The sequence below is a fragment of the Leptopilina heterotoma genome, unplaced genomic scaffold (assembly GCF_015476425.1).
Source record: "Leptopilina heterotoma isolate Lh14 unplaced genomic scaffold, ASM1547642v1 Lhet_264, whole genome shotgun sequence".
Lineage (NCBI taxonomy): Eukaryota > Metazoa > Arthropoda > Insecta > Hymenoptera > Figitidae > Leptopilina > Leptopilina heterotoma.
In genome coordinates this window covers 371235-443323 of record NW_025110974.1, presented here as the reverse complement: position 1 = coordinate 443323, position 72089 = coordinate 371235, and the positions used below count along the sequence as shown (strand labels likewise).

Genomic DNA, 72089 nt, shown 5'->3' with positions numbered 1-72089 from the left:
ATAAATTTTGTTAGCTTAGTTTTTAAGAAACATTAATTTAATTACTCTTCAGGATAAACTTTTGTAAAACAAGATACCAAGGACACAATTCTTGTAAAACTCAAAATAGTTATATCTATAAATTTCAAAGGAAGATTTTCGATAACAGTTTTCCACAGCTGACAAGGAACGTCAGCCTATCAGAATAAGATTATTTTTAGAATTTGTATAAATTTTAACAAAACAATAAAAATTAAGAAATTTTCGTGAATTGATTTGTAAACATAAATACGATAATTTAAATTAAGGACAATGATAATTGTATTCAATAAAATTAATTAGTAATAGTATAAATTAATAATAAATTTTAGTTAATGGGATTATTGAAATCGTTTAGAAATTTAATATAATTCGAAAATGAATACTCACTAAAATTAATAATTAATGCTATTAAAATGATAAATTTATAATTTTAAAAAAATTAATAATTTATTTAAAGTGATATTTAACAATGGATTCCGTAAAAATAAAATTCATTTTGCGATTATAACTGAAATTAATAATTAATAAAAGAATGGAGAGAATGCTTTATATTTTTACAAATGAAAAAAAAAAAATTTCCAGACATTTGTAATTTCTTTTGTTTTCTAAAATTAACTTCACTGTCTTTAGCAATGAAGAATTATAATAAAAAAAGAATTTCAAAGTAAAACTTTTAACACATTTCCCTTAATCTTTTGTACGGAAAATTCAAGTGTTCACAATTTTTTCTTCCTCATAAATTAACGTCAAAGGAATTAATTACTTAAAACATTTACAGTGTGACAAGTAATTTATTTTTAATGTTCCATATAGCAAATTCTGATTCTAATTAACAATAAATTCATGGTAAAATATTTCTTAACATTTCTTAAAAAACAATTTTAATTCAAATCTAATTTGAAACTAATACTTTCTCATGTGATGAGAATGTAAAATAAAATCAAAGAAATATTTCAATTTTTCAAAAATTTAGAGGGAAATACTCCTTTTTAATATTCAAACTATGCCAATGAAATATTCCAGAAATGTGAATGAAATCTTTCCTGCTATTGAGGGTAATTAAAAAAAATTAATCATCATATTCTTTACTATGAATACATGATCGTTCTCTCACATACCACCCAAATGCATAATTTCATCCCCTGTTATTAAAAAAAAAGAAAAAAAATTAATTAAAAAGTAATCGAAAATTAATTTTCGTTTCAGCTCGAGTAAATCCACTTCTATCTCTCTAATAATAACTTAATACTTTCAATGAACCGATATATATATGTATATCTATATTTATATGTATACGCCGAAAAAAAGTCGATTTTACGATGAAATTGATGAGATGCCAGAGAGTAAAAACCACTGTCATAAATCGACGTTACGTGTGATGCGGGTCATTTGACCTCGACCAACCCGATATAAGTTTTGTGATACACCCCTTGCTTTTTATTTTTTGTTATCGTTGGAACGTTTCACGAAAGTGCGAGAGATGGAAAAAAAATTATGTGGGTGGTTGATGCGACGGTTTATTGTAAAGGATAAAGAAAGTCAAAAAAAAAAAAAATAACTAAAATAAAAAATAAGAAACGATAAACCTTCCTTAGATATGCGGTGAGCAATAAATCATACGATAATAAATTCAACGAATAAAGCTTTCAACAAGAAAATTCGTTGATTTTCCACTTTGATGAACAAATCTATAACTTTAAATAAAAAGATATTTAATTTTGAAAAAAAAGAAAAATATTACCGACCGTCGATAATGTAGATTTCTACTTTATTGACGGTTGATAATGTACTTTAATAAAATAATTAAAAAGTAGAATTAACATCTATAATTAATTAGTAACGCAACACTTAAAATCGCTAATAGTAAAGTTTATGAAAATTTATCTACTGTTGGTATTGTTGATATCTTCTTTATCATATGTCGGTACAGTAGATCATAAACCTGGTAAAATACAAACCTATATTTACAAGTATAAATTTTACAAGAATTTTAATGATAATTATTTAAATAAAAATTTATCGACTGTTGGTATTGTTACTTTCCTCTTTATCATATGTCGGCACAGTAGATCATTAAACTGGTAAAATGCCTTCGTAGTTGACAAAATACTAAAACTACTTTTACATTTTGTTTGTATAAAAAATATTAAGTGGAATTTCTAATTTCTTCTTTACCCTACGTCGGTAACTTAAATTTTCTAAAAAAGTTACCGACTTATGGTAATAGTAATTTTTTCCTTTATCTACTACTACGTTAGTAAATTTTTTGGTAAAAAGACTACAGAATCGGAACTAGCGACTCCGAAAATCCCCGAGTAATTCAGATTCTCAACTATCGACCGCGAAAATCTCCATAAGCATTTTTGTTTTTTAAAATTAGTGCTGTAGTGTATTGTATGCCGCAAATGATTAAAACCATTGAAATTTTTTTTATCGTTACATATTTAACTTTCCCTACGAGTTGCTGACTATTGTCACTGTATATTTCTATTTTACCATTCGTCGGTAAGGTAGATTTAGCAATCTTAATTTTGGGTATTATCTTTTACAAACTAGAAGTACACCACATTTTTTTTAAATGTTACAGGCGGTTGTAATAATGATGCTTGGTGGCCAAAAGGCTAAATTGCCATTTTGCTAAACCACGCACAGCAAAACTGTTTTACCGACTGAGTGTTTCGAACCTAACCTCTTACTGTGTAAAATTTTAATTTAGCGAAATGGCAATTTAGTCTTTTGGCCACCAAGCTGATTAGTTCTACTTTACCGCATATCGTTAAAATAGGAAGAAAGTTATATTATTATTAAGGAACACTTCCGTTAAAGTAATCCTGAAAGACAAACCTATATTCACAAGTATAAATTTTACAAAAATTTTGATGCTATTTATTTGAATAAAAATTTATCGACTATTGGTATTCTTGATTTTTTCTTTATCATATGTCGGTACAGTAGATTCTAAAACTGCACAAAAGTAGGTAAAATACAAATCTATATTTTCAAGTATAAATTCTACAGGATTTTTGATGATAATTATTTGAATAAAAATTTATCGACTGTTGGTATTCTTGATTTTTTTTCTTTATCATATGTCGGTACAGTAGATTCTAAAACTGCACAAAAGTAGGTAAAATACAAATCTATATTTTCAAGTATAAATTCTATAGGATTTTTGATGACAATTATTTGAATAAAAATTTATCGACTGTTGGTATTGTTGATTTCTTCTTTATCATATGTCGGTACAGTAGATGATAAAACTGGTAAAATTTCTTGGAAGTTGACAAAATACCTTATCCTACTACGTTAATGAAAACCGATTCTTGACAATGATAAGAGCGATTTATGCATTATCAACTATCGATATTCACTTTAAATCTAGTTTTTATTTTCTTGAAGTAGTAAAATTTAATATATCGCAACTGTAACCACGGATGTACCTTCTTCGGACCTACAAATACAATATTAGGATAATTATTATTTTTCGTCTATAATATAGGGATCTGTTTTATTGGCAGTCGGTAAATTTTGCACCTAACTCAAAGGCATCAAATTTTAACTTAAAATTTTTTTTTTTGAATATAAAGTAAATTTTAAATATAAAAACAATTGTTTTTGTCTCTAACATAAAAATTATATATTAAAATATTAGTTGCATAGAAAAAAAATTTTAAGGTCAAAACGTGATTGTAAATTTTGTGTCAATGATAATTCTTCTCTTCTTTTTTTTTGGAGTGGGAAAATTATAATTTTCTCATTTCACGTGAAAAAGTAAGTCTGTGACATTTAAGCGAGCATGCATTAGGTGAGAAAAATTGTTCTTCCAACATTTTTTCTTTTTTTTTTGTCATTTTTTTTCGGGGACGAGGAGAAAATTTTTTTACACAGATCACTGTACCATGGAGGTTAATCGTCGAGAAAATGCTGAATACATAAGCGTATTACATATGAACAGAAAAGAGGCGAGGTATTCACGATTTTTTTTTCTTTCTCTCTCTCTCTCTCTTTTCAACAAGAAAATTTCTTTCTCTCTCTTTCTCGTATGGTTCATAAAAGAAGTGTGCCTCTTTTTTTTACCTCCTCTACTATTTAATATATTCAGCTTAGTGCTGAGAATTCTCATTACGAGGTTTATTGCAGTAAAATTACGAATATACTTATATATTATTTTTTCTCATGAAAATGGAAAAAAAATTTTGGTTTTTTTTCTTTCATCGTCTTCTTAAATTCTATATAAGAGTCGAAAAATTGTTTTATGCAAAACGACCATAATTTCCTGTGAATTAAGTTTGAATAATTGCGAGGGTAGATAATTTGAATAGTGTTTCTTTAACAGACAATGTTGCATGATTTGGAGACTTGAATTTTAATGTGTTTAGTATTTTGCTTTTTTTGGAATTATATTTTTATGTATTAATACTTTTTAATTTTATTTTTAATTTTATTTTTAATTTAATTTCTAATTTTATTTTTAATTTTATTTTCAATTTTATTAATGTTATATTTTAATTAATATGTTAATTGTTAATATTTTAATTGTATTTTGTTTCATTAAAAAGGCAGAAGGTAATTAATACGTCTTTTTTTAAATATCAATTTCTATTTTTGAATGATGGATTTAGTAACTTGTCTTGAAAGAATTGAACTTTGAAATATGCCGATTGAAAGAGCTCAAGTGTCCTTTCAAGAGAAAATTGGATATGTCACTGAAAAACGGAGATTACAGTAGGGCAAAATCCGTTTATCGAAGTATACTTCGATAATTTTGGTGCTAGTGAATTCAATTCGATTAAATTCAACGTCAATGGAATTAAACTGTATATATGCTTGTGAGGTCAAGTTAGATGGTGAGTTTTGGTCCTTTATCTTTTCATCCTCTCAACTAGGACAAGACACTTTAATTGGCAATATATATTAAAAAGAAGTTTTTTTTAGTTTTAACGTACAGTATGGAATTTAAAATGGAAAATATAATTAAAAATTCCAAGGAATATAATTTAAACATAAAGAAGCGAGAAATTGTAATTAAAATTTTTCTTTATTTGCACTCCTGTTTTTCTTATCTGAGGACTTCTGAAACATATACCGAATGTCGGTAATTGCCGGTAAAAGATTCCTGTAATTATTTGCCAACTATTGTCATACAACTATACATCCTAGAACCATGTGAAGTAATTATCATAGTGTCGATAATTGTCGGTAAGTAGATTTCTATAATAGTAATATTTACATCAACAAGAAAGTAACCCTATAGAGTAATTAAAGAAAAGAATTTAAGATCAATTTTAAAAAGATTTGTTAAAGAATAATAAAAGTTTTTCAATATAAAGTAAAAAGAAGTGTTTCCTATTTCACGGAAGAAAAACCGATTATCACGGCCACAGACAGTCACTGATGAAGTTGTCTGTATTGGGGGGGTGAAAAAAAACTTTCGAAAGAGCTTTACACAGTTCTCGTCAGTGTTTGTGCATGTCCTGTAGATGTGAGAAATCCTAAAGCTCTTAAACAACAAACTTTAACACTCGGGAATATTAAGAAGATTATATGGCCTCAGATGTTTACTCATCAAGATAATTTAAGAGGTTTTGCTGAAGCTTAGAGCACGTCTTTGAAAATCTAGTCATGATAGAGGAAAAAGAAGAAGGGTTGTTCGTTTTCTCTTGTTAATTGAAATTTTATTCTTGGTATCAGTGCTGAAGCCCTACTGGTACTATTAACTATTTTTACTTGTACTACTGCCACTATCACTACTATTATTAAATTTCTAAAATTATTAAAACTATTCTTATTATTATTATACTTCTACGAATACCCTTTAGTTCTATATATCAATTTCTCATCATTCTCAAATATCTTTTTGCACGCAACATGTATCAAATTACATTCCCTGAAACATGTGTTTACCAAAAACAATTCGAGTGGAGTTATCAAGAAAATAAATAACAATAAATCCCTAAAAGTTCATTTCATAGAGAAAAAAATGAAATAAAAAGAATATAATAATGAACCTCACGAAACAATTTTATCATCGCACGCTATTTAGATATGTTGTAATCGGTTTTGCGTTTCTGCAGATCCAATGGACACGCTTATTGGGTCAAAAATATACCAGTGTTGACATGCACTGAACGCAAATATTAATAACATAACACGATCATATACATTTATATATATATGTTAGGCTCAAAAGCCGAAAACGGCCAATGGCCGAAAAAAACAGCCAAACCTAGTTTTGGCAAGTGCAGTTTTGCCAAAACTAGGTTTGGACGTTTCACTTCGGCCATTGGCCGTTTTAAATTGACAAAACTAGTTTTGGCAAATCGACATTTGCCAAAACTAGTTTTGGCAATTTAAATTTGGCCATTGGACGTTTCTAATTGCCAAAACTAGTTTTGGCAATTTGACTTTTGCCAAAACTGGTTTTGTCAATTTGACTTTTGCCAAAACTGGATTTGTCAATTTGACTTTTGCCAAAACTAGTTTTGTCAATTTGACATTTGGCAAAACTAGGTGAGGCATTTCAAATTGTGAGAAAGACCGCTTCGTTATACAATAGGAATATATTTATTTAAAAATGTGTCATTGATTAATATTATTTACAATAAGATGAAATTTCTCTAACAAAAATCCATTAATATTTTGCACATAAAAGTTAATTAAAATAACTTTTTTAACACTTATTTATTTTTACAAAGATTAATTTACCTTTATACAGACTAATTTACCTTGTTGACGATTTCTTATTTCATACACACAATCATTCAATACAGAAACAATATATAGACAGAAAAGAGTGAGAGACTACATGCTAATTCTAAACAAATTTCCTATTAATACGGCGGTCTTTCTTTTTCTATTCTTTCTTTCTTTCAATTTCTCACAATTTGAAATGCCTCACCTAGTTTTGCCAAATGTCAAATTGACAAAACTAGTTTTGTCAAAAGTCAAATTGACAAAACCAGTTTTGGCAAAAGTCAAATTGCCAAAACTAGTTTTGACAAAAGTCAAATTGCCAAAACTAGTTTTGGCAATTGGAAACGTCCAATGGCCAAATTCAAATTGCCAAAACTAGTTTTGGCAAATGTCGATTTGCCAAAACTAGTTTTGTCAATTTAAAACGGCCAATGGCCGAAGTGAAACGTCCAAACCTAGTTTTGGCAAAACTGCACTTGCCAAAACTAGGTTTGGCTGTTTTTTTCGGCCATTGGCCGTTTTCGGCTTTTGAGCCTAACATATATAAATGTAAGGGACGAGAAATTTGCAAACGCGCCATGAAAGTACTCGCGTTGCATGCTATTAATTTGAATTCAAACACAACTACATAGAGAGGCCACACGATGGTTTACTATGGGCAAACATCATTACACTCACTGATTCTAAGCGTTAACACGTGTAACACACGCCACACAGTTTGCCATCATTTCAGGCACGTGTGTTTTCCCATTGCCGTCTCGGAAATTCACTGGACAGAGTCGCGCATCAATTGCTAATGTGAACGGTCAAATAACATTTGTAGAAACTGTTTCAGTATAGGGATTAATTAGATTTCTGTTTGAGAGCTTGTCCAATTGAATGACAATTTTGTCATCTCTCTCTCTCACCCCCCCCCCCTCCCCTTCCCTCTTTGACTCTCTACACAACGCACTAGATTCAAGGGTCTGACTGTCAGTAACTATCGGTAAAAATTCCTGTAATGCTCTTTTTAGATTGATTCCAAATTAATGACCTTAGGATTAAAAGATTGAAACGCGAAAATTTGTTGTTCGATTTTAAAACGATTAATTTCTATTCTAAGAAAAATTTTTATTACCATAACTAAGCCTTGACCATCAACAAGCCATGAGCCGTAAGCCATGAGTCTTGAACCATCAGCAGGCTTTGCTATTTTTCACTCATTTTTTAACTCAACATGATGTAGCTAAAAAACTACTGACTTTCCGGAGCTTTGCCATTAGCATTTTTTGTTCAGGAGAATATAAGCTACAAAATTGCAAAGTTTAAACAAATTTGACAAAAACTTTTTTTCAATGTATTTTATGCGGGGTCCTTTCAGAAAAAAATTATTTATGTACGTCATGTAAAGTTGGTACTAATTTCATAAAAAAATCAGTTCCATAACGACTATCTAATTAGATCTAATGACTGACAACAAACAAAGCGACATTGAAAAAACATAGTTGCAATGCATAGCACAATTATTTCTCCAAATAAGATTTCTAACCTAATATTTTCAAAGACAATAAAGATCCTACATTTTACAGCCAAAAAACAAGTTCTGCATGTGAGGATGGTTTAAAATGAAAGATATCAATTTTGGAATATAAAATTATTTCACAGTTTATTTAAATTTTCTCAACTACAGGTTTACTTCCGAAGGTTGGCCACAGACTGACTGACTGAAAATTTTTTCCAAAGTTGAAAAAAATTGAGAAAAAAATTTTTTTTTCACGTTGCCGGGAAAGTTTTTGCTTTCCTAAACAGAACAAGAATGTACATGCAAAGAATGAGCCGAATGGGATAATTAGGGACAAAGTTAGAGCAATTTAAATTTTAATTATTGAAATAACGCCGATTTTTAAAAAAGTGTTTTGCAAAAAAAAAAAAAACCGATAAAAATTTCTTTTACAGAATTCGCACAAAGAGGGTTCATTGCAGAAAGTTCTTACGAGCCTGGCGAATTAAGTCTGAGTCAAAACGGATAATTAGGGACAAAGTTAGAGCATTTTAAATTTGGCGATAGATGCCTCAAAACCCAAAAAATTTTCAGCCTATTTTTGGCATGTTTTGCAAAAAACGCCCTTATAGATCTGAGTTGACATACTTTCCTGATCATCATAATAGCGGCTACCTGAGAAATCGGATAACACATTTTCAGTCCGTAAATTTGTTTATATATAATTGATGGGACGCATGATTATTCCCCAAATGTCATTTTTTCGAAATGTCATTTTACCGAACTGCACTTTTGCGAATAGTCATTTTTGCGAAAAGCCATTTTTGCGAAATGTCATTTTTACGAATAGTCATTTTTGCGAAAAGCCATTTTTGCGAATAGTAATTTTTGCGAAAAGTCATTTTTACGAATTTTCATTTTTGCGAATTGTCAATTTTGCGAATCGCCACTTTTACAAATTGTCACTTTTGCGAATTGACATTTTTACGAATCGCCATTTTTACGAATTGTCACTTTTGCGAATCGACATTTTTACGAAATGTCATTTTTGCGAATAGCCATTTTTGCGAAAAGTAATTTTTACGAATTGTCGTTTTTGCGAATTGTCATTTTTTGCGAAAAGCTATTTTTGCGAATAGTAATTTTTGCGAATTGTCATTTTTGCGAATCGCCATTTTTACGAATTGTCACTTTTGCGAATTGACATTTTTACGAATCGCCATTTTTACGAATTGTCACTTTTGCGAATCGACATTTTTACGAAATGTCATTTTTGCGAATAGCCATTTTTGCGAAAAGTAATTTTTACGAATTGTCGTTTTTGCGAATTGTCATTTTTGCGAAATTTCATTTTTGAGAAATGTCATTTATGCGAATTGTCACTTTTGCGAATCGCCATTTTTACGAATTGTCACTTTTGCGAATTGACATTTTTACGAATCGCCATTTTTACGAATTGTCACTTTTGCGAATCGACATTTTTACGACATGTCATTTTTGCGAATAGCCATTTTTGCGAAAAGTAATTTTTACGAATTGTCGTTTTTGCGAATTGTCATTTTTGCGAAATTTCATTTTTGAGAAATGTCATTTATGCGAATTGTCACTTTTGCGAATCGCCATTTTTACGAATTGTCACTTTTCCGAAAAGTCATTTTTGCGAAAAATACAATAGTGAATCTATATATACCTACAAGTTTACTATTGTATTTTTCGCAAAAATGACTTTTCGGAAAAGTGACAATTCGTAAAAATGGCGATTCGCAAAAATGGCTTTTCGCAAAAATGACTATTCGTAAAAATTACATTTCGCAAAAATGGCTTTTCGGAAAAATGACTATTCGCAAAAATTACTATTCGCAAAAATAGCTTTTCGCAAAAATGACAATTCGCAAAAACGACAATTTCGTAAAAATGTCGATTCGCAAAAGTGACAATTCGTAAAAATGGCGATTCTTAAAAATGTCAATTCGCAAAAGTGACAATTCGTAAAAGTGGCGATTCGCAAAAATGACAATTCGCAAAAATGGCTTTTCAGAAAAATGACTATTCGCAAAAGTGCAGTTCGGTAAAATGACATTTCGGAAAAATGACATTTGGGGAATAATGATGCGTCCCATAATTGATGTTCAAGAAACAATATGAGAAATTTGCCGCTGCGCGAATTAAAATATTGTATTGATTCCCTCTTATGGCGAATGAAATGATCAAAGTAAATTTTTAATGAGAGAGTAATTTTCAGACTTGTACGGACTTTCGTGCATTATAGACAGCATTATTTTTTTAATTTATATTTTATTATATTTTTATCAATTATTTTAAATAAGTCTTTTTAATAAATTTCAAGGTTTCTGTTCAGTGAAGAATTATTCAAGACTATATTATATTTTATTGGAATAAATTTGTAATAATTTATTTTATTTTTAAATGTCCAAAATTATCTTTAACGTAATGCGGGTTTTGTTTAGTTACAGATTTTCGAAGAATAGATGCGATATATTTGGAAATATTATAAATTGGACTACTATAGAAAGCTATTATAGGGCGAAGTGGAATGAATGCTTTATGGATATTTGCGTATGGATATTAATTTAAATGTTTATTAATTTCAATAATATTTTTTGTTCATGACGATAAATGATGATTTTAATAAAACATATTCCAGATTAGCTGTTAGTTTTGATATTGGATCTTCTTTTTGTTTTTAAGGAGTTTAAACAAATTTAAAAAATTACAAACCAATTATTTATTATTATTCCCATCTCTGTATAAAGATTGTAATATACCCAACCGTTTTGACAACAATGTTCACTTATGATTGGCGTCTGATAGTCGATTTGACAATTGTCGATAAATGTCGGTAGAAGATTCCTGTATTGCTTTCTGCGGACCGCCAGTGAATTTGAAAATAAATTTATAACTGTCGGTAATTGTCGGTTAAAGATTCCTGTAATGTTTTTCTCCTCTCTTTACATTAATATTAATGTTTACTCTAATATTTCCAGTAAAAAATAACTTGGATAATAAAGTTCATATAAGAAAAATATATAATTTTGATTATTAACGTATTGTTTGAATTATTTTCCGACAAGTTTGAGATGAATGCTTCTCAAACTTTCAAAAGCAATACAGTAATAATAATAATAATTATTATTATTATTAACAGGAACTTGAGCACTTGTTAATAATTCCCTCTCTCTCTCGTACTCTCTGTAGCTCCCTCTGTCTCTCTTTGTTCTGGTATAACTTCACCTAAGGGTAACATTCCATTGTCTCCCAAATGGGATAGCTTATTTGGGATGCTCTATATCTTTATTTCGTGACTGAAGCCCCGAAGGTGTCTAAACTTAAACTTCCAACAGTAGGATGTTAAACCAAAACCAAACTAACCTCTCGCTGCCTAAACTGAACACGGTTCACAGGCACAGAGAGAGAGAGAGAGAGTGAGTGAGTGAGAGAGAGAGAGAGAGAGAGAGAGAGAGAGAGAGAGAGAGAGAGAGAGAGAGAGAGAGAGAGAGAAGGAGAGAGATGGAAAGCGAAACAAAGATGAAGGGACAGAGGGAGGTAGACAGTAAGGGTTAGATAGAGAGCGAAATGAAGAGAGTGAGAGAGGAGGAGAAGGAGAGAGAATGAGAGGAAGGGAGATGGAAAGCGAAACAGAGAGCGAGAGATAGAGAGTAGTTAATTACTTTCAATAAGGAGGTGGGGAAAGTGGCAGGTTTCTCTTGCCTCCTTCTCTTTCGATCTTAGAGTACTTCAGTCACCCCACATCGACTGTAACGGAGAAACAAGGGAAGTCCTTAGAATGACAAAGGATACGCTGACAGTTACCCATATTACATCATATTCACAAGAGGAAAAAAAAGCAGTGAGAATTTACTCCTAAAAAAATCATAGATCCAAAATTTAATCCATCCCCTTCCAATGGTATTCTTGCCACTAGAACATATCGGAAACAACACCTGAAAATTTTTTGCACTCTCAAGGAGATTCAAATTAGCGTCCCATAAAATTATACAGAGAGAAGGTATTCTTGCCACTAGAACATACCGGATTTGAAATATCTTTTTCTTACCCTAAAAAAATCTCTTTTCCTGATACCCTTACCATTGACAATGATTTTTCAGTGGTGTCACGTTACCTTGACGTATTTTTAAGAAAGAATAATAATTAATAATAATAGAATTGTAATATCAAGTTAATAACAAATTGTAACAAATAATAACAACTATAAAACAAGTTGTATATTTTTTTATAATTTTGGTGCTCATTTCATGAACACTTTACTTCCGCATAGGAATAAAAATAATAGAAATATATGAATAACTTTTTATAAATATGATAAAAGTGATTGAATTTTGGGTCAATCAATGTATTTTTAAATACCCTATAAGATAGTTACAATAATTTAATAGTTAAACAAACATTTTCAAACAAAAAAGTTGAGAAAATGTCATTTTTCACAATTTTTGGTTTTTAAAATACCAATAATTTCAAAATTTATTATCGAATTAGGTTCAAAAATAGGTCAATCGAAGCGTTTTTTAATGCTCTACAAGTTGATAACGATAATTTTAAAGTTACTTCTACGTTTTTCAACAAAATTTTCAAAAAAGTCTTATATTCCAAAATTCTTGATTTTTAAAAGTTTAATAACTCCGGTTAATATGGACGAAAAATGTTCGATTAGGGCTCAAAAGATGCGTCTAAGAAAACTCTACAAAATTATGGAAAAACATTTATAGGTGTTTAAACATTTTTTTAAAGTTATGGGCAAAAAATAATTTTTTGCAAAATTAATAATCAAAAAAAAATTTAGTTAAACTTTATTAATATATCAGAAAGTACTCTTACTTTATGTCCGCAGGTGAGATCTACAATTTAAAAAAAAATTCAACTCAAAAGCTCTTCATGATTTCGAAATATTTATGAAAATGTGATGTTTACACACACATACGGAATGACATTTTCTAAAAATGTCATTTTTGAACTTCTGAGGTCAAATAACATAAAGATATGTCAAAAAATCGCACTCGAAAAATTTTGGTATTACAATACTTCCTCTATGAGGAAGTAATATAAATAACAAAAACTGTAATAACAAATTATAAATTGATAATTAACAAAAATGTAATAAAAAATAACACGTGTAATGGAAAATGGCTTAGTAGACAAATTTCTACTATAAAAAAGGCTAATCAATCATTGTCGGTAACTATCGGTTAAGGATTCCTGTAATTTATTTTTCCTTGACAATGAAAATTTATAGGGTACTTTCATAAAAATGTTTCTTATAAATAAATATTAATATTATTAATATTATTAATAAATATTAATAATATGAAATATTATGGGGCGCATGATTATTCCCCAAATGTCATTTTTCCGAAATGTCATTTTACCGAACTGCACTTTTGCGAATACTCATTTTTGCGAAAAGCCAATTTTGCGAAATGTCACTTTTGCGAATTGTCATTTTTTCGAAAAGCTATTTTTGCGAATTGTCATTTTTGCGAATCGCCATTTTTACGAATTGTCAATTTTCCGAAAAGTCATTTTTGCGAATCGACATTTTTACGAATTGTCAATTTTCCGAAAAGTCATTTTTGCGAATTATCATTTTTACGAAAAGACATTTTTGTGAAATGTCATTTTTGCAAAAGACATTTTTGCGAAAAGTCATTTTTACGAATTGACATTTTTGCGAATTGTCATTTTTGCGAAAAATACAATAGAATACTTGTAGGTCTATAAATTCACTATTGTATTTTTCGCAAAAATGACAATTCGCTAAAATGACTTTTCGAAAAATTGACAATTCGTAAAAATGGCGATTCGCAAAAATGACTTTTCGGAAAATTGACAATTCGTAAAAATGTCGATTCGCAAAAATGACAGTTCGCAAAAATGACAATTCGCAAAAATGACAATTCGTAAAAATAACTTTTCGCAAAAATGACTATTCGCAAAAATGACTTTTCGGAAAATTGACAAATCGTAAAAATGTCGATTCGCAAAAGTGACAATTCGCAAAAATGACATTTCTTAAAAATGACAATTCGCAAAAATGACAATTCGTAAAAATGACTTTTCGCAAAAATGTGTTTTGCAAAAATGACATTTCACAAAAATGTCTTTTCGTAAAAATGACAATTCGCAAAAATGTCTTTTCGGAAAATTAACAATTTGTAAAAATGTCGATTCGCAAAAATGACAATTCGCAAAAATAGCTTTTCGAAAAAATGACAATTCGCAAAAGTGACATTTCGCAAAATTGGCTTTTCGCAAAAGTGCAGTTCGGTAAAATGACATTTCGGAAAAATGACATTTGGGGAATAATCATGCGTCCCAATATTATTCTTAATACTTATAAGCAAAATAATTATTTTTATGTACAAAAAAAAGATGTGGAAAAAATCATTTGAAACAATAAAATTAATACTTGTCGAATTTAACTAAAAATTCTCATTTAGACATTATGAGGGAAAAAAACTTTCAGACCAGAAACTTCTATTTCTTGTATTTGACTTTGACTTATATATATATGTGTATAAAGTTACTTCTCTACTCGTTTCAATCCTTGTATTTAAGTTAGCCCCCCATCTTCATCCCTTACTTTTGCTTTATGATGGAAAGCTATCGAGTAGAGTGTATAGACGCGTTTGAATATCTCCAATTTGAAATTTCCTTCGGTGGAACTTTTGTTTGTTTAAGGTAATCAAGTAGAATTCATGCGATTCCCCTCATTATACATATATATAGATTAAATTCTATTGTTTTCAATAAAATATTATCGTTTTGTATTCCCTATTTACCAAAATTCTAATTATTCGATTATAATTAAAGATATCACCTCACCCCTTTTTTTCTTCAACTTTTTTGATTTCTACTGTCTTTCTACCGAATTATATTAATATGTAATGCCCTTCAATGGTTTCATATCGAATTTAATTAATATGTAGTGTTCTTTAATTGTTTCATACCGTGGGGTATCCGTTTGCAAATATGAAATAATTCAAAAATACTAATAATGTTACTATCACTACTACCTATAGTGGAAAAAATACTTTTTACATCAAATATATTTTTCTCCTTTTTCTCTGCACTTGAGCGAGAAAAAAATAAAACAAAAGGAAAGTCGAGTAAAGAATGGAGCAAATATTTGTCAATGCCAAAAAACTCCTTGATATTTGAAAACAGTGGAGAAACAAGAATGGTAAAGAATGAATAAGGCGACTCGAGAATCTCCTAAACTCGTCTCAATAACAACAAGGAACATACTGTTTGAAAATAACCAACAATGGTGTATGTTTTCTGTCTCAAATAAACGTCAAAAGTCATTCGCTTCTAAAAAGGTAAACAAAATTTTTGTTTACTATTTTACAGTTCCACATTTAGGAAAATTGATATATTTTTCAACTGATGACATTTTTGTATCTGGACAGATCTTCGAATAAAATTATTCAGGATTTTTGTTGTTTTCCTAAATTGTCTTTTAAGGTTTTCTAATTATATTTTTTTTTTGAAACTCCATTGAGAGCTGAAGTTTTATATCCAAACATAAGATTAGATCTTCGAAAAAAATTACTCTGGATTTTTGTTGATCTGTTAATTGTCTTTTAAGGTTTTCTAATTAATTTTTTTAACTTCATCCGTACTGTATTTTATCTTCTAAATAGAATTTACGAAAAGGAAAAAAGTCTCCCATATATTTTCTTTGTTCGTCTAGTTATTGTCTTTTAAGATTTTCTGATTACTTTTTTAAAAAACACAATCATAAATTTTATTTTCCAAACCGAAGATCCCATCTTCGAAAATAAAATTGCTGTGCGGATATTTGTTTAATTTTAATTGTCTTTTAAGGTATTCTAATTATTTTTTTTTTCCTGGAACATTATCTAAGCTTGAAGCCTTTGCCCATATTATAAATTACTCTTCAAAAAATAGTAGATTAGAATTAAATTCTTCTAGATTGACCTAAATTTTAAGGTTATGTTCGCCTCGTGACCTATTGAAGGTTAAATTTCAAAGATATGGCAACGTTGTAATAAAAGGAGGTAGAGAAGGCGGCATGGTTGAGGGGTAACTACCCCTGCAGTCTGTCCCTTAGTGTTACAACAACCGAGATTGGCGACCCTTTGTGTGGGTAGCCTTTGTGCGAAGGACAATTTGGTATCAAGCCGAACACCCTTATCTGAAGGTGCAAAGGGTTATGAATGAAAAAGATTTAAATAGCGGACGAGTTTTTTCAAAAGTTTTGTTTGTTTTAAAAGGACACTCGAGTTTTCTTATTTTTACAGGGAAATTAGTGAAATATCCTTTCCTGAAATCCTTTCCTGAAATAAAGATACTAAAAAATAGTTTTGAAAATATTTAAAATAGAATCCTAGGTACGTAATATAATTTTGGATATAAAATCGAGATGGATTTATTGAAAAATAAATTTCTTTTTAAGTAGCGGAAAGCATACGTGTGAATGAATAGTACATCACTTTGATAAATATGTTCTCCACTCTCTTTCTTTTTTTTTTCTTTTTTTATTTCTAAATCGTTTTCTCTTATACTTATATAGGGATAAGTGGTGCTAGTACTTTATTTTTATTTTATTTAGTTGCGCTTTTCTGTAAAGTAAAACCGTACACAATGAGAAAGTGATAAATGACGAAAGAACAATCTCTAAATTCACGTCAAGTGTCAAGAGAGGAAGATAGAGATGGAGAGAGAAAGAGGGACTGTTGTTTTCGTTTTGACATGGGTTCTGACAAATGTGTCACAACGTACTAGTGTCAGAGGTGTTGAAAAATCACAGAAAAGTTTCATCTATTCAAGAAATTTTAATACTAATAATAATAATTTATGTCATTTATTTTCTACTTTTAATTGAGGATTGAAATATTACAGGAATCTGTTACCAACAGTTACCGACATTTACAATAGCTGAATTACCTTACTAGGACGAATCTTTATCGTTGACATCTGAATATCATTACCGGACAGTTCTAAAAAAGTGTTAATTATCGTCGAGCATCTAGCACTCAATCTGGGAATTATTATTCTACTCCAAGTATTCATCTCCTTCAGTGTGAGGTCAAGGAAAAGACTTTGACTAGCGGAAACAGCAAATGCAGTAGATTTCCCTCAAATTGTTTTCGGGCCAGACAAACTGAAAGGTTTGGGGTCCAGGTGTCGTTGCAGATTAGATTGAACACCCCTGAGCCTTGGGGTACCCGAATTATTTATTTGATGTTGATGTCGTGGTAATGGAGTCTTGAAGAGATTTTCTGAACTGGAGTCGAAGGGGACCCAATTGATGACAGTACACAACTAGTTAACTTGGTGGCTGTTGATGGACTGACACGAAGAACAAAGGTATCTGATTAGATGGTGTTTTCTGGACTGGTTAGCTTGAAGGGGTTTCCTGGACTGACGAATTTGTCAAGGGTGTCACCTTTTATAGCTTCCTTTTGCAAGGGAACGTCAAACCACCCACTTTTATTGCTTTCTGGGTCAGTTTTTTTTATTGAATTAATTTGAGTGCGTGTGCTTAGTTCCTGTATTAGGAAGGTATGTGACTCTATTAAAAGTGACTCTATTCCAAAAAACGTTCCAATTGCAAAAAGATAATAATAATAATAATATTGTCACAACAACTTTGAACGATAGAAATTTTATTTTCTACAATTGATTGCCTGACTCAAAAGGAAAACTTTTTGTGTAAAATCCGATGCAAATCGAAAGGAAACTTGAAAATTGGATGGTAGTTATAATGGAAAAAGTGTGAAGGAAAAAACTTGACATATATAACGAATCGAGTGAAACGTAAAACGAGAGGGGACAATAGTAAGGAAAAATCGTCGAAAAACTGAGTAATTGGAAAAAAAGTATATATATTTATACATTAAATAAGATAAATAAGAGAACAATTTACCACACAGATCTAATTTTCCATTTTTATCTTTGTTCTAACGCCATTCTGTACCGAGTGTCTCGGCGCTAAAACTTGAGAGAGTTATGATTTATGCGCAAAGTCCACTGGAAAGTTAAGCACAAGCCCACGAGAGGAGTTTACCAAAGGGGTTTTTGGCACTACTCTCATATAACCTTCTCTGTAATAATTTCTGTCGTCCAAACCCCCCCCCCCTCCCCCTCCCTCATCCTATTCCCAAGCTGAGAAAATTGCTCCCAATGCATATTCTTTGCCATATGAAATTCGAACTGGTCAATTTTCTTTTTTCGCTTTTATAGAACAACTTTTATCTTTTGACAAGTTTGAAATTAAAAAGTGGGAGAAACATTTTTCTTTTTCAAAGACAAAACGATTTATAAATTTGTGAAGAGAAAAAAGTGTGAACATCCACTTTTTATGTGACAATTTCAATAGTATATAACTTTCAGAAAGAAATAAATTTCTAAAGGAAAAGTTATAATTGCGGTGAAAATATAAGAGAGCCCGAGTGTGCAATACTAAACTTTTGACAATTTTATGAAATCATTGCAAAATCGTTGTAAAATTACTTTTGTGGAAAGATTACTTTGTGAATGGTGAGAGAAAGCGTTACAGGAATCTTTTACCGATAGTTACCGACCACGAGTGAAAGGTATCTGACTTTATCTTAACAAATTTTTCTCAAATAGTTTTTTTACGATATTTCCCTAAAAAGACTAAAAGGGAGGTAAATGACATTACAGGATCTTTTACCGACAGTTATCGACAATTCCAAAATTCTGTAATATTCGTAACATATGCTTCAAAAATTGATTTTTAATTTGCATCCCTAAAAGGACTATTTTTTAAAGGGGGAGGAACCATTACAGGAATCTGCAACCAACAATTACCGACATACTGAAAAGTACACATGTAGAACTCTTTTACCGACAATTATCGACATTTATGAGTAATTGCTATCGCTTCTATAAAGACCACTATAAACCTTTTTTATTTCCAATTATTTCTCTCTGATTATTACCTCTTTTTGTTTTCCGCCTTTTGTGTTGGAAAATTCTTTTTTTCTCATTCAATATCACTGTAATCAAATTAATCCATAAACAAATCCCTTCAATTCCTTTCAATCTAGAAATGCAAATAATCGTTTTGTTCCAATTAAAGCGCAACGGAACCGCGTTTTCAAAGTGAAAGACATTTTCCAATACACACGATGACGCGAACGTGATAACGACATTCCGAAATCAAAGGAGGATCCAAATAGAAATCGAAACCCCTTTGAAAGATACTAATGAGACAAGATGAGAGGCAAAGAGAGACAGAGAGCGAGAGAGAGAGAGAGAGTGGATAAGGCGCACGAGGCAACGTTCTTAGAACTATTGATCACTACACGAAGTTACTAACAGCACGTTCTCTTAATTAAACCCTCTAGAAATCCGATCTCATAGCTTTCCCATGTTCAAGACTCTGATCAGAGTCGATGAGAAAGCTTTTCATCCTTCGACGAAATAAGAAGCTTTTGCGACGAACGAGTCTTTGAACATCTCCCTTGTCTATTTCAGAAAGTCATTAATGTACCGGGACATATGATCACTGGCGAATACTTTCAAAAGAACGTCACAGAAAATTCCTTTGCCATTTGAGTTTCAACATTCCAAAGTAGAAGTTGAAAATGTTGAAATAAAAAAATTTTTTTTGACTTCTCTTCTTGAATGAAGTTTTCGTCAAAATTGTCTTTTAATCTCCTCTAATTATATTTTATCAAACACCGCATAACTCTGGAATCCTTTCAATTAAAATAATTATTGTCTTTTAAGTTTTTTTTAATTATATTTCCTTTCAGATTTTTTAACTGTTAATTTGTCTTTTAAGGTTTTCTAATTATATCTTTTTTTGTCCTCTTCCAAATATCATGTTGGATATTTCGTTTTTTCTCCACAAAGAAAAGATGACATTTTTGACTCTCCTCATATATATATAAATATATAACATTTCCCCCTGAAATTCCAAATGTAATCCTCAGCAGGCGAAAACTTTTACAAAACTTGGTCTTGGAAACTCGCCCAGATCTTGAATGTCTGCTATATCCTTGGAAATTAGACACACCGGACTTGTCCCCCTTTTCAGTTGAAGGAAATTTAATATTAACGAGAATGCTCCACCCAACTATGTCCAACGAATTGCAATCTTCCTACCTATTCCAACTCCCTTACCTCTTAATTATTCGGTCTGCGTTCTAATTCCACTTTCTCATTGCGAATGCCCTCTTGAACTTCCCAAAAGTGATTTATGATTCATTGCTTAGGAATTCAAAAAAAAAATTCTCCTCCTTTATTCTTGTTATATATAGAACAAATTCCTTAGATAGAAAGTTTGTTTTTTTATTTCAAGGGTGGAGAAATATTTAAAATTCTTTTTGAAATTTATTTTTTTGTTCATTGAATAGCACATATCAAAAGCTCCCTTTGAGGTTAAGTTTTAATAATAAAAAATATTCTCTTATGTTTGTATAAATTTTTTGGAATATTCTTTCTATTTCTGGTATAACGATTGTTTAAATGATAAAATAATAATCAAAAAGGGAAAACCTAATGTTTGAGACACAACTCTGGTCAAAAAGAAAATGCACTTAACAAATTGTCATTTAAATCTAAATCACCTCCAGCTAACTGTTAAATTGAATTTCAATTATTGAAGTTTTTATTTGAATCCTTTACAATTAGAATCAGAGAGAAAGAGTAGATCCCGATGTCTTCAGGGATACTGAAACAAAATTAGAACCTTGTGGGATCAATCGAGAATTTAATTGGGGACAAAAAGTATTAGTTACTTACGTTTTAAAATTATTCTTAGAGTCGTAGACCCAACAAGTGATGCCTTCTTCAGTGTGAGGTCGAAGAAATGACGTTGTCTAGCGGAAACAGAATATGCAGTAGATTTCCCTCGAATTGTTTTCGAACCAGCCGAAGTGGAAGGTCCGGAGTCCAGGTGTCGAATTATTGATTTGACGTTAAAGTCGAAATAATGCCGTCCTTAGAAAAATAGAAATGTGCCTCGCAGTAGAAATTATCTCCTTGAATGAACTTGATTGAGACTTGAAGAATGCACTTGGTACTTAAAGAGTTATTTGGAACTGGAATCTTAGAATAAACTCCACGACAATACACAACTTGTTAACTTGGTCGCGGTTTCTGGACTGACACGAAGAAGACGCGAAGTTGATTAGGAGGTGACTTGTGTCTTGTTAAGTTGAAGGCGTTTCCTGGACTGGCGAATTTGTCGAGGGTGTCACCTTTTATACAGTGGCTTCCAATGGAAAGAAATGATAATGCCATTCACTTTCATTACCTTCGGGTCAGTTTTATTCTATTGATTAATTTAGGCGCGCGTGTTTGGTCCCTGTATCAGACAGGTGAGTAACCTTATAGAAGGGTGACAATCCTAGATGACCATATATGGTAAAGTCTGTCCAGGCGACACACATTTTGAATCGATTTGTTTGGTTTAGAAGAAGAAGGGGGGATTCAGATTCTAACTTTACAATTATCAAAACAAATACTTTTTTTCATCTAAAATCAAAGAGGAGAAATATATTTTTGTGAATAAAAATCAGAAGAATTATGATTCAGGGTTAGGTAGTGCCAATACAATTCACTAGTCCTCGACGCAGGGTTAAGTAGTTCTAATACAGTTTAGTAACATTTGATACAGGGTTGGGTAGGAGAGGCGACACATTGTTTAGTGTGTGGAAAGAGGAAATGATGAGCGCGGTTTTGTTGCTAGTGAGAAATATGGAAGGGGAACGTGGTATAGGAGCAAAAGGGATGGGAAGGTGAAGAGAAGGGAGGAAATCTAGAGAAGTCGTAGGCGTTTCAACGATGCTCGCTTGTTCGCTTGGAGTAATTAGCGACGTAAGCCAGAACGGTTTATTAGGACCCGAAAGCGCTGAGCACCGCGTTTCTTGGGTAAATATTCTCAAGGGGTAAGTTTCGTCCAAGTACCCCCTGACATTTCGCGTAACGAGCGACACGACAGCTATGTTTCCTATATATACGTATATAACATACAACGGTGAGAAATACAATCGTAATGTTAGTATAGTGTGCAGCGAGATTGTTTCCTTATGTTTGCACGTTACCCGTCCTTAAAGTCTTACGTGCCAATAAGTGTAAATATACTGGTCATGAAAACACAAACTATAGCTTCTTTAGTGGTAAAAGTGTATTAAAACATTGCATTTTCATTCCTTGGGAAGCTGACACATAAAAAGTTCCTTTGAAAACCTTAAAAGACATTTTTCATAAAAATATCTTATTTTTTAAAAAAAATATTTACTTCAATTATTTTGTACAAAAAAAATTTTGCTACTAAAAAGTATTTTTAATAAAACATTTATTAAGAAAGTATTTTTAATAAAACATTTATTATAAAGTATTTCTAAAAATATATTTTTTATAAAATATAAAAAAAAATTTATACATATAAATTATAGGTTAGAAAAAGTAATAAAATGTTATGAGTTAAATTCAGTTGATAAAAAAAAATTGAAAGTAAGAAATTCCAATAAAAAATGCATTTTTTAAATAATTCTTTGTTTTCAAAATAAATGTTTTTCTAAATTAAAAACTTGTCTAAATGAAAATACATGTTGCGGGAAAATATTTTCATATAATAAACTTTCCTATTATGTGAAACGATGAGATTACGCAAAAGTTTGTCCTTCGTAACGACGCAGGAAAAAAGAACCGTCATACCGATACTAAAATAATGAGGAAAGTTCGTTAGGGAGTTTAATCCTCTCCACCCCCTTCCCCCTTCTCCAACCCTCAACACGGTTCCACACACCGTTTTAATGTATATCACTCTACAGGATATAATGGTCGATAAAATTGCTTCTTAACTAAAGCGCATTATTATTATTTTTTCCCCCAAAAAACAGAAAAAAATTTTTTTTTTTTTTACTTAACAAAATTAAATTTACTTTCTTTCTTTTTTTTAAATGTCGAGGTTAAATAAAGGTACCAGTTTCCACCATTAAGAAGCTTGCTCTATTTTCTTTTTTTTTTTTTCTTTTTTACTTTTCGCAGGAAATAACCAGACTCTTTGCCTCCTAACACAAAGAAAAAGTTTGTTAAACTAGAGTTTTTTTCTCGTAACTGGAACTACTAAAAAAGAAACCCAGGGTGAAAGTGGAGAGAATCAGAAACTTTTTCGACCCCTTTTTTTTACAAGTGGCATTTATCTCGTGAAATGCTTTTCGACCCCCCCCCCATTCCCCCCTTGCTTCATCCGACACCCCGCACCACTTTTCTTTACAAATTTTAATAACACGACGATACGCTCACAAAAAAATTGTACATTTTTATTTTAAACTTTATTATTCTATGAACTAACAGCAGAGTATGAAAATTTAATTTCCTTATATCAAGATTTTAAAAATATTTTAATTGAGAGCGGCTTGTTTCTTTTGTAAAAGTGGAAAATACTATACCTGAACGGTAATTTTCTTATTAGCACTCGTGTGGAAACAGAAAAATGACAAATTTTCTATTATTGTCCTTGTTGAAGCTTTTAAATTGTGTTTATTTGATAGTCATCATATTTTGTCGAATATATGTCGTGGATTTTACTATTGTTATGCAAACTAAGATTTTAAATTAAACTACTTCTTATATTGTTAGAAATTTCATCATTTAATTCATAAGAAGAAACAAAATTTTCGACAGATTTTATGTATTCAATATCCGTGTTTAAACAAATGTTATTATAATTATTAACTTCATAAAACAGAAAATTTTTTTCCAAATGACATAAAGTTGGTAACATCATCAGGAATGTCAACATTGGATAAAAAAAACCAATTAGATTGAGAGTTAAACGGATTATTGAAATTTAATTTTTAATAATCTCAGAGTCTCAGACTTTGTTTATTTTGGCTAAAATTTTTTACCATTCTGTATTACTACGTAATAGTAGGTAATAATTCTCAAGTAACGTAATAATTTGTAATAAAACCTAAAAGTAGGTAATTAAATGTAATAAACATATTAGTAAACCATATTGAGCAGTGCCGCGTAATATTCTAAAATTTTACGTAAAAAACGCGTAATAAAACCTAAAGAACAAAAAAATTCTCTATTAATTTGTAAAAGAGTGTAAAAATACCATGCTTTCGAACAAGAAGGCATGAAAATCTTTTTTTTTTCTCTTGTCGTTAACCTTTTTGACTTGTCGCGAACTAACGCGCCGGGGTTAAGAACGGGTCGCTGAATCGATTAAATGGCATTCCAAGTCAGAAACTTTTCGTTTTCCGAATTCGTGAATCTACACCGGTCCCACATTCCACTCGAATTGCTCTCAAAGTACGCAAACCTTCTTCTCTTAAGGAATGATATCGACTTGTGAACACGTATAACTCACTAAAACTACCAGTCAAGCATAATGAGATAAGATTCAACACTGAGATTGTTTTCTAACATTTTTGTTTGAAAAAGAAAGGAATTTTTTTGTAAATTAAATTCTTTCTATTTATATTTGAATAAATAAAAAAAAATGTCCTCTTGTTTATCTTTTTATTCCTCTAGGGAATATCGATTCTATAATTCAATTTTATCTTCTATTTTCATTTTCACTTTTATTTTCATACATTTTTAAGAGAAAAATAAAATTAGAAAAAAAATCTGATGAAGTAAAAATCATTTTTTTTTAATCTGACGGTTAAAAAAATGTCAAGATGAAAGTGAAAATCGAAAATTTATAGTCAACCTTTACTAATAATTTACCTTATTTTTGATACCTTTTAGATCTTTTTTGATACCTTATTTTTTTTCTTTTAAAAAAATTGAATTTTTTTTGTTAATCAATGATGAATCTTGATGAAGTTTTCTGTCAAAATAATGTCTTTTTAAAAAAGTTTTTTTTTAAACTATTGAAAGAAATTATTCAGGCGAAAAGAGATACGAAAAATGGTTTTTCTATCGCTTAGGGACAAAATTAACTTAAATCTATTCTCTTTATGAACAGTTCCATGCTTCTTTTTGAGCTTTTTCACTTGGAAGAAATCCTCTGAATTTCAAAGATCGTCGACAAATTATGATATTTCGTTTCCTTGTCTGTGCTTTCATGCAATTTTAAACTCTCAGAAATTTCTCTGGAAAAAATTAAATTATTTTCATTTTTCTAAAACTGCACATAATCTCGAGTACTTACTGCAATTTATTTATTTATTTATTTATTTATTTATTTCAAATGTAACATTTTATTGGAGTGTAAAGAAAAAATTTCTTTTCTGTCAAGTAATGAAAATAAATCTCTTTTTTTTTCTTAAAAAAACGAGAAGAAATGTTTTCTTTTCGGAAAAAAATGGGAATGAATAAAATTGTATTGAAAATTTGGTAAATCTAGTGGAAAATGACAAAATCTTCTTCATGAAAAGATCATGAATATCTATACATAAAGTTGATGTGAATTTAATGTAAGGCGTGAATTTTTTGTTCGCTCTCGGTTCTTAGATGAATTTATAGGAACATTTGTCTTTTAAGTTTTTCTAATTATATATTTTTTTGAAACGCCCACCGAAATGGAATTTCTAAATTTTAAACAAAATTTCGACCAACGAAATTTCGAAATTTTAATTAGTCTTTTTTGTAAATTGTAACAAAAATTGTTTTTACTGTTCTTTGAAATTGTCTTTTATGTTTTTCTAATTATTTTTTTCTTAAAAACTAACCAAACTGAATTTTTTTATTGTTATGTCCTAAGTTTTTAATTTTTATTTATTCCTAATATAAGAAAATACAATTATTCTCTTTGATTCATTTCATGGAAAGGATAAAATATGCACAAGGGTAGTAAATAAATGTAACTATAAGTTTTTGATATCTTGAAATAATTTTATGTCAAAATAAAAATTAAACTACTAGATTGCCCTTTAAATTTAAAAAAAAATACTTATTTAGTCCTTTATGAAAATAATATTTTTATCAAATAATTATAAATGTTTACAATATATGTTATAATTGTTATTATTATTACAATTTACACTTAAGTAAAATTGTTATAAACAATCATATTGTTTATAACATATTGTTATAAACAATCATATTAAATTGTTATAAATCATTATAAATGTTTACAATATTTGTAATAATTGTTGTTAATATTACATTTTTTATGATAATTAATTATGAAGGTTCTTAAATGTTTATCGTTAAATAATTATAAATGTTTATGATATTTATTATAATTGTTAATATTAAAATTATTAGGTGAGGTCCACTTGGTAATTTATAATTTAATAATTTGTTATCTTAAGATAAAATTATCTTTTAAGGTTTTATGATTATTTTCTTTTTTTTAAAACATTAACCCAACTGAAGTTTTCTTTATCTTAATTTTGTTCAATTAAAAAACTGTTTTTTACCAATCGGTAAATTTGTCTTTTAAGGTTTTCTGATTATTTTTTTTCAATTTCTAAAACTCCTACCGAACTGTAACTTTTATTTAAACAATAATTATTATTACTTTTATTTCTAAAACAAAATTTGGTGCTTTGATTAAAGTGACTTTCGATTTTCCCATCCCTTAAACGACTTCCGCAAGCATGCAAATAACTTTGGGGTCTCCGCCGACTGACGGCAGTGTGAGAGAGCGGACATGTAAAAATGGATAGTTCTTTCAACAAAACTCGTCCCAAGTGACGGGGCAATGAAGGCAAGGGAGACAATGGAAGGAGGATGGAAACGGTAGGACGACTTTTGCTAGGTGAAAGGGTGAATTTCCAGCCAAAGTTTCACCATACCTCGCTCGCTCTCTCGGTTGTCGTCGTCGTCGTCGTCATCATCCTCCACTCCTCTCTAACTCGAATGAATTTTACATGAATCTGCCCCGGAGCTCGTCCAACGAAGTTAATAGCGGCAAAAAGAACTTTTCCGCTCGACCGGCTCGTTAAAAGAAAAGCACGTTGGGATACAGATACACTCCGACTTCTTTTTTTTGTGAATATTCTCCCCCATATATATACGACTGATGAAACTAATACTTCATTCTGAGTTTTTCCCAACAGAAACTTAGTTTCGATTAAAAACCATCCTTTCTGGTAATATAGTGTATGTCATTTCTGCAAAAAAAAAATTATACTCCACTGCTTCTAGCACTTTTTAATTAAATTCCCCCCCTCCTCACGCCTCTCGTTTTAAATCAACGAAAGGAAAATACTTCATATCGAGATTCTCCAGGCACTAAAAATAAATACACACGAGAATGATTTTCCGAATAATATTAATTAATAATCTTGATGAAATGTAAAACAATAGAGTTAGAGCTACTAAAATATAGAATGAAAATGGTAATCGAAAAAATTTTAAACAATATAAATGAGGAAGAAAAAAAAACTGTTTACGATGAGACTTATACCCGGGGGTGATATTCGCACTAGGAGCAACTTTTTGATTTAACGTCGCTTTTTACGCGCTTGAGCCATGCAAATGTAAATACGAATTATCTCTTTTACCTCAACTCCCCCCCCCCCTCTCTCTCTCTCTAGTTGGCATAAAATGAAAATTCAAATATTGACACTTTTCTTATTTTTTCGATGGTTTGGCGATATTTATAAGATCTCTCCTGCTTGTATGAATTGAAGAGAATATGAAATGTTAAAAAAATATTTCACGAATCACAAAGATTTTAATTTTAATATGAAATGTTAAAAAAATATTTCACGAATCACAAAGATTTTAATTTTAATATGAAATGTTAAAAAAATATTTCACGAATCACAAAGATTTTACTGCTTTTTTAAAGTCATAAAATTTTTTATGTTATCACGAGTTTTTAATTCTAACCGTTTTTAGTCACAATTGGTTTTAATCGAAACATTTTTGTAAATTCTATCTTTTTTCTAATTATACACATTATTTAGATTACGACACAAAAAGGAAAATGCACAAGAGGAAAAAATCGAAAATTTACTAAATTATTAGGAGATAAACACATTATACACACCTTCACTGATTCTAAATTTACTAAATTATTAGGAGAAAAACACATTATACACACTTTCAGTGATTCTAAATTTACTAAATTATTAGGAGAAAACACATTATACACACTTTCAGTGATTGTAAATTTACTAAATTATTAGGAGAAAAACACATTATACACATTTTCACTGATTCTAAATTTACTAAATTATTAGGAGAAAAGCACATTATACACACCTTCACTGATTCTAAATTATTTTTGTAAAAATAGAAAAACAAAAGTTTGGTAACGAACGGAGAAGAAAAGAGTTGAAAATGATGAATTGATGGTTAGAAATAAAATTTTAAATTAAAACAAAAAGGTTTTTTTCCTTCTAGTAAGGTTGTCTTTTAAGTTTTACTGATTATATTTTTTTGAACCACCATACGAAGTACTAACTGTAATTTTCTTTATTCAACGAAATTTTAAACTTTTGTTAATGTTCTTCTGATTATTGTAATTTAACATAAAAACAATTTCCAAATTCTTTATTTGACAATGAAAAACACGTCTGGTGTGCTCCAAAGTTGTTGGATTCTAGAGGATGCGTCAGGGTTCGAACACTTTGCACATGTACAGAATTTAATTTCTTTATGGTATGATTACAATACAGTCTGCATGCAAGTTACTACGGTAGCTAAACAGAGGGTGTAACCACTAAGCAGTTCTAGAAAACAATTTATGTTGTTCCAGAATTGTTAGAAGGACCTTTTTGTTAATTGGTTAGTATAAAAGTTTTCAACTCGTTCCCAGATTCCCTCTAGTAACATTATTAGCAGTAATAAATGTTAAGGCCAATAAGCACTAAATTAGAGAATCCAAATACCAAAATCTATTCCTTGACAATTATTACCGAAATTTTAATCCCTCAGCGCTGGGTCACTTTTAACACTTACAAAATTTAGTATCCTTATGGTACATTCACAATACTCAGCATGTAAGTTACTACCACAATGAAACTCTTGAAAAATAGTATGTTTTCCAGAATTACTAACTGGACCTTTCTGTTAATTGGTTACTAGAAAATATTTCCTATCATTCCTAAATTCACTTCATTAACATTATTACCACATTTAAAGGTCAATTCACAATAGATTCGAAAAATCGGTTTACAAACGCAAAATCCAAGAAGGAAAAGGACAGAAATATATACATTTCTTCATCTCTCTCTCAGCATTTACCTTAGCCCTAAATGTTTGTTTATCACCGAAAACAGGGTTGGGTTCCTATATTTACAACTTTAAAGAATCGATAATGAAAAAAGGCAAAAAAAAATAAAGAAAAAATTGGGGAAAATACTTGAGGGTAGAAAAATACGTGAAGCGTAACAATGACTCTCTCTTTCTCTCTCTTTTGACGTCTACAGCGTTCATGTGTGGTGGTTAATGGGCCGCGGCAATAAACCCGGGTGTTACATCGATTACAATGGCACACTGAACACCGTGAAACTTTCCGATTCGAGTCGCGCAATAACTCTAAATATCGAGGTATCCGAGCGTGTTACCGTTCCTCTGTATTAGTTTCTCTGCGGTCTGGTAGAGCTTTCGCGCGCGCTTACAAAGACAAAAAAAAAGGAATCAGTCACCTGCAATATAAATCGGAAATAAATTCTCCCCTTTTTCAAAATGGGAACAAAAATGTGTTCTATTTTTTTTTATTTTATAACAACTCGAGTATATGGTATCTTTTTTTTGTTCTGAAAAAGGGTGTAAAAAACACTATTGTAGAAAACTGAACAGGGCTGGGTAGTATTCACTGAAATTATATTCTTTCTAAAGCCTAACCCAACTAGTGACTCTAAAGGGTGAGGTAGCTAAAAACAACTAATTTTTTTACCCTCGATTTATAGTTTCCCAACCCTGGTCGATGGAAGTAATTTGCAAATACATTTTTTTTAAAACAATAAAGGCCAACGCACAACTGCTTCGCGAACGTCGTTCGCGAATGTAAAGCATAAGTTAAACAAGGACAGATATACATTGTGCTTTTGGTTTTTAGGAAATTAAGAAAGTAGTTCAAAGTTACATTCTACAGGGTTGGGCACTTGAAATTGGAGTTGGAAATGTCAGTTATTTTACAAAAAGAACTTTCTTAATTTTGAGAATAATTAATTATTTAAACAGCACCAGAATATGGTGTGCGAAAATATCTAACCGACTTATTAAATAAAATTTATACTTGTCCAACCAGTTCAGAAATTATAAGGAGAAAAACACTTTAAACACACCTTTACTAATTATAAATTTACTAAATTATTAAGAGAAAAACACGTTATACACATTTTTAATGATTCTAAATTTACCGAATTTATTTAAGGATTATCATTTAGACTTTATTAAATATTAATTATTATCATTAATATTAATTAAATATTAATAATTATTAGGAGAAAAACACATTATACACACTTTCACTTATTCTAAATTTACTAAATTATTAGGAGAAAAACACATTATACACACCTTGACTGATTCTAAATTCTTTTTGTAAAAATAAAAAAAAAACAAAAGTTTGGTAATGAACGAAGAAGAAAAGAGTTGAAAATGATGAATTGATGGTGTGTAAAACTTTTTGAATGATAGAATATAAGATAATGTTACGAGCCTCTTACAAGTCATTCTTTGCAAGTTGTCAAGTGGAGGTACAAGGGTTTTTGGATGAGACCACTACAAGAGAGTTGAGGGTAAATGGTCTTCCATTGTACTTTTAAACGCTCCCTCAAGTCTCTCCGTTTCAGAAAAGCAGTGCGATTATTCAACGATGATAAACGACTACCTCCCCCTTATTTCGTGAGCTGACTCTCCTCTACATTTTCCCACCTACAAATAGCAAGTTCCTATTACCTGCTACGATTCCGGCTAGCAAAATGCTTTCTCTTTCCTTCTCTCTTTTTTTGTTCTTCCGGCAGCAGTTTTCAGACGGTTATAATATCTTCCCTCTCTCTCTGTCTCTCCTCTTTTTCTGCTTTCATCTCCTTATTTTTGCTGTAGAAGACAAATTGTCGAGGTCCTCTGTTCTGTAGTTGAGGGCAAAAAGCAAACCCCCCCCCCCCCCAACCAAGGAAAATTCTTCCTTGGAGAAGAAAGACGGGCTGAGGCAAATCGGCTTATTGCGTTAGAGTTCTTTTCCTGCGCGAAGTGGTGTAGAAATTTGAACAACAAACAGAAAAAAACAACAAGAGTTGCTATTCTTTAAACAAGCACTTGAAGAGGATGGATCAATTCAAATGCAAAAATTTTCTCAGCATCCCTTTAACGAGAAGTCGTTACTTTTATATTTAATAACTGAAATCTACTTCAAATGATTACTTTTTGAAGTTTATTAAAAAAGTAGCAAAGGAAGCACCAACAATTTTTTCTTTTACTACATAAATTCTTTTCTTTCGTGGGACCATATGATCTGTTGTTATCCAACCCTGGTCGAGTTATCCAACCTTATAAGATGAAATTTAAGGCCAATGCACAATAGCTTCACGAAAGTCGTTCGCAAACTAAATGTGAAGCATGAGTTAGAAAAGGATAGGCATATATTGGTGACCTTTTAAATCTCAAGGATCTCGTTTCCCAAAGAAATTCGCAAATATAATTCGCCCTTAAGGCCTCTTTACAATAGATATGCTTGTAAACTGAAAAGTATTCATAGCGCATCATTCGGTGACAGTTCATTCTGTTCGTGTCAATGAAAAAAAGCATATTGTAGAAGTACCATAAACCTACACGTAGAATCAAAAAAGCACGCATTTACAGAGAACCAAGTAACCTCATAAAGAATGTAAATCGTCTAAAATCGGATTTGATTCATAAAAAGAGAGAGAGAGAGTTTCTTGCGTCACAAATTTCAGGTTTTATTCGTCTGTTAAAATATAGTGGTGTGTTGTAAAAGGTAAACGTGGAACAGACAGCTGGCTGAACTCTCACGTATCGTCGCATTTACGAGTCCCCGAGTCATGCAACAGGGATTATCTCATCGCTGGGTAAAGGCTATACACACACACACACACACTTGCAAAAGTGTATATATATATATATACTTTTGCAAGTGTTTGTGTGTATTTTGTTAGTCTATATGTGTGTGTAGAGTTATACGTGAATGATAGTTGAAGGGTAAAAGAGGATGACGCTTTCTGATGATAACATTCAGGGTTGGGAGTCACGATAACGTAATGTTGATAGTACATGGAAGTTGGTTGCTCCCAGAAGCGATTGAGAGAAGGAGAAAGATTGGCTTGTGGTAGAGGGGGAGAGAGCGTAAGAGAGAAAATAGGCGAAAAAAAGGTACTACCTTCTAAGAAAACGATACTTACCATCTAGTGTAACCATAAAGCATTCATCTTCCTTATCAGAGACAAATATCAAATCCTATTCATGAAATCATAATGACAACATACCATAATATATCTTGTACCATCCAATACAATGATATAATGCATAAAAGAAAAAGAGGAAAACAACAACAAAAATTTTCTTACGCTCCGACTCGTTTTCTTTGCCTGTTTTTAATTAATTAGACAAAGACAGGACATATCTTTATCTGAACCGAAGAAAAATACAGCTATTGTAGAAAAACCTTTACAATTTCCTATCCTTGTCTGACTCATTGGGATACTTAATTTTTTATATTGTGTAAAACGAAAAATATTATCTTATTATTATTAAAAATTAAAATAATAAAAAAATCTGTTATTGAAGAATGGGAGGCAGACAGGAATAGAGAAAAGAGAGAGAGAGAGAAAGGGTTGGTGAATCGATCGACAGGCTCGTATTGAATCATTCAGAAGTGCTCGGAGGGATAGGGGAAACGAATTCATCCTTCACCCAACAGAACACCTAAAACAGAAAAAGGAAGTTTAAATAGAGGAAGGGTGAACGTTAAAAGAGATAAAAGAAGAAAAACGAAGAAAGAAGGAAAATCTCGAGGAGCCTTTAAATATGTAAATTTTTGTTTCAGAAATGAGGAAGGGATTTGAAATTATTCACATGTTGAATAAAAGTGTAAGGAGAAATTTTTTTTCCATCTCTCTCTATTTTTCTCTTTAAGGAACATGATTTTATATATCAACATATGTGAGTGCCACTTTAAATGCACTTGATCGAATATTGACCCTAAGGCACACGAGTAAGGATAATTCAAACATTGTGGAGAGCTGTGGTAAAGAGAGAGTAAGCGAGAGAGAGAGAGTGAGAGAGAGAAATGGACCAAACCATTTCCAACAACAGGTGTGAACATTAAGATCCAAAGTGGTATGATCAGAGATGCTAATTGCACCAAAACCTGTACAATTCTGTACTTCGGAAGATACACTTTACTTTTAGAAGGTAGAATGTACTTAAGGACGAAATTCAGTCCACTTAGTATTCTCCTTCTCTCTCTTACTCTTTCTCTCTGGTTTGCACTCCTAGTTATCCTTCTCTCTCTACCTTCCTTTGTTTCCCTTTTCTTCCTCTCTTTCCCTCTTGAAAAATAGAGTAAGACAGAGAGAAAGAGGGATAACTATCCTTCTCTTTCTTCCTCTCATTTTAATCTTCTTTTCTTTCTCTCTTCCACAATCTTAAGATAGAGAGAGAGAGAGAGAGAGAGACCTATCTCGCCTTTGCATCTAAGACCAACCTTCCCCTAAACATTTCCGAGTATTGTGCTTTTCACTGTGACGTGTTGAATTTACATCTTATTTCAAAACTTCCTTCATGTTACGTCTCATGCTCTCGGTGAGAATTTCATTTGCCATCCACTACAAATTGAAACGTTTCTTTTTCAACTGTAAAACTAAGTTCAACTACTTTTTCAATTCGAGAAAAAGAAAAATTCCATCGAGTTAAATATCAGTGAAAAATATGACTGCCATTAAAGTGGAAGTTGAAAAATTCCTTTTCCATAAACGTTCGATATATCGATATCGAAATAATTCTCAATAGAGAATTTATTTTTTATCAAATTGAAAATAATTTTTAATTTAGTTATCAGTTTTCGCTGTTGTGAACAAGATTTATTTAATTCTCTCACAAGCGCAAGTGAGGACCTTAAAGTCCATTCCCATTGACAAACTCTTTTTATAATCCGTATTAAGGCCAATGAACAATAGATTCGAGAAAATCGTTTGCGAACAATATGTATGAGTTAGAAAAGGACAAAGTTATATTTGTGTCATTTTCTATCTCATTCATCTTTTTCGCGAATCTATTGTGCATTGGCCTTAATACTGGTCATGGAAAAAGTTTGTCAATGGGAACGGACCTTAAGGTCCTCACTTGCGCTTGTGAGAGAATTAAATAAATCTTGTTCACAACTGTGAAAACAGATCACTAAATTCGAAATTATTATCTGAAAAAAACAACCATAAAAAGGTACATTCATCACAATTGTGCGACAATAAGAATATTAAAATAACAAATTTTTTTTAGACATGAAAATGATGAAATGGCAAATTTTCGATTGGAGATAGAAGTAACTATCAGCGTTAACGTGCGAGTGGACACAACGGGATTTGGTCCATGGATCGATAACGATGGCAACTAGTTAGGGACGAATGGTCAACTACACATATCGAGAATAATGGAAGTGGAGCGTGGTAGTTTGATTCCACAGAGGAAGGTCTATTAAAGGTCGTATCGATAGATCGCAATTAAAACTGAGAGAGCAAAGAGAAACCACTATTAGGAACAAATGAACCGTAAAGTCACCCTCTCGTATCGTGACTCTCGATTCAGGAACTTCATTTTTTTTTTTTTTGGTGAAGAGAGAGAGAGAGAGGATCAAGTAATTTTCCTTGAAATCCACTGTTATTGTTTTAAACTCCCAAAATCCTCCTTTACAAAAAAAGAACCTTTATTTTTATTGCTTCTACTCTAGTTGGTCTCCAATAAAAAAGTTACTAGAGTTTCATAAAAGCAAGGTTGAGTAGGACTTTACTTTTTTGGGAGATAAGAAAAAGTTACTAGTTACACAATGACAGGGATGGGAAGGAAAGCTTTTTTTAAAACACTTAAGCAACAATCACTGAATACTGTTTATGGTTTAATTACTTTTGCTTGTGACCTACAAAAAAAGTTACTAGAGTTTCATAATAGCAGGGTCAGATTGCAAATTTTTAAATATTACCAGAATTTCATATTAACAGGGTTGGGTAGCATTTGTTATGAAAAAAAGTTACCACAGTGAAAGTCTTTAGTTTAAAGACTGTAGACTGCCACTGTCAATTTGACTAAGGCTGGAGTCCCATGGGACCGTTTCGCGTTGCGTTTTGTAACTAGGCCATGAGTGCAAATATAGCCAACATATATCTCCATCTCTCTCACACTCATGGCCTAGTTACAAAACGCAACGCAAAACGATGCCATGGGACTGCGGCCTAAATTAATTCTAATCTACCTGAGCAAAAAAGTTACTAGAGTTTTATAAAAGCAGGGTTGGGTAGCAATTCTCTTAAAAATGCTTACTGTAGCTATAATTACTTAAAATACTATCTATATGGTTAATTAATTGCTACCTGCAACCTACAAAAAAAGTTACTAGAGTTTCATCATAACAGGGTAGGGTAGCGATTGCATCTAAAAATACGAAAAATTTTATTCTTTTTTGTACCTATAAAAAAGTTACTAGAGTTACATGATGCAGCGTTGGGTAGCAACTGCTAGCAAAAAGAACCCACATGACTGACAATCGAATACGATGAATATAAATCATTTTCCCAATGATTAGCTCACCGAAAAATTTAAAATAATTTTTTTTCAAAATCGAAAAATTGATATCTTTATTGTAGACGATACGAAAAGAAATCTATTGTATACCCTGGTCATTCTCCTGTAAACTCAAGTTCCACAATATCGACGGTCATTTCCGCTGTCTGCTAGGATGATGAGGGGTGGGGGGTGAGTGGAAGATCTCGCCAGGAAATGGGATAAAGTCTGGAAAGTGCGAGATAAACTAACCGAAGTCATGGACCGGGAATGTCTTGACAAAAAAAAAGAATACAGTGCCGTATACTCAATTTCAAAAACTTTTACAGTAACGTCGTATGAATTGATATATAGCTTTAGTGGTAAAAGAACATTATGAGTATTTGTTACCCTCCCCCCTCTTCTTCCTTCCTTCCATACCGCCTGTGAAGAATATGATAAATGAATGAGGAAGCGATCCAGAAATGTCTGAACAGGATACGAGAATGATCCGCATCGTTAGAAGTGGCAATGGATAAACTCGGGGAGTTATTTGTCACTTTGCCTCCTTACATTGCGACGCCCATTATTCTCACAAGTACCATCTCCAAAAAACGTTTTTATACTTTTTCTTCTACTTCAGCACTTCGCTTTAAGTTTGTATATAATGTCCTTTGCGATTTCTCTTAATGATAATTTTTCAAACTGTAATATACTGTTGTCAAGTGTGTTTTCATGCTTCTGTTATACTCTTTAAGGACACTTTTCAATTTCTTTTTCTACCCATCCCTGCTCGTTTGTCATACAATTTATTTCAAAGACATTCATTTTGGATTTATTTGAATATTTTATATGAAAAGATTCTCGTGACGAATATTTATTAATTCTGTTTAAGAATTTATTGTGCATTGACCATTATTGGTATTTGAAAATTGAAAGCTGGTGTGATTAGAATTACATTGTACGTTGGGCTTAATTAAGACATAAATTTGAACTACCTTTAAGGAAACAATTCCCGTACTGATTAGAAGTGAATTGTACACTGCCCTTAATTATTAGCGAAATGCGAACCACCCTTAAAAATCTATTAATCTTTTGATTAGGATATTTGATACGGGATTTATATTATACCTTGGACTTAATTCATGTTGGAAAAGTTAACCACCCTTATGATATCTGTTAATTAAGATTCCATTGTACATTGGCCATAACTAAAACTTAATTGTAATTCACCCTCAGTAAATTTTACGAAACTACTGATTAGTAATATTCATTAAGATGACTATGAACCACACTTAAGGAGCCTAATGGAAAGTTGCCAAATGCGCCATTTTCTTATTTTTTTTTTCGTCAACTACCCAACCCTGCTAAAAGAAAAGATAATAAAGGTTGCACCACATGTACAATTATAAAGTTCAATCACATTAGAGGATATTTTAATATAAAATAATATTTATATTCACTACAAGCGATGTGAACGTATTTTTTCAATATTACTCCTAACAATATCGAACCCAAGGGTTTTTTGCATCGTTGTCTCTAAGTAGTTTACTGAGATTATCGTCTTTTCCTCTATTTGGTCGGAGTCTACTGTTCACGGAGTTGAAAATAATAGGGATGAAGTTGCGATGTGGTGCTTTAACGTTGAATCCTATTATTCACAGTAGTTGTAAGCGATCGATTTTCTCTTTACTCGATGCCCATTAGAGTCACGAAATTATTAACAAACATCAACATGAAGTCAAGATGAGACATTTTTTATCTTCTTTTTTCTTTTTCTCTTTATTTCCTTCGAATTTAGACATTCGAGAATTTTTCTTTTTTTTAAAGGGGGAAAACGGGGTAATTTGTATGCATAACAAGAATCTCGTGCGCAATAAAATGAGGTTAAAGGGGTAAGAGGTCGAGAGCGTAGAAAGGAATTGTCGGTAACCGAGCAAAATGTAATTATAGATAAGAACACGATTCTTGTTTACAAAATAGAATTAAGAGCTTAAGAGTTTTATGATTATTATTTTGTTTGCTGTGGTAATGCATACGTTTGGAATTTTCCTTTTTTTAATGGAAGGTTTTTGTACCTTTTTCTTTTAATCAGTTAAAAGGAAAGTTATACACACGCATATACAATATATGTGTAATATACAAAATTAGAGCTTTAATTTTACCTACTAACGAGTTTTCTAAAACTCACTTGACGAGCATGAAAGTCTCGTTTGACTATGGTGCCCATCCACCAAATCTAATACAATGAGTTAGGTGAACATTTTCCTCTCGTAAAATTAAATGACAAATGAAATTTATGATAATTGTTATTAAATTTTCCCTAGGAGAATAGAAAACATTGTATTGATGTTCAGAAATGGGAATTCTAAAAATTGTTGAGAAAAATACCGAATCGCCATTTGGTAGTTTATAAAGTAAGGTTTTCTTACATTTTTTAATGCATTGCTTAAAAAATGTACTGTTATAACAATTAAAAAAAAGAAACAGTCTATTTATTCATAGTGACGCATGGACTAAAAATGTCCACTTTTTCGTAGGAAAAATGTGGAACAAAAAGTTCAAAAATTATTAGAAGAAAAACATATTATACACACCTTCACTGATTATAAATTTACTAAATTATTAGGAGAAAAACACATTATACACACCTTCACTGATTCTTAATTTACTAAATTATTAGGAGAAAAACACATAATACACACCTTCATTGATTCTAAATTTACTAAATAATTAGGAGAAAAACGCATTATACACACCTTCACTGATTCTAAATTTACTGAATTTATTCAAGAATTATTATTTAGATTTTGTTAAATATTAATAATAATTATTAGGAGAAAAACACATTATACACACCTTCACTGATTCTAAATTTACTAAATTATTAGGAGAAAAACACATAATACACACCTTCATTGATTCTAAATTTACTAAATAATTAGGAGAAAAACGCATTATACACACCTTCACTGATTCTAAATTTACCGCATTTATTCAAGAATTATTATTTACATTTTATTAAATATTTTCAGGCTGTTGAATTATTCTACTGCAGTATGAATTTTCGAAAGTAATTCCGCAGTGAACAAGTTTAAATAATTTTAACACTTTTTTCTGGCAATAGTTAAGAATGGGGTGATGCACCTACAACCATCAGAACGAGAACGAGGTTTCTTCATTATCCGATCTAGATAATTATCTGCGGCCGATAAAATAAAAAGTAAAATTATCCATAGTGACAGTTCTCGTCGGGTCTTCAATTCAAAATGATCGCTACCAGTGTTTATGACAGGACCACAATGTAGTATTGTGTTTATGCAACGTCACAATACGTAACGGATTCCTTCGATATTCGAACTCGTTATCTAAAATATACAACAATATCTCTTCAAGTTTATACGTAGTCTATGATATTAGCATGTCTTCAATAGTAAATTTTACTAGAAACAATTTCCGTAATTGTACACATTGAATATTATGAATGTTTTGCGATTTCGAAGTTTGTCAATCTGATTCAATGAAAGTGCACGTGTGTAAAGATGCAGAACAGGTAGTTTCCATCTCTGTCTCCCTCTCTCTCTCTCTCTTCATCTCTGTGTATATTCAGCCAAGTTTGTTAACCTAATGCCTCGATCAAACATTGCAATTAAGTAGGTGCATCGTCTCGTATCTTGGTACTGTTTCGCATATCTATGCAGTTACATGCGTCGTGTGTATACTCAAGTTTGCATAAATTCAACTGCTCTACGTGTCCTTACCCCCATGCTGATCAAAATCCAATACATGTCTATCTCAAAACACGTTGCTTCTGATTTAAATTATCCTTAATACGAGGGATTGCGTCCTATTTTCTCCATAATCAAGCTATGGTACCCTGAATATTCAGTTTAAACTTCCTGAAAGACTTCTAATGACAAAAAATGCTTCTGAACCTATTGTGAATTGATCTTAATATGACTGAAGAAACTTAGGTTGAATTCAGACGATTCAGCCCCTTGAATCGAACTTGTAATGGTGGAAAACTTAAGTCCAACGCACAATAGGTTCGCGAAAGTCGTTCGCGAACGAGACACATGAGATAGACAAGGACACAAATATATCTCTGTCCTTTTCTAACTCATGCTTTGCGTTCGCGAACGACTTTCGCGAACCTATTGTGCTTAGGCCTTTATTATTGTAACCAAGACCTTCTTGAAAACGTCATTATCTTAATGAAACGGCCTTAATGCAACTTGACAGGCTTCTACACCCTGACCCTACATTGAATGCAGCATATTTTTTTCTTACTACAGGTAACTGCTTATATGCTGTTCTTCCAGTTAGCACACCTATTTTTAAAAAATAGCCTTTTTACCATAATGTTATTAGTTCATGACCAAATTTGTGTACAATATTAACCACGAACTAATAAGATTGTAACAGAAATGCTACTGTCTTTCAGAAAAGTGCACAAACCGGAAGTAGAGCATATAAGCAGTTACCTGTATAACTGGCTTTTTATAGACAAAATGATTCCTAAACTTATTGTCAATTGACCCTTATGATACCTAACAAGTTTCACACTCTAACCTAACATTCAGATGATCAAACTTTTCTAAAAAAATGAAATTTTTTGAATTATTTCCACATTACTTTTGTGGGATAATTAATTGTTCAAGTTTGAAAACCACTGCAAATGAAGAGAGAGAGAGAGAGAAATAGAGTCGATAAATAGAAAGCCGAGTGCGAAATTTACTGGACCCGGATATGTTACGGAAGGGTGGGGGTTGAGATAGAAATATCAAAGTATACATAACAGTATAATCCACATCGTGTTAATTAACAAGTGCGCTATACCGACGACACAAAGAAGATTATACAAGTACTTGCGCACAATAAAAGTCAAAGCCGATTAACTGATTTACAATAAATACACGACGGATAAGCTTTACACTAAGCCAATGGGGAAAGAGTTTTCACTGTAACTACATCTACTTGTAGATAAAAGAGAGAGAAAAAATTTTCACTGAACTTAAATTTACGATTTACAATTCATCAATTGCAACAGTTATGTCCCTACCCAACCCATGAAAGAGTGACAAATGTCGCGATCATGATTATGATGAAAAATTCCCGTTTCTATTACAATTACAGACGAAAGAAAAATATAGTAGAAGTACCTTTAAACGTGGAAATTTTTCTTTGAAAGAAGTTATTGCAGAAGAAGCTTAATTTCTAAAATAGTTTCCGAACCCTGATTGTTTGACTAGAATTCCCCGAAACGGTAAAACGAGTTGAACAAAGATATACTATATCTCTCTCCTTTTTCATCTCATGCACATTCTCATTATCGGTTTTTTCGAGTAAAAAAAACTTCAGCATTTAAATTCAATTGGTTTGGTAATTAAACGAAATTTTCTATAAGACAATATAGTCTGCACCATTTGGCTCATCTACTTTTTGATTACAAAATTTATATATGTTACTTGCCCAAGCGTGTTTTGTGGCATTGCCATCAAACCCAACTATCGACAATTCCTTTTCTTTTTTTCCAATATTACGGTTTTTTTGGCCACTAGCCAAATAGCAAGAAAAATATAGTGTATATATCTATATATATTTCTCATTCTTTTCTCTTCTCATTCTTTTGGAGGCTTGTACTGGGATTTCTTTTAATTTGTATCGTTTCGTGTGGTACTTGCCATTTCGTTTCATTCGAGAACCAACACACAAATGCCTTATCGAACATTTACACAAGTTCGATAAGTAATTACGCTTCAATCAAACTGTAAACTCATTAATGGACCCCGCAGCTCCATTAAGAAAGAAGGAAAACAAGTTTAGAATGAAAAAATAAAATACAGAAGGAAAAAACCCCAACGAGTAATTATTGATTTCAAGAGTTATTTTTTTTTACGTGTATAAAAAGATTTAATTGAGAAACATAAACCTCTGAAAATTATTTTTAATTCTATTTAAATGTGTGTTTGGGATTTTGTAACATAACATTTTTTAATTTTAATTCATCAATTGTTTTAAAAAAGTTTTTAAAATCATTAATTTTTTATATCATTATATTGGATGAACCTGACATAATTCTATCATGTACATAAATTTTCACCTTCATATTATAAAATACTGCAACTCTCATGCTAATGTCAAAATTATCCTTATTAAAATTAATGATGTTAACATAAAACTGAGAATTGTCACAACCAAATGTTTCATTTGATGTAATATTCACTAATTTATTAACCATAAATAATATTTGTCATAAATCTCAATTGACATACTTTTCACTTGTCATAAGACATTTTTTCTAAATTTAATTTGACTTATGCCCGGTTCCACCAATCTCAATTTTGACTAATTTGTATTTTTAAAGTGTCTAACTTCAAGTATTCGGAGGAAATGATTCTAAACTGACCTTTTTTTAACTTAAACTCATATTTGCAATAGTATAAACATTTAATTCACATCTTTACCTCGCAACACGTGTTCATCAACCGCCATAGATTTATATAGTTTACCGAATTGCGTTTGACGCCATTTTTTTTGTTCACATTAACCAACTTCATGGACATTTTTAATTCTTAATTCTTATTCTTCTAAGTGTTTGTTCTGACAGTTGGCTAAGCCTCAAGTCATTTAAGAAGAAGAAGAAGAAGAAGACATCCTAAGAAAGTTACAGCACTGAGAAGACAAGGAGTTGCCAAGCGAACAATGGATCAAATATCTATTACATTAAATTTTTAAAACTTAATTTATTGAATCCAAAATCATTCTACTGAAAATTTATATACTTTATACATGTAACTATAAATTATAAATCTTATAATTATTTTACAAAAGTGAGGTTATGATACACCTTTGATGTTTGTTACGTTTGCGACAATTTGTTACGTATGTTACTCATTTATGTAACATACGCAGAAAACCTCGAGTTTGTTACATTCACCCATCCCTGGATAGTGTAATTCTTGTTGCCAGAGAAATAAATTTTATGATCCATAAGTCAGAGAAATTAAGGGAAAAGTCAAATAAATTTTATTTCAAAGAAATTTTAAATCTGTTGTTCAAAGATACTTGAATTTTTAAAATAAATTTTATTAAAAAATAAACACATTAATTGAAATTTTCTTAAAATTAATACAAGTTTTAAATAATGCTATTTAAAATTCTGATAAAATTGTAAATTTTAATTCAATTGTTAAAAGATTTGTATTTTTAAAATAATTTTATTAAAAAATAATAAAAATTGAATTGAGATTTTATGAAATTTTCATAAAAATAGTACAATTTGTTGAGGCAGTATTAAATTCCCACAATTCAAATGTATATAGGAAAACTGCATAAGGAGAAAAACACATTATACACACTAACTGATTCTAAATTTACCAAATTATTAGGAGAAAAACACATTATACACACCTTAATTACAGATTTTCAATCTACTAAATTAATAGGAGAAAAACACATTATACACACTTTCACTGATTCTAAACTTACTAAAACTAAATTATTAGGAGAAAAATACATTATACACACCTTCACTTAATCTAAATTTACTAAATTATTAGGAGTAAAACACATTATACACACCTTCACTCATTCTAAATTTATTAAATTATTAGGAGAAAAACACATTATACACACCTTCACTCATTCTAATTTCACGAAACTTATTCAAGAATTATTATTTAGATTTTATTAAATATTAAGAATAATTATTATTAATAATTATTAGGAGAAAAACACATTATACACACCTTCACTCATTCTAAATTTACTAAATTATTAGGAGAAAAACACATTATACACACCTTCACTCATTCTAAAATTACCAAATTATTAGGAGAAAAACTCATTATACACAACTTCATTTGATTCTAAATTTACTAAATTATTAGGAGAAAAACACATTATACACACATTCACTGATTCTAAACTTACTAAAACTAAATTATTAGGAGAAAAATACATTATACACACCTTCACTGAATCTAAATTTACTAAATTATTAGGAGAAAATTACATTATACACACCTTCACTGATTCTAAATTTACCAAATTATTAGGAGAAAATCAGATTATATACAACTTCACTCATTCTAATTTCACGGAACTTATTCAAGAATTATTATTTAGATGTTATTAAATATTAATAATAATTATTATTAATAATTATCAGGAGAAAAACACATTATACACACCTTCACTCATTCTAAATTTACTAAATTATTAGGAGTAAAACACATTATACACACCTTCACTCATTCTAAATTTATTAAATTATTAGGAGAAAAACACATTATACACACCTTCACTCATTCTAATTTCACGAAACTTATTCAAGAATTATTATTTAGATTTTATTAAATATTAATAATAATTATTATTAATAATTATTAGGAGAAAAACACATTATACACACCTTCACTCATTCTAAATTTACTAAATTATTAGGAGAAAAACACATTATACACACCTTCACTCATTCTAAAATTACCAAATTATTAGGAGAAAAACACATTATACACAACTTCATTTGATTTTAAATTTACTAAATTATTAGGAGAAAAACACATTATACACACATTCACTGATTCTAAACTTACTAAAACTAAATTATTAGGAGAAAAATACATTATACACACCTTCACTGAATCTAAATTTACTAAATTATTAGGAGAAAATTACATTATACACACCTTCACTGATTCTAAATTTACCAAATTATTAGGAGAAAATCAGATTATATACAACTTCACTCATTCTAATTTCACGGAACTTATTCAAGAATTATTATTTAGATTTTATTAAATATTAATAATAATTATTATTAATAATTATTAGGAGAAAAACACATTATACACACCTTCACTCATTCTAAATTTACTAAATTATTAGGAGAAAAACACATTATACACAACTTCATTTGATTCTAAATTTACTAAATTATTAGGAGATAAACACATTATACACACCTTCACTGATTCTAAATTTACCGAATTTATTCAAGGAATATTATTTAGATTTTATTAAACATTTTCAAGCTGTTGAAATTTAATTTTAATTTTACGTTCTGTTCTTTTTTAGAAAAAGCAAATGATATTTCCATCCTTCATTCTCTCATGTAAAAATTAGGATATTTTTGGTTTCATTCTTATCATTTTTATGGCATTTTGCCAACATAACCTATATAATCACTGCGCATTCATTTGCAATTTTGTAAACTTTTACCTAAAATCATAAATAATAATTGAGCTCTTGAAAAATAAATTTCTTTTTTCCTCAGTCTTGAGCTTTATATTAAAGTTTTAATATCAAAAGTTGAAAGTTGTTGATATATAAAAGTTGATTCTGGAAAGTAGAAAGTTAACAAAAAGTGTTGGTTAAAAAATTCAATAATAGAAAAGAGAAGAAAAAAATATTTTTTTTCCCTTAATACTTTTATATTTAACTTCTAATTTTTAAAATGCAACTACTCTTAATTGAAAAGTAATAATTCCCTGAAATGTCATTTTTTATTCGAATGAAACAGTTTCCGAAAGGTATGAAACTCGAATCCCTTAAATCTCTTCTCTCCCAACTGGAGTGATGAATGAGTTTCCAAAAATGGGAGTGAGAGGGCGGCGCGAACTATACCTAAGTGAGGATTTATCTCCCTCACATTGGCTTTTACAGGAGGACTTTTTCCAACTTATTCCGAAAGAGCGAAAGAGAGTAGGAGAGAGAGAGAATGAGAGAGGGCTCTCGCAAAGGTATTAACCTTTATTTGAGAAGTTCGTTTATTTCTGACTTTTATTACTTGAGTCTTGAAGAGGGACTTTAGTACAAGGCGGAAGTGCGTTTCACAATCTTAACTATATTGCGGATATTTTTAGTATAAGAATACTTCTCTGGAAATTCGAACGGAAAAGTATTCAAAAAAACGTCGCTTTTCCATCAAACCAAACAGAAAAAAATATTTAAGAGAAAAAAAATGGTTGTAAAACTTTCTAGCTTTCTTATTGGTTCGTAAAATTACCAGAATTACGGGAAATATTTCTAGTCAATTGGAAACAAATGGTACCTTTTGCTACCTCACCCTGGTTGTTTACGAAAATCATCCATCAAGGTAGGACAGTTATCAAAGAATTAAAAAAACGGTTTTTAAATGAGAGAGAAGAAGACAAAAGACATTTCGATCCTTTTCTCTCTCATATGAAACTTTTATGTGTACCATTTCCACTTTCGCCTCACCTAACCTCCAATTTTCATTTTACTCCGTCATTTCCCTGCGTGTTTTTTATTCTTCAAAACAAGCTTTTCTCAATTTCTCCTTCCACCAAAAAATCCAGTAGAAATCACGAACGGCCGCTCTTAAATAATCGAGCAACGTGCATTCAATCGTTGGCACACTTTGCTCTTGAATGCTAGCACGCGCGTTTTACCCTTTTAAAACCCTTATATTACGGGGTTTATGAGGTTGCTGCGCAAGGGGGGTGGGGATAAAAGTGAGCGAGAGAGAAAATGCGTTTAAAAAAAACCTCAGGGAATTGTAACATTCTTGAAAGAAAGTACACCCACATATAGAGATTGAATAGAAAAAGTATTTATGAGTGCAAGAGAGATAGACTTATTCCTAATGGAGGTTAACATTTCTTTCTTTATTCATTCATCTACAATTTACTATTTTATGGTTAAAAAATAATGTTTATCCTTTAAACAAGAAAGCGGCCAAGGGGTGATAGATTTCTAATAAAAATCACAATGGTAAGAATGAGTAAGAGAAAGGCGAACATATATTGCTATCCATCCCATACTCATTACTTCGATTTATATTCAGTTTACATGGATGGGTAGTTGAGAAAAAAGTTAAGTACATCATATACCATGGTTGGGTAGTTGACAAAAATATTGAATATTTTCCCTAGCAAGGTTGGGTAGTTAGAAAATAATTATAAATTCTCTATGTGGCCCTTTTTGAAATTCAACGACATTTTAATAAATTAGAGATGAGGTTATTATCAATCTATGACATTTTAATAATATTAAAGGTGCATTCACACTAAATTTTTACTAATTTAACTCACTTTCAATTCAATCTATTTAGATAAAAATATTTATTTACGAGGATGTAATAAAGTTTGACATATTTTTAGCTGTGGTAAAAGGCAGCTGTTACCGTTTGAGGCAAAGTCGAAAATTTTGTGGTCTTAGAACATCGATGCTGAAAATGCGACATGTAATCCGGTCTTCAGTGAACGGCTGTGAAATGCAAGAGAGGTGGTTTAGGAAAGTGAAGGCACTACTTGCAGCTCAACGGATTGTGGTCATGGTTTTAAGAGAGAGAGAGAGAGAGAGAGAGAGAGAAGGTAAAATCCCACTTCTCGACACTGATCTTCTCTTCTGCTTCGATACACTTCAACTTCCATTGAGCCTTTAAACTTTCTACATCAATAAACATATTTACTATCCTACAAAATAACTAACAATAAAATAATTCTTCTGCACTGTAAATTTTACCAAAAAATTTTTTCAAGAATTTGAAAAAAATTTCTTAAACAAAATTTCAGAAAAGTGATTTTTTCTATTCTAATCGAATTTTTCTTTTTGGTACAATTTTTTTTTTTGGGAAGATAATTATCTTACGAGAAGATTTACGTTTGGTTTTTTTTCGAATCACATTACTCAAGAAACCATTAGTAGGAGCCAAGGAGAGTAAAACTCGAAGAGGAGTCTTCTAAGATGAAAATCTTCCAAGTATCAAGGGATTTGTTCGACCGTGAATTATCGTCTGGTCAACGACACTTGAAAGTTACGTTAGATTTATTTCTTTAGACGCAAATCCGAAATTTAATTCCCCGCATGTAACTCAGTTGAGCGAATGATTTGGTCATATATAGAAACAGGTGTTTTTTTGTCATTAGTGCGAGAAATGGAAATTATAATTTGTAGAGTGAACCTTTAATGCAATTTGGCTATGGTAGTGTGTATAAACTTTTATAGCATATCATTGTCGGAATTTAACTTTTACGTTTACTTGTAAACTGAACCTTAAAACCTAAGGCTATTTCCACAATAGGATTATACTTTTTTCACTTATTTAACTAAAATTGTCACTTTAAACAGTACTTACGACTCTCTGTAGCAAAGTTGACACGAACCTGTTAGGGTACAGTCGAAGCTCTGCATGCATTGCGCATGTATGCAGGTTGTCATGGTAGCATACAAGAGTGAGAGAGATAAAATAATTTCCTATCTCTCTCGCTCTTGTACGTTACGATGGCAACCTGCATGGATGAGCCATGCATGCAGCGCTGTGACCGCACCCTTAGTCGTCACTTCCTCGAATTTCCATGACGTTCTTCAAAATCCGGTTCCACATTTACTCCACACGTTCCTTCTCTGCTTCACGAGTCGTCGATCCTGCAAAAAAACAAAAATATCAAATATTAAAAAAAATTACAAAGAAAAAGAAATTTATTAACACTGAAGCCGAATAGAAACGAACTGGAATCGCAAACGAAAACAGAAGAATCAGTTAGAGAAAGCAGATATATTGTTTATTCTTCTCTAACTCATTCTTTAGATTACGAATGCAATTACGCGGTGTTACGTTTTTATTTTACTTTAGCCTTTAAAAACAATAATGAAATAAAAATCTAAAAGAAAATTTAAGAAAAAATGCTAAAGGAAACATTTTTTTTCACATGTCTATAGCAATAATATTACACTTCAGTCGAATAAATTATATTTGCAACGAAAATGGGTTAACCTAACCTTTCTATTGTCTGTCATAACAAAACGACGCTAATGGTAATTATACAACTTCCAACAATATCATCATAAATGTTAAAACAATAGACATTCCTTCTAATAATAAATAAAACAAAAGTTATATATACGAGATATATTTTATATATAAAGATAAACTACATTTGTTCAAAATTATATAATATCAAATATTGCCCTAATTAATTCAAAGAGATAGAATGTTGCAATTCTGAACCAATGAGTTACGTCTCTACACCAATTAGTGTACAAAAGCATTTCATGCCAGTCATTCCGTTGAAATTAACCACAAAGGCTATATCAGTCATACCGCAAAGTTATCTAATGAAATAATTTTTGTAAATTAAAATTATTTTTTTTTCGTTTATGATTTCCATTATTTGTAACACATTTATAAAACGATATATAATTGTTCACACAGTACTCAGAGTTAATTGGGAAGGTAGCTTTTTTTTCTTATGCATTTTTCTCCAGAGAAGAAACAATAATAATAAAATAATATAATAAATACTAATTAAACCTTCTCAAGTGTCAGTGACCGATTTGGCTGCAACTTGGCACATGCTTAGAACTCGGAAAAATAAAAGAATAAACGTATTTTTTGTTATCAGCAAAGAAGACGATTTAAGAGTTAAAACTACCCCTATTGTTGCTAAAAAAAATCCCTAAAATAACAAAAAAAGGTTAAAGCCCTATCAGTTTAATATAATTTTTAAATATTTGATACAAAAGAGGTTTTGAGGTTAGATTTGCGAAACTTAAAATGGCGAATCCAATATGGCGGTCGTATTTTTAAATTTTACTTGAAATCGCTTGAAACTTGTTATTCGGGGGTTTTTGAGATCGCTAATTATGAATTTAAGGTCAGATTTACAAAATTCAAAATGGCTAATTCAATAGGACGACCAAAATTTTTACAAATCATATCAGATTTGCAATAAAAGGGGTTGTTTCAAACCTTAAATTGTCTTCTTTGCCGATATAATAAAAAATACGTTTCTTTTATTTTTCCGAGTTCTGAGTATGTGCCAAATTTCAGACAAATCGGTCACTGACACTTGAGTAGGTTTACTTGTAAGATTGTGTAACCCTAAAATTTAATTGGAGGGAAAATTAATGTTTAATAATAATAAATAATTTAAATACAATCATACGACAAAAAGATAAATGAAAAAACATTTAACTAATATATGCTATTATAAATATTTATTAACAAATATTAATAGTAATAATAATAATATTAAATGAAGTGATAATAATAATAAAAAATAGTAACGATTAAATAATAATATAATAATATTAATAAAAACATAGTTAAAAATCAAATGTGAAAGAAGTTAACATAGTTAGAAATATTAAATAATAAAATAGTTATAAAGTTATTTATAATAAATGAATATTATGAAACAAATTTTTGAAAATCTAAGGAAATAATTATTTTTAATTAATCAAAATGAGATATAATAGAGTATTTTAATTAGGAATGGAGAACTTTGATTTTCTCTACAATCGATCCGTTCGCTGTCTGAATGAAGAGCGCCATCTTTATTCATTCTTTATTAATAATATGATACACGTCTTTTGTTAAAAAAAAAATTTTTTTTTAAATTACTTAATTCTAAACAGGATTCCTTTCAATCAGAGAGACAATTTTTTTTTAATTAAACAACTATAGTTCACGAGGAGAGATTTTCTGTAAATCAAAAAAAACTTTTTTTTATGTACTACTACAATTTTTTGTTAAATATTATTTGTTATTATTTTAATATTATTTATTTATTTTGGAACCTAAATTGTAAAATTATATTAGTTAATAGGAGACTTTGACTACATTATTTTTTAACTAAATCAAGAAAATGATTTAAATCTTCCATATAATTATTTTTATAGTATAATTTTTTGAGAGTAAATCAATGGTTAGAAAGTAAATTATAGGTCAGAAAATATTCTGGCCCTTTTTAGATTTATGTTTTTCTTAAAAATTGAAAGATTTTAAAATCCATCCGTAATTTTGTAGAAAATATGTTTTTGTATCTCCGCAAAAAAATTACAGAATAAAAAAAAATTCATTTTACAACATTTGAAGTATTTTCTTATTTAGAAAAAATGTTGTTTTTAGGTTGAAAATGCTATAAAAAATACCATCGATGTATAATTTTTTAATATGAAAATTCACTTGTTTATTTTTCTAACTCAATTTAAATCATAATTTTTTAAAATAAAAAATATAAAATATAAAAAAATTATGATAAAATTATAATATTTGAAATTAGTTATAGAAAAATAAAAAAATGAATTTCCATATAAAAAAATTGAATAAAAATGGTATTTTTCATCATTTTCAACCTAAAAACAATATTTTTTATTGAAAAAATGCTTCAAAAATTATAAGTCATTTTTTTATTCAATAATTTTTTTTATTGACACAAAAACTTATTTTCTACAAAATTGCAAATGGATTTTAAAATCTATAAATTTTTAAGAAAAATATAAATCCAAAAAGGGTCAGATTATGTATTTTGACCGATTTTATTTTCTGACCGCATTGATTTCCTCTCAATAAATTACTATATAAACATAATTTTATGAGAAATTGAAATAATTTTCTTGATATAGTTAAAAATTTCATCGAAGTTTCCCCTTAAAAAAATATTTACTATACAATAAAATTTATTTTCCAGTTTCTGATGAGAAATCTCAATGTTGTCAAAACGTTAAAATAAATTGGACTTTTATTTTTATATTTTTTTTTATATAACATTCATTGTCAATTATAGTAAAAAAACATTTTTTATGTAAATAAAATTATATTCTCTCTATATTTTAAAGCACTATTTGTTAACAATCGTAGACAAAGTATAAATTTAAAAATATAATATTGAAAAAAGTAAACAAATGAATGAAAATGTATAAGTGAATATTTGTTTAAAAAAAGTAACAAGTATTTACACTATAGACAATAAATTAAAATGGTAGAGTTTAAAAAAATAGATGTAGGTATATGTATACGCGTATATTGAACTGAAGACTCGCTCAGCTGATTGACCTTTACGAAAATGGGGTTAAACTCAAAAATTAGGAAAACACCCTAATACACTATCTGACATCTTACGTCAAAATTCTGAAGCTCGAATAGGTTGCGCAAAAGCACCTCAAAAAGAGTTGAATGTTATTGACGTTTTCTGCTTTAGCTTAGTGCAATAAATAACTAAATGAAGAAAAAACAAAAAAAGTATGACACTATTTACTTTCTAATAATTAATTATTATTACGACTTTATAGTAACGATTTTAATTTTTTTAAAAAACAATTTTATATAAAACTGTATTATTATATATTTTTGTCAATATTTCACATAAATAATAAATATTATAATTAGTAATAATAATTATTATTATAATTAGTCATAATTATTATTATTATAATTAGTAATAATGATAATTATTATTATTATTATGATTTTTAATAAGAGTAAGTTTTTTTTTGTTTAGAGGCTTTTGGGAAATCTGCTTACAGATAGCTTGGATTTTGCATTTTAAGGTTATGTCATAATTTATGAAAGACTACATTATAAAACAAGTATTTACTCATACTTACCTAAATATTTCTCCTTTTAATATAAATTTCCAGTGTAAAATTAAATTCACAATACTTTATAAGAATATTCCATTTTTACTGATTTTATTTTTAATAAAAACTAACGTCAAAAATACAGAAGAAAAATCAAATTGTTAAATAATTGTTAAATTTAAAAACCAAATACGTTTAAAAATTCCCGCGCAAATTAGTTAGAAAGCGTCACTGTAAGAGGCGCGCGCATCACTTCAACTATTTTCACTCAACACTTGTACCATCTCACGATAATCAATTCATTGTTTCTATATGCTCGTCAATATTCTTGGCTTGCTCTACATCGGCTCTCATCTTTACATATTCGATTTTCGTGAATGCAAGAGAAAAAAAAGTTGTTTTCCATTTTTTATTCACAAGTAAAATAACAAAGTCGCGAAGTTTTTTTCCATCGACAATTTTAAAAAGAAAACACAAACTAAATTTTAACTCCCAATTTTTAATAAAGTGAAAATAAGTTACTTGTTCGCTGAAAAAAAAATGCAAAAGTTGCCGTGTTAAAGTAAAAGTGAGTGTCGCAATTACGTCCCTCCTCAGAAAAAAAAATCAAATTTCAAAAAACTAGATCAATTTCGTGTTTTGTGAAAATTCAATTCTTATCTACATTTTTTTGTAATTGAAAAAAGAATTTTTTGTGGTGTCTTTGTTAAGTTCAGTATTTTAATTTTTTAAATTATTAAAAAAAAGAACGCCCAACATTTGCATGGACGGTTTGACCTATTTTTAATTTTACTTCTCCTTCGTTCGTTCTTTTTTTTAAAACTGAATATACATATATATATATTTATATATCTCTGTCTTTCTCTTACTCTCGACAATAAAAGATATTTCACAAAAACAGTGCAAGGCTATTGGCTGTGTTTCAACCAATTAAAGAAAAAAAAAATAAAATAAACTCAATTCTTGGAATTCGGTTCGTGTTTAAATATTTTTCTCTCGAGAAAAATTGGTCAACATTTTTTTCTTCTCATTACTTTTACTCCAATATTTGGAGTCGAGAGAAAAACGCCGACGCGCTTATAAAACTCTGGACATTGTGAACGTGTTGACGCCCGGTCGTTAATTTTTCTTAGGAACTTTGACGGATGTTCCTAACGGTGGTTTTTTTTCTCAGAAAAGTAAAAAAAACATTTGCTTTAAATTCATTTTTTTTATTCATCTCTTCGCGAAAATGATTGTCCCAACGTATTTTGGTACTCGGACAGTTCCATCGGTTTTTGTTCCGCCATTTTGGGACAGTCTTTCGTTGTCGGCGGCGACGAAGACGACGACGACGATGATGATAATAATCAAATTGCCGGAACAATTTCGAGAAAATTTTACCAAAATTCAAAAAATAATGTCGCGTCATTTCTTTTTTAAAGAAATTCGTTATCGTTCTAAAGGGCTGTATATCGCGCGGTGGGGCCCTGCGGGTTGACAATAATTTTTTTTTTTAATTTTTGGCAAAATAAAGAGAATTTCTTTTTTGTGGAAAATTTTACAAAAGTAAAGATATTTTTTTTAACTCGTCGTTTTAATTGTGTCCACGTTCACTTGCCAGTTAAAATTCTCACGGGGGAGAATTCGTGACCAAAAAAAAAAAAGAATAAGAATAAAATCTTGGTTTGATAGTAAGAGAAATTACGATTTTACAAACTTTTTTCGGCTATTGTTCGTATTATTGAGAACTAACGTGTTCACTACTCTCGCAGGAGTGCGGATCTCTTCGTATTTCGCAACAATATTCTCAGGATTCACAGCTGAGAATAACAGGTGATTAAAAAATAAAAAATTTATTTTTTTTAACAAATGAAAATTTTTTTCTTTAAAAGAAAAAAAATATATACAATATTTATTTATTTAAGAATAACAAAGTTCCTAGGGCTGATAAGCCCTTCAAGGAACAGATGCATTAAAATTAAATTTGGTCACTTATTCAAGTTAAATGTTTACAATAATTATAAGAACAATACTGAGAAGAAAATACGAAAATAAGATAACAATATTGAAAACATATATATATATATAGAATGTAACAACTTTACTAAATATATGGAAACCCAACTAAAAAATTTAGATAATTTATGACAATATAATAAGAAATCCTACCAATATGTAATATTAAATGTTCCATTGTTTTCTCTAAATAATAATACAAAAGAGATTCAATATCGATGGCTTCTAAATTAAAACACATTATTCGTTAGAACAAATTAAATAGAAAAAACATTATTCAAAAAAACAAATAGAAAATATGCTTATTTAACATTTTTTGAGGTTATGTTGCAATTTTAAGTTTAACGATAATTTTTTATTTTGACATAACCTCTAACTAATAAGTGCAGTTTTTGACACAAAATAAAACTACAATTAAAATTTATTCTGACGATACATAATATAATGTAATGTAATATAATATAACCGTTTGAATTGGGTAACAAAATATAGAATTTTACCTTTAATTTAAAAAAAAATTTACTCAATTATCTTTATTCGTTTTCGAGTAATAGCTAAAAGAAAATATCCAAAAGTTTAAACCCCCCTCCCTTATTTTCAAAATAAAAATTTTTTTAAAAATATTTTAGGGGGTATAAGTGTATTTATTATATCTATCAAAAAACATAAATAACTTGAATATCAGAAACAGAAGTTTTTCAAGAGTCTGTTTCCACTTATTTTGACCCTTACATTATATATTTGAAGTCAGTAAAATTTGGTTACTTCCTAGGGTAGTTGCACCAGTGAAAGAATTGACACCAGTAAAAGAACGAATTCATTACTTTTTACGATATTTCACAAATTATAACTTTTAGCACTATAAAAAATATATTTTTTAGTTTCTTATTTCTTCAAAATATAGTTTATGATAAAAAAATAGATTCAATATGCAAGTTATTTCTGAAAATAATTTTTTAATGTTTTGGTGGGTTATGAACATGAGAAATAAATTAAGCATAAACAGAAAAAAGGTTACAAGTTTCAGGTGCAATTAAATAATATTTCTGGTTGCGTAATTAGGAAAATAATTAATAATAGTAAGTTGTAAAATTGTTTCAAAATATTTGTAGCGTTTTTCATATAATTTTTGTTATTTTTAGACACTGTATTAATATAAATTTGATTTGTTCTTTCACTGGAAAATACAACTGTTCTTTTACTGGTCAACATTCTTTCACTGGTAAAATGGACATTTTTCAATATTTGATTAAAATTTGATATTTTATGTTATATTTACAAAATTTGTATCATAGGCTTCAAATTCTTTAGAATTTTTGCTATTCATTGCATATGTTTAAAAGGAAATTCAAGAATGTCAATTAAAAATAAAAAATATCAAAAGTATACATTTCCTTAAATGTTCTTTCACTGGTGGCACTACCCTATAGTTGAAATTTAAAAAATTAAATTTTAAATTCGTTTTTTTTTGCTTCGTAGGTCATCAATTCTCCTAAATAGAATTTTTTTAGTCAATTCTAATGTAAATTTTTAATAAGGTTTAGTTCCACCAACCTTCATTAAAAATTAATTAATTAAAGGGAGTGTTACAAAGAGAAATATTAAAATGTACTTTTAAAATATTTTTCTAGAGATGTCCCGCGATTACGAGAGTCGTCGAAGAGGTGGCAATGGCAGTGGATCGAGTAAGATGAGAATGGACACAAATTCATCGCAATCGAGACCCCACGGTGAATCGTCCAGTAAACGCAAAGAGATTGACAACCTTATGAGAAAAGCACGCGAATCACAGTCCAGTTATTGGAACAAGAAACTCCTCGAGGTTGAGGAACGTGATCCAAATAGATGGCGTCACAGTGGCTACAAGGAATTGTACGTGGGCGGTGGTGGTGTTGAACAAGGTGGCAGAGGACATCCACGCAGTCCACGTAGTCCAAGACCAAGAACACCGCCACGTTCGCCACGTCCTCGTTCACCACGTCCAAGGAGTCCACGGCCACGTTCACCACGCTCGCCACGTGATCGTTCGCACACGCGGGGACGAGCAGCCCGTAGTCCCAGTTCGGGTAGCACATGTTCCGATGGCTCGTGCTCGGTTTGTTCACCACGTGAACGTCGTCGTCAAGTGCCCGCCTCAAGATCGCGCTCGAGGTCAATGACACCGCCGGTACGTTCATCACGAGCCCCGAACAAGGAGGTTGTGCCATCGGGTTCGAGGGCGCCACCTCAACGTCAAAGACCACGTTCACCGCCTCAGCCGAGGCCACGAACGCCGCCCATGGCGCCGCAACCTCAGCGTCATCAAAAGGAGTACAATAAACTCAAGGAAATGAAGAAGCGCAAGGAGAAACCCGTTTCTCGCGTTCCTGAGGATCCGCGAATTCCCGATGGAATGCCTATGGTAACATTTTATTCCAATTTTCACAAAAGCATTTTTATTAATCTGATTTCTAATTTTTCTAGTTTCAGCCTCGGCAGAAAGAAATGTCCGCTAAAGTTAAAAGCGCTGTTAAGCTGACTTTAATCGCCTATGCGTTCCACCAACATGTTATAAGCTATGGTTAACTAAACGTATACTACGTTCGCAATAACATTACTTTCTCTATTATGATTGGTCAATACTAACGAAAAGTGTACGTTTTCTAGATAGAATTTTGACTTTTTCCCTGATCCCTCCTAAAAAATTGAAACAGTTAAAAATAAAATTAGTTACTGTATATCAAACTTCCGTCGATTATTTTAAAAATTCAATAAATTTTAATCAGGGTGTCTAACGGTCAAGGAAGTCAGGAAAAAGTCAGGGGATTTTTTTGGTCAGGGAAAAGTTATGAAAAAGTCAGGGAATGTCAGAGAATTTCATTCAAAGTCAGGGAAATTTCTATAAATTTCTATAAAAATTAAAATTTTGTTAATCTAACAAAACTTAAAAGATTTTTATTACAGTTTGTTTCTATCATTAGACATTAATTTTTTGTTCAATATGTCAGTTACCTTTATTTCTGTCCCAAGAAAGCAAAAATAAAATTAGTAAAAAGTCAGGGAATTTTTTTCACAATCCTTGTTAGACACGAATTTAGGAAATTAAAATTATTTTACAAACTGTCAGTTAATTGTTTATAAAATTTCAAGCATCTTCAATTCAATTAACAAGAAGAGAATTAAAATATTTAAAAACCCTAAAATTTTAGAATTTCAATTGAAATTTTTCCAGGCTTGTATTAAAAAAAATTAATTTAAATCATTTTGAAATTTACTAATTAATACAAATTGTAATTGTAACTCTTTGAAAAAGTCATTTTAATTATTTATAAATTATTAAATAAAAATTCTTTGAGACTTCGTTTTTTCTAAATCTTATATGAAATTTTTTAACAAATTATTATTATTTTTAAGGAAATTTCACAAAGTTTCAATTAATTTGATTATTTTTTAATACAATTATTTTAAAAATTCAAGTATCTTTCAACAATTGAGTTAAAATTAACAATTTTATCAGAATTTAAAATAATATTAAGGTTTGTAATATTAAACATTTCTTTACCTTGATCATGCAGTATTATAACTATAAAAAAAGATTTTTTATTTTGAAGTTTAAAAAAAACAAGAGGTTAAAATTTATTGCAGATGCTTTTGTCAACATAATGAGACAACTCTACATATTATATCATTCAATTTTAGAAATTAATAAAAGAAAATAAGTTTTTTCGATTGACAAAAATAAACTTTTTGAAAAGAAAATTTATTAAAAATGATTTTAAATAATTATTTGATTTAAATTTCACTGACAAAATTTATAGGTTTACTTAACACAATTTAAAAAATATTTTGTCCTAACCTTGATGATTCTTAATTTTATATTTTTTATTAGAAAAAATTACCAAAACCTTTAAATTCCCTTATTACAATAGACTTTAATTACAAACAAACCGTTTTAAATATGAAAAATATTTAAAAATGAATAATTTATTACAATTTTTCTGCATTAAAGTTCATTGTAATGGTTGTGTGAGAATTGTCATTTGTTTAAATTTCTCGAAATGACAAAATTTGTATTTATCAGGTTTTGAAAACTTACTCATATGAAAAAGCCAGAGGAATGAAGATTTCAATATTTTCCTTATTTTATTTAATAGCAATCGAATTACTGCAAACTTAAAATGCTTTATATCATGTTCGTAGATGATGACTTTATAGTAAATTTTTTTTAAATATTTTATATCTATTGATATTAGCAACCTCAAAAAACCTCAAGTGCTGAAAATGCGGTTTTCTGACAATTTAATCTCGTTTTTTATGGGAATGACCGAATGAACAATTTTTTTTTCTGGTATATTCTTGTTCAGTGACACCTAAACTTTCAATAAGCACGGGAAATTTTAAATAAACACGACATGACCATTTTTTTTTGTAACCCAGTGTTATTTAAATTAAAATTGATGTTAATTTTAATGGTAATTTTAACTTATTTCAATTATATTTCATATGAAGCAACATTTCTGTTATGTAAAATTTCAAACAAAAATTTTGACAATATCGCATGAGATTTATGTCACGTAGAATGTATGTTAAGTATATTTTATGTCATCTTCAAATTATTTCAACTGGAAATTATAACTAATATGCGTGTCATGTCCAGCGAGATTTCTGATAAATGTTAATTATATCAAATGATTTTATGACAAATAATATTTATGTCTCATGAGATTTGGGCAATTTTCTGCGGGGTCCTTTGAAATATTTCTCTTGAAATTCAAGACTTAGAAAAATTACCATTTCTTTTTATTTAAGATCGATGTAGAATAGCTTATTTGTGATTCAAACGCATCATGGCTTTTACCAGGAGTATCGAACCCTATATTTATATATTCTTTAAAATTTCCAGATGCATAAACGCATAAAAGTGGAGAAGCATACGGGTCATGGTGACTCGCCCCCAATAATTCATCATCCACGCGAATCATCACCCAGTGAAGACAGTGATAGTTCATCGAATGCCTCACACGTTGGACCACCAAAAATGACACTCTCCGAAAGGTATTAAATATTAAAAACAAAAAGATTATAATGTAGCTTCAATTGTTCAATTTCTTAATTTTTTTCAGATTCGGAAAAATGGCCCAATGGAGTGTGGATCGAAGAGACATGGAGAATATGCGAATAACAAAAGACGGTGAGAATGCGATGAAGGTGGTGATTGAGGGCGAGGAGAGAATCGCCCGTTTAGGTTACGATTCACCACCGCCCGGTCACTATCCCGAATCGCTTCTCACACAGGGACCGCGGGGTCTTGAGTGCTGGGACGATGTTCGCGTACGTTACGATTATTATAAAGCGCGAGGTTATCTTCGCGACTTGAGTCTAGACGATTACGTCAAATGGGAAGAATGGTGGTATAAATATCAAGAATGGTTGGAGGCCGAACGCTACTATGAACAGTGGGCGACAAGTCGAGCCACTGGCGGTGGCGGTGGACGTAAAAGGCGCGGACGAAGAAATAACGCTAATCATTAAAGAAAAAAAAATTCATATATATATATAAATTAAATAAATATGTAAATATATAAATATATCCATAATTATATAAATATATTTATAATTATATGAATATATATTTAATAATAAATATTTAATAAATATATAAAAAGTATTTAATAAATATATATTTAATAATAAATATTTAATAAATATATAATTATCAATTCATATAAATATATATTTACATATCTACACAACCCATTTAATTGCCTAAAAATTGTACTCCACACAATTAAAATTTTTCACTAGATACTTTTTTTCTTCTAATGACCAAAACTAAAAATCTTTTTCTCCTTTTTATTAACGAATATTTTAAAAGGAAAAACAAATATCTAGTGATCGAGAGTTGCGCTCTACTTTCTTTTTTTGAAATTTGTTTTGAATTTTTTTTTTTAAATTTATGGAGCGGAACACTTGAGAAAAAAAATATTGTAAATTTAACAATTGTGTTAAGTTCAAGTTAATATAAAATTTATGTACACGAGTGGTACATATATATATATATATATAAATATGAAAATGGGAAAATTAATAGCAAAAAAAAATGATGAGAGTGAATCTTTTTTCCATAAAATGGTTATTTGAGAGTTGTCGTTAATTATTTAGAATAATCGATAGAATGATAGACGCTTTAAAATAATTTCCAAAGCGTGACAAAGAATGCAATTTTTTTTAAATGTGATTAAATAAGGCACGAGTTACACTCTCACTGTACGATTTTTTTTATCTTCTTTTTTTTTTCTTTAAAAAAATTCTTTTTAAGTTTTTCTTTTTTTTACATAGACTTATTAGTTTATACTCTTGAATGATACTTCCCTCAACTTTTTCTGTTGAGAGTTGTTGTGACAAATGTGAAATATAATGTACATGACAAATAATAATTCTGGTGTTATTATTTTCTCAATTTCCCGATTTTTTCTTATAGATTTTTAAAAAAAATTTTAATAACTAAAATTCTTCTGAAATTAGTTAAATTTTAAGTAAAGATTTAAAAGGTTGTTTTTGTTGAGAATCCGCATTTATTTAAAATTTTAAATGTTAAGCTTTTCGTCCATCGACGAAAGTTAAATTAGTTAAATTTTTTTATTTATTTCAAAAAGTAGTAAAATTTTTCTCCGAAATTCAATTATTTTCAAAAATTTTAATAAAATTCTTGGCAAAATTGTAATTATTTTTAAAAACTTTCCTCAATTCAATGATTTTTAATATCTACTACCTTTAATAAAAATTCCCAAAAGAATTCAATTAGTTTAAAAAAAAATTTAATAAAATTCTACGCAAACATATCATTATTTTCATTAATAATAAAAATTTCAAATAAATTCAATTATTTACAAATTATTTCCATAAATTGTTATTCAATTATTTTCATAAATAATAAAACTCATTGCAGACTTTCAATTATTTTTAATACAATAATTTTAATGGAATTCCATGAAAAATGTAATTATTCTTAAAAATTTTATTAAAATTTATCAAAAAATTCAACTATTTTGAAAAGAGCAAAAGCGTGTCAACCCTAAAAATTTACCAATTATTTAAACAAATTACTCTGAGATTTTAGGGAATTCGAAATATTTTATTGTTAAATAGATAATTTTATTTTAATTATAAAATGAAAACAGAAAATTTCATATTGTAGAAGAAAGTAATTTTAATTTTTTTAAAGAAAAATTTAGTATTCAAGAATTAAGCCTTTGTTTTTCTTTGCTGTTGTTGTTGTTGCTGTTGAAACGATTGTTGTAATTTTTCCAAATTTGCACGATGAGATTCTTGTTTTTTGTCCAGAGTTGCAATCAACTCATCCGTTCGTTTTCTAAAAATAGTAAAATTCGTAAAAAGATTAATTTTTTTTCTTGAGTTTCTTATGAAAAATTTTAAAATACATATAATTATAAATTATTCTATAGATAAATATAATTTTATAAATTTTGTTTAAATTAATATAATGTTATAAATATTGTTCAAATAAATATAATTTTATAAATATTGTATAAATTAATATAATTTTATAAATATTAACTTACATTTCAGATGAAATATAGGACATTCGTTTTGAAATATTTTGCTTGGCTTCCTCCAAATCTTGTTTAACTAAAACTGGTCCAATAAGTTTGAAGACATCATTTTCGGCCTTTAAGAGATCCAATTCCTCTTTCACTGTTGTATTTTCATTTAATTGTCCATCTAATTGTTGCCGTTTATTAACCGCCTTGTGATACTCTAAAAAAATTAGAAAAAAATTAATTAAATTAATTTAAAAAAAAATTTTTTTAATTAAAAAATTAGAATATTTTTGTAAACAATATTTTGTTTCATTAGATGAATGTGTTTAGTGGTTTTTTAATATATTAATTTAAAGAATTTTGTTTCAAATATTTATAAATATATCTACAGACATAATTTTTAATATTCCTACAAATATTTATATTTTTAAAAAATTATTAAATAATTTGAAAAAAATGAAATGTATTTTCATTTACTAAAAAAAAAATACTAGAATTTATATTTTTTTTAAAATTGCCTTTTTGAGCCAGCTTGAATTTATCAACTTCATCCTGAAGTTTTTTCGAAAATCCTTGACTCATTTTTGATCTGTAAAAAAAGTTGAATTATTAATTTATCTTAGGTATCTTAATGATAAATTTTTCCATAAATAGAATATAAATAATTAGTTTTCTAATAAAAAATTCTTTAAATGTGTAAAAAATTAATATTTATCTTCCAAAAGTTCGAAATAAATCAAATTTTTATTCCTTTTTTATTGACATTCATCTTTTAATAATTCTATTTGTTTATAATAATTATAGCAATCAAAATTCTTTAAAAAAAAAATAAATACATCGAAACATAACCTCTAAAATAAAATTTTAACGAAAGAAACGAAAAATTAAATAAAAATAATCAAAATGTATTACAAAAAAGATTATGTTATGTTTAGTTCACAAAATCTAACTTTACAAATAAATAAATTTAAAAAAAAGTATCAATATACTTAATTTAGAAACATTGTAACTTATATTTCGCCTTTTTTTCTAAATTTTCTAATGTAGAGCAAAATAAGTGAATTTAACGTTAAATTTTTACTTACTTTTTTTTAATGAAGATAACGCTGTTTTTTTCTATATAAAATAGTCACTTGAAAATGTTTTTCATTCAATCTTAAACTAACTCCAAATTTGGTTATTAAGAAATTAGTTTTCAACGTTTTCAATATACAAAATTTCATGTGTGAATTATCATAGACTAAAAAATTCAAAGAGTATCGAGTCGCTTGGTAAAAAGACCATTTTCAACGCTCTCTGCTGATGAAACTGCAAAACAAATTTTCATTCAATTATTTTATAATTTTTTATAAATTTCTTCGCAATAATTCAATTATTTTCAATTAGGTAATAAAATTCTTCGCAAAAATTCAATTATGTTTAAAAATTTATGATAATTCTCGTCAAAATTTCAATTATCTTTAAAAATTTAATTATTTTCAAAAAAAAAATTTCCTCAATTCAATGATTTTTAATGTTTTAATAAAATTTTCCAAAAAGAATTCAATTATTTAAAAAAAAAATTTAATTTAAAAATGGATTTTTTTAGATTAAATTTTAGATAATAATTTTATATTAAAATCATAATAGTGTGAATTAATTTTTTTGAAAAAGTTTAATTGCTTTTTTTAAAATTATTTGAAGTTTTTATTTTCTAATAATAAATTTAATTGAAGAATTTCCCAGTAATATAAATTTTGTAAAATTGAATTTTAATCAAATGAATTTGAAAATTCTTAAAGAACTTTTTCAAAAATTATTAAAAATAATTGGTTTAAGGAAGAATTTTATATTTAAAAATTGTAGAAAATAATAATTGAATTGAAATGATGAAAATAATTTTGCGGAGAAGTTACAGTAACAATATTCTTATAATCCTTTTATTACAAAATAAATAATAATCTCAAGAAATGGGAATTGAAAAAAAATTGAAATTATCAGTGCTTTTTAAGAATTTTATTACAAAAAATATAAGAAGATAAACTGTACATTAAAGCCAATTTTTTCTTATTAAACGACAAAAAAACGATTCTAATTCCAAATAATTTACGAGAATTATAATTTCTCTTGATCGGAAAAATTAATTTCTTCTTCTTTTTTCACAGTCAAATATAATTCATCATTAGGCGAAATTCTCGACTCTTGACTCGACATTTTGTCAATTTCCTCTAAAGTAAAATTATTAACGTAGAGCTGAGAAGTTTTTTGTCGAATCCATGTTTTGATAATTTGTAAATTTTCATAAGCCTCCGATGCCGTTATTATATCATCAGATTGTAAATTTTCCTCACAACTATTTTCACCATCATAATCATCATCATCGTAGACTAGATTTTTACCATTTTCTTTAGAATTTTGTACAAAATTCACAATATCACTGTCCGACATTTCATTCCAACCAGAATCCATAATTTCCTTATTGTACCAATCACGAAAAATTGTATCCGAAAATTCAATTAATTGAAAATTAGGTCCCAATAAAAGTTTTAGTAAATCATTGTTCCTTTCCTCGGGATATTTAACAATTTCAATTACATTATCATCATCGTTGATTGCTTCGATTTCAAAATTTTCCTTTATAAATTGTTTGTCTAAAAAATGCTTCCACGCATTTTTTAATGTTGATTCTTGAATTTTATTCATCCACGCGTTCTTCATGAGGGGAAATGAATTTTTATAGTTGAAATTTAGAAGATATTTATAAACATCTTCGTCTGTATTGAAATTCAAAAGTTTGTCTAATATATTTTGTTTATAGAATTTTTTCACTATGTTTATTGGACCATGAGACATGGGTTGTAATGGAGCACTCACAGCTCTGCCTGCCTGCGCAGGCAGTAATTGGAGTAAGAGAGAAAGTCAATTAGAGTGAAAGAGACAGTAAATTCAAATTTGTATTGCTGCCTACTAGCTGTGAGTGCGCCTTAATTGAGCTGAAACATTTGCCGGTATTTCAATGACTTCAATATTTTTATTAATTGCATTCAATTCATCGATTGCTGGATGACATGGTGCGTTGTCCAGAATTAAGAGAATTTTTCCACTAATTTTTGAATCACGTTGAAAGTCTAATGCTCGCGGAATGAAAATCTCCTCGAACCTGAAAAATCGCAATTTAAATGAATAAATAGAACAAAATAATAATACACATAATGAATATAAAAATATATAGTAAATAATAAATGAAATATTAATTAATATATAGTAATTAATAATATTAATTAATATACAATAATTAATAAATAAATACTAATTAATATAATATAATAAAATAATACCAGTCCTTGAATATTTTCTGACAAATTCGTGAGTTCTCCTGATTTGCGTAAATAATGCCGAGCGATGATAATTCATTTAAACAACTTTTCTTTTTTCCTTCACTATTCTCATCGTTGGATAGTAAATTTTCCAAACATGCCGATTCATCCTCATTGACAATTAATAACAATGGAATTCGATGATTTCCGCTGGCATTTGAGCAAAATAGAACTGTTATTAAATCGTTACTATTATTAAGATGAAATAAATTATTTCCTTGTAATTTTTCTAATTGTATGGCAGAGACAATTGTCCGCCAATAAATACCGGCTTCATCGGCATTATAAATATTTTCTAATAATAATTTCTCGTTGATTATTTTTTTCTTTAAACTTTTGGAAAATTCTTCAATACATTCAGTACTGTAGGTGAAACTTTCTCCTTTTATATCGGAACATTTTATATTGTATCTCTTTTTTAATTTTGATAACCAACCACTGCTTGCCTTATTTGTGGAAAAAACAAAGATATTTTCATTATTTTTTCAAAAAAAGCAGAAATTATTCATTTTAATTCAATATTTATAAATTTTAATAATCAATATTTATAAAATTTCATAAAATGTGAGTATTCATTTTAAAGAATGATTTTCAGACTTTTCCCTGATTTCTATTACATTTATTATCAGTTTTCAATAAATACATATATTTAATCATTATTATTTTTTCATAGAAATTAAGATTTTCAAAAATTTTTCTTTAAATCAATTGCTTTTAAATAATTTTTTAAAAAGTTTATTTATTTTTTAAATCCTTTTTAAATTAAGGCAAATTAAACGAAAACATGCGGACAATGAATAAAATATTTATTTACTCCAACGTTTCGACATCTAAAATGATTTCCTCTTCAGGGAGTCTATCCAAAAAAATATACAAAATTAAAATAATAATAAATAGTAAAAATAAAAACAGTTAAATAAATAAAAATAATAAATAGGAAAAATTAAAAAATAATAAATAAATAATAAATGTACCATAAATAAATAAATAATCCGTCTTGGTATATAGTATTTTAATTTATCCAGAACTTTGTTTTTGACCTTGTTTAAGTAATTTAAATGATTGTGAATGTCAAGAATTTCAATGTTTCTTATTTGATATTTTGTATTATATGTGATTGAATTGAGTTTTTTCTTGACAGAGTTACTATAGAAAAATAATTTTGAAATATTTTTTGTAATATTGTCTATATGTTTTGGAAAGAGATAATAAAGTTTCTCCTTTGATTGCTAATATCTATATTTCCTTCCTTATTTTGAGCCATGTTTTTGCTAAGACGAATGCTTTATATTATTTAACTAATTAAATACTTTTGTTTACTTTGAAATTTGCAGGTCCATTAAGTTTTTCATTGAATACTTTTGCTTTTTCACGAATCATAGGACCGGTGACTAAAACTCCCCTGTCTCTTGTTTGCTGAAACCATTTAATAACTGCATCGTCTAAATATTCATTTTTCAATTTTTTAAATAATCTTCGATGTTTATTCTCCGGTTTCTTTAAAGTATTCATTATTTCTGATTCATGTCGAAGAAATTTGTAATATGAACTTTCACCAATTTCGTATTTTTGTAGAATTTCCTCCTTCTCAACACCGATTTTTATTTTCTTTATAACTTCAGCTTTTGTTTCAAAATCCAAAAACGTTCTCTTCATTTTGCGGTTCATTGTTATTTTTTCTTTTATTAAAAAAAAAGATTTCTTGTTTTTTTACGGGGGGATAAAAATTAAAAACTTTTTTCACCCTATTGTATATTTTGGTTTGGTACTTATTTGTTATGATTTTTAATAAGAGGCATAAAATATAGAAATATGAGAATAGACTTTTATGTGAAATAGAGGCAGAATTTAAGGCGGGATCACAGTTATTCAAATCGGAACAGGGAAGTAAGCAATAAGCGCGAGATTTAAACATAAAGAAAAATAATATCGTAAAATTTATAACACCTATTTTTAACAAATCAAGATATTTATTTATTTGTTATGAAATTATTATTTATTGTTTAAATCTATATTTCACAACTTTTTTTGATAATTATCCGATTCGACTGAGCCTACGTTTTCTGACTCGTTAGGCCTTTCTGCAATGAACGCTTATTGTGCAAATTCTCAAAAAAAATATCTTCTATTTTTTCTTTGAAAAAACATGACAAAATTTGGCATTTTTGACTAAATATTTCGCAATTTTTACTCTAACTTTGTCTCTAGTTATGCCATAAACAATTGTTCAATTGTTACCACACGGATGGTGGTATTATGTATTATGTATTATGGTACACAACAGTGTATTATGTTTTCTAAAAAAAGAAGTGTTGAAGTATTTTATTTCTTTTATCTCCTAATTATATTGACAATGTAATGGAGAACTATTTTTAAAAACATGTAAATTAACCTTATTTTATTTTTTTAAAACTAATTAAAATTGACCCCCCCCCCTCAAAAAGAAAGGTTTAGGTATATTACTATAAAATAAATTATTTATATAAATAATTTTCCTTCTTCATAAATTTTTGTTTCTCACCTCTATACACGATAATTATTTATTATTCAATTTTTCTTGTTTTTTCAAATTTAAAATATCAATTCCATCTAAAATTATTAAATTACTGTCGAAAATTTGCAGAACAAATTTATAATGATTTCTAATTTTTCTGCACATTGGATTTCCGAATATGGACAATTCCTTTAGATTATTCAACGAAGATAACTCATTAAGACATTGATAATTCTGTAAAGAAAAAAAATTAGTTTTTAAAAATAAGTTTTTCCAACATTTTGAATTTTTCAAATTTAATTATTTTTTTTATACTTACCTCAACTTTATTATTTGCCACTAAAAATACTTTTAATTTTGTCAAGATTTTGACAAAACTGAGATTATTTAGTCGATTATTTTCAATAAATAACAATTTAATATTATTATGGGAATGAAAATTTTCCATTTTAATTTTTTTAATTTCATTATAATCCAAAATTAATGTTTCTAAATTCTTCAATTCCTCAAGACCTAGAAAATTTATTTTTAATTTTTACAAAAATATTAAAGGAAAAATTATTATTCAATATCGTATTAATTTTATTATTCAAAATTTAAATACTTATTATTAAACCTAATTATTGTTAATTAATATTAAAATATAAAATAGTTATTATAATAATCCTTGAATTTTTAAATTTAAATCAAAAAGTTAATTGGATTAATTTAAAAATCAAAATAGGTATAATTAGAAAATAGGAAAACAATTTTAGACGGAAAATTTTTTTTAAATATCAAAATTACCATCAATTTCTTGTAGTTGATTATGTTGAAGAAATAAATTTTTCAATTGACAACATTGTTCTAATTTTAAATTCGATAATAATTGAATTTGATTGTGATCCAAGTACAAGGTGATTAATTCGGGAAAATATGAAATTAATGATTTTTCTTTAAATACATCATCGTTTTCGTTGAAACATTCTATTCTATTGTGACTTAAACAAACTGTCCTGAGTTTTGGCAATAAATGTAGGCCCCATAAATTTGTTATTTGATTTTTGCTCAAATCCAAACTTTCCAAGCATGGCAAAAAGTCAGCCGGTAAATTCACCTATTTGCATTAAATTTTTAAAAAATTCACATTACCTTTCGTCGATAATAAACTCCTGCATTGATAAATTAAAGATCTATATTATCGACAGTTGCAAAAAAGGCCTAACCATCAGTATTATTTTTGCGCAATCGATTAAATAACAACCTATTTTATCGACAGTTGTCAATTAATTAATCTAATCATTTAACCATTGTTAGAAACTTTATAATAATTTAAATGAATATTGACAATTTTAAATAATTAAAATACAATATAATTATATTTATAATTAAATGTATATTTATATTTATTTTATATTAATAGTTAATTAATATTTAATTTATATATTAATAAAACTATTTAATAAATATTTATTAATTATTGTTCATAATTATTTATTTATGTTTTAATTAATAATAATGAAAAATTTTATGATTATTACGATAATTTTGTGCTAAAAAAAGAATATTATTAAAATTTTGCCTTTTTAACTTGACAGTTAACAATGGTGAGTTCCTTTAGATTTGAAAACTCACTGAGTCCCTTTGCATTTAATAGAGTTATTTTATTTAATGATTCACTGAATTCCTCTTTTGCCATGATAATTTCATTTTGCTCGATCACTTCTCCATTGATATACTATAAATTATTAAAAATTGTTACTAATGTTCTTTAAAAATGATATTATTGATAAAGATCTCGCAATTACGTAAAATCCTTATTTTACCAACAGATGTCAAAGTAGACTTATGCATTATCTACAGTCGGTAATTCTACATTACCAACAGTTGATAATACAGAAAGTTATTTGACCAGCAATCGATAATAAATATTCCTGTTCTTATATAATGGTAAAACAGGGAATTTTAGGTAAAAGACAATAATTAATAAAATAAACAAATTGTAGATAACAATACTATTATTTTTACTTGTATATATGGAAGTTGGGCCAGTAAAAATGTTCTCCATAAACAATCATTTAATTTATTCAAAGAAAAGTCGACAACTCTCAATTGAATCCAATTTTGTAAATTTAAAAACTCTCCTAATTCAATGAGACAATTTTTTGAGCAATAAAATTCTTGTAAATTTTCATGACAACCCATTGACAATAATGACGTTATTTGATTGTTACTTATATTCAAATACTGTAGAACTGGTAAATTTTCCTTTGTCAATTCTTTTGTATTTGTCAAATAATTACTACTCAAATTGAGTTTTATTAAATTTTTCATTGGTTTCATTAATAATTGTTGATAAATTTGATTTGTCAATGATAATTGATGATATTTTTTATATTCTTTGGCGTTGAATAAAATTTTTTTTCTCAACATTATCAATGAATGATTATTATCATTTGGAAAAATTTGCAATTTTTCATTATTCACTGGATAAATTATTATATTCATTTCTCGATTTAATTTATCGAATAGATTTAAATTATCATTAATAGTTGAAAATTGTTTCAACTCATTATCATTGTTATCAATGATATTTTCGTTGAATATTTTTAAATTTAATAAAAATATTCTCGATAATAATGCTTGTGATTGATATTCGAAAATATCAATAAATGGATTGTATTTTAAATTTAAATCTTGTAAATTTGGTAGAAAATTTCCAATAATTTTTATTGTTGATAAATAATCAGTTAATTGATTCCAGGAAATATTCATTGTTCTTAAATTGGGAAATTTTTCTTCAATATCGAAAATTTTAATTCCATTAAAGGTGAGATTGAGAATTTTTAATTTCTTCATTTTCAATAATTGTTGAGTGGGAAAATTCTTTAATTTATTATACGAAAGATTTAATTCCTCAATATTTTCAAATTCAATGTTTTTTAATTCCAAATCTGTTATATTTTGTTTCGTTAAATTTAAAATTGACAAATTTCTCAATTCCTCGTGCACTTTGAAACGTAAATCAATATTGATTATTATTGATTGACATGCGAATTGATAATTATACTCGATGATGAATAGTGGCGATATTTTTTCAATATTTTGGAAAATTAAATTTTTACATTCCTCTTCATGTCCATGAAAATTATTACAAATTGTCAAGTAATCATCTTTTCTATCAAAAATAATAAATTTTCTTTTTATTTAATACTTTTTTATCGATTTGAAAAAAAAGATTCAATAATATTATTATAATAATTAAATATAAAAATAATACTTGAGTAGAGAAACGGGAATTTGTAGAAGAAGACAAATTCGTGTTTCGAGAGATTTTTGATATTTTTTGAAATTGCATTTTTCTTTTTGAAATTCTTCGAGCCAAAATTCATCAACTTGTGATAAACAATTAGAAACGTGAATTTCTTTCTCATGAAGAAAATAATGTTCACATATTGAAAATGGACATTTTTTTAATGTTTCATTATTTTGGTATTTTTTAACGTGAAACATGAAAATAAAATTATTCAATGATAATTTTGAATTTCTTGATTTTTGATATGACATTAAACCATTATTTTTTATATTTGTCATTCGTGTGATGATCACTTCATTTATACCTGCACTGGAATTTTTTTTTTGCTATTTATTATTTATGCTTAAAAAAATTAATTAAATTAAATTGAAAATATTTATTTAGTAATTATCAAAATTATTATTTTACTAATTAATTAATTTTGAAAATTATTGATTCACTAATTAATTTATTTTGGAAAATTATGAATTTATGAATTTATTAATTAGCGATTTTCGAAATTTATTAATTTTAATGAATTTCTATTTAAATTTTTTAAATTTATAATTTACTTATTTATTCTAAATTGTTAATTTTGTGAATTAATTTTCAAAATTATTTATTAAAAAACTTACTTCTTAATAGATGAACATAGTGAATTATTTAACATTCTCTGAAAAGTTTCCATTATTTTCATGTCACACTGAAAAAAATCTATATTTCCAGAATATTGAAATTTCATTTGTATTTGTTCACGTAAAACCTATTTTTGCAAAATTAAAAAAAATATCTTTGTTTTAACTTGACTAATAATTTTTTTTTGAAATATTGTCAATAAATAATATTTAATAAATATTTTTGAAACATTTAAAATTTTTGAACAAATATTTAAAAATTTAAACGAAAGTGAACAAAACTCACTTCCATTATTTCTAATTCGTTTTTTTCCCATTCCACTAATTCGGAATAATGATTTTTTATTTTCAAAAAATCGTGACACAATTTTTCATTTTCTCCATTCTAAATTTAATAATTTAAAAAATAAATTATTATTTATATTGTTATTTAATTATAATATTTCATTATTTATTTAATTAATATTATTTATAAATAATTAATTTTTAATTTTATTAGTATTATATTGAAAATTTAATATTTTTAATGAAAAATTGAAATCTTCTCTTATTTCTTTTTCTTTCTGAAAAATAAAATTATACCTCAATATTCGCATCAAGATCTGTTGTAATTTCTGTTTTTGATTTAAAAAGGAACATTTCTTTATAAT

The 72089-nt window shown here is 28.7% G+C and overlaps 3 protein-coding genes across 5 annotated transcripts; 1 reads left to right on the top strand and 2 right to left on the bottom strand.

Annotated features, from left to right (window-relative positions):
* Positions 1–52444: 52444 nt before the first annotated feature.
* Positions 52445–60555, top strand: LOC122503567 (serine/arginine repetitive matrix protein 2-like). Of its 2 annotated transcripts, XM_043614149.1 has the most exons (5): positions 52445–52709; positions 53896–53956; positions 55771–56540; positions 59022–59173; positions 59242–60555. In XM_043614149.1, exons 3-5 carry the CDS (start codon positions 55773–55775, stop codon positions 59648–59650), a joined length of 1329 nt encoding a protein of 442 aa, XP_043470084.1. In that variant the 5' UTR covers positions 52445–52709; positions 53896–53956; positions 55771–55772; the 3' UTR covers positions 59651–60555. The 2 variants fall into 2 exon arrangements, with proteins under 2 accessions (XP_043470084.1, XP_043470085.1); XM_043614150.1 differs by lacking the exon at positions 53896–53956.
* Positions 60556–61251: 696 nt separating this feature from the next.
* On the bottom strand, positions 61252–62920 carry LOC122503561 (prefoldin subunit 6). Of its 2 annotated transcripts, none has more exons than XM_043614139.1 (4): positions 62766–62920; positions 62199–62269; positions 61702–61897; positions 61252–61490 (listed from the first exon to the last, which is right to left on the bottom strand). In XM_043614139.1, exons 2-4 carry the CDS (start codon positions 62260–62262, stop codon positions 61364–61366), a joined length of 387 nt encoding a protein of 128 aa, XP_043470074.1. In that variant the 5' UTR covers positions 62263–62269; positions 62766–62920; the 3' UTR covers positions 61252–61363. The 2 variants fall into 2 exon arrangements, with proteins under 2 accessions (XP_043470074.1, XP_043470075.1); XM_043614140.1 differs by having other exon boundaries at positions 62762–62903.
* Positions 62921–64617: 1697 nt separating this feature from the next.
* LOC122503545 (jerky protein homolog-like) lies at positions 64618–66823 on the bottom strand. Its single transcript, XM_043614121.1, has 3 exons — positions 66357–66823; positions 64998–65482; positions 64618–64819 (listed from the first exon to the last, which is right to left on the bottom strand). The coding sequence occupies exons 1-3, from the start codon at positions 66702–66704 to the stop codon at positions 64627–64629; spliced, it is 1026 nt and encodes a 341-aa protein (XP_043470056.1). The 5' UTR covers positions 66705–66823; the 3' UTR covers positions 64618–64626.
* Between the last annotated feature and the right edge of the window lie 5266 nt (positions 66824–72089).

Excerpts from the sequence above, each read along its gene's own strand:
- LOC122503567 (XM_043614150.1), top strand. The coding sequence starts at position 55,773 with ATGTCCCGCGATTACGAGAGTCGTCGAAGAGGTGGCAATGGCAGTGGA. Across the intron at positions 56,541-59,021 it reads TTCCCGATGGAATGCCTATG|ATGCATAAACGCATAAAAGT; the intron begins GTAACATTTTAT and ends TAAAATTTCCAG. Across the intron at positions 59,174-59,241 it reads AAAATGACACTCTCCGAAAG|ATTCGGAAAAATGGCCCAAT; the intron begins GTATTAAATATT and ends AATTTTTTTCAG.
- LOC122503561 (XM_043614139.1), bottom strand. The coding sequence starts at position 62,262 with ATGAGTCAAGGATTTTCGAAAAAACTTCAGGATGAAGTTGATAAATTC. Across the intron at positions 61,898-62,198 it reads ATTCAAGCTGGCTCAAAAAG|AGTATCACAAGGCGGTTAAT; the intron begins GCAATTTTAAAA and ends TAATTTTTTTAG. Across the intron at positions 61,491-61,701 it reads TCCTATATTTCATCTGAAAT|AAAACGAACGGATGAGTTGA; the intron begins GTAAGTTAATAT and ends TACTATTTTTAG.
- LOC122503545 (XM_043614121.1), bottom strand. The coding sequence starts at position 66,704 with ATGAACCGCAAAATGAAGAGAACGTTTTTGGATTTTGAAACAAAAGCT. Across the intron at positions 65,483-66,356 it reads ATGGACCTGCAAATTTCAAA|GCAAGCAGTGGTTGGTTATC; the intron begins GTAAACAAAAGT and ends TCCACAAATAAG. Across the intron at positions 64,820-64,997 it reads CAGAAAATATTCAAGGACTG|GTTCGAGGAGATTTTCATTC; the intron begins GTATTATTTTAT and ends GCGATTTTTCAG.